At 46.8% G+C, this 71,705-nt stretch overlaps 1 protein-coding gene across 2 annotated transcripts; it reads right to left on the bottom strand.

Annotated features, from left to right (window-relative positions):
- Positions 1–21,989: 21,989 nt before the first annotated feature.
- Positions 21,990–69,910, bottom strand: IL1RAP (interleukin 1 receptor accessory protein). Of its 2 annotated transcripts, none has more exons than XM_068406063.1 (11): positions 69,777–69,910; positions 53,732–53,799; positions 41,942–42,227; positions 40,978–41,170; positions 39,138–39,303; positions 38,098–38,169; positions 36,809–36,938; positions 35,699–35,847; positions 33,232–33,375; positions 32,132–32,275; positions 21,990–22,696 (listed from the first exon to the last, which is right to left on the bottom strand). In XM_068406063.1, exons 2-11 carry the CDS (start codon positions 53,796–53,798, stop codon positions 21,990–21,992), a joined length of 2,058 nt encoding a protein of 685 aa, XP_068262164.1. In that variant the 5' UTR covers position 53,799; positions 69,777–69,910. The 2 variants fall into 2 exon arrangements, with proteins under 2 accessions (XP_068262164.1, XP_068262165.1); XM_068406064.1 differs by lacking the exon at positions 21,990–22,696 and adding an exon at positions 25,702–29,371.
- Positions 69,911–71,705: the final 1,795 nt, after the last annotated feature.

The raw sequence follows: 71,705 nt of genomic DNA, 5'->3' as shown, positions 1-71,705 counted from the left end.
TGAGCTAATCATCTCATCTGTACAGTGCTCAGCAAACAAAAGGTGATCCATATCGGCTGTCCTCCCTGATTTGCCCGGGGAACATAGAGCAGGTAGAGCATGTCACTGAGGGGGTGAGTTCAACATTATTTCTCCTGCCAGCTCACCAGAAGTCCTATTTTAGAAGTATGGGGCTCAAGTGGGGAACCAAGAAAGAAAAAGTGACTTAATATTAAGTTGCCAATTTTGGAATGAAAAAAAACCCTCTCGTTCTTTCATCAGTGGTAACTTCAGTAGATGTTGTTGAGCAACTTGTATCACAAACTGGCAGCAATATTTGAGTGGTCTCAAATTTTCTCTCTCTGGGCCTTGGGTCTCCATTTGTACACCTGGAACACTAGCATTTTTCTGACTCAGAGATTTTCAGAGGATAAAGAGGTCAAAGCAAGGGAAACAGGAAGGGGATATTATCAGATAACATAAGATATTTTCACTGCTGCTCCACATGTAGATACAGTACACTTCAAACCAGCTAGTAACAGCCTCATCAGCAGCACAGCTGTGCCACAGGGAGCTCAGGAGCCAGCCCAGGTCTGGGGACAGGTGCTGAGGCAACCAGTCCTCATTGTCATCTCCGTGGCGTTGTCACACTCACAAGTGTGAACTTACCCATCTCTGAATGTGTGTCTGACAGGTCTTGAGGGTGTTTGATTGTGTAATGCCCTGTCAAGGTCTCCAACTCTCTTATAAGGTCACTAGAAGCAACTCCTGTCCAGCATGGTCAAGACCTGTCCTTACTTTCAATGTGTTTTGAACAGGCAGTGGTGAAACGTTTGCTTACTACCAGCTACTTAAATTCCTTTTTCCTTTCCACCCAACAAATATTTCTCCAAGCCAAGCACAAAGAGTTATAATGTATACAGTCTTTGAAATGTACACTTAATTTTCAAGGAGGCTGTTTCAAGGAGGGAAGCATACTTGTAGGTATTTTGAACTAGCAAAAGAAAAGGAAAAAGATAATGCAACGGTGGAGAACTGAAGCATGACTTTTCTGATGTTTGTTTTTTTTCTGTGCCAGCAAAGATTCAATAGTGTGGAGAATTTGTTTGCAAAGTCATTCTTTGCCCTCCCTCCCTTTCTTTCCATTTCATCCCCCCCTCAGCTGTAGTAGTTCTTTATTCTCATGACAGTTCATGAAATGCCTCATTTGCAAAATAAAGTATCACCAGCACCTGTTAGGTAAAGGAAATCATGGCCAGCATGGTGCTGTCACCTCTCCACAGGATAAAAACAGATCAGCGAGGCGCTCAGGTGGGAAACCCCATTTTGAAACTACCCAGGCTGCAGAAGCTGTGGATGTTGCAAGATATATTTCTCCTTTCAGTCAATTATAAACCACTGTGTTTGCAGGAGCGGTACATAAGCTGCAAAACAGAGGTCGTGACTATTCTTCTTCACTGAGTTGCTTATTTTTGCTAAGTTCAAATATGCCCTTAAATCCCAAGGCTGTACATTGAGTTTCAAGGTCTGAGTTTGTAAGGAATTTCCACATGCAGATCTCATGTCTTTAAGGAAGGCTAGCTGATTAATTCTCTCTGTATCAGTTTTCCTTCCATGAAATCTGTGTCCACAAAGGCCTGAGAAAAGGATGGGCAAGAAGAGGGCAAGGCTTCTACCGAGATTGTCTGGAAAAGGATAGATCCCCAAAGTCAGATGTCTGCCAAAAAGCAACTGCAGTTACCCGCAAGGACCTCTGTAGATTACACCAGAGAGGGTAGAGCATGGCTTTCTTGGGTGCTGATGGCACAGCACTTCAGCATATCAGGCCTCACAGATTTAAAAATGGAATAGAACAAGGTAGACCCAGTATTATTATTTTGTCAGAGTTGTTCACAATCCTTTAAGTTTTAATTGACCATAATTTCCTTAAAAGTCCTGCAAAAAGAACGTTTAAAACTTTGGGTTATTGAAGAACATACCTTAATTGAAAGCAAACTTTCAGCCAAAGAGGTTTTTGGCAAAAGATCAGAACTATTGATCTTTTCCAGAACTTACTTAATTTTTTAAATTATAAAGTATTTTAACAAAAAAATGTATAGCAGAGCTGGACATGAAATTCTGTTCTGATTTTCAGCACTGTCATAAACCTCCTTCTAAGTATTCATGGTGACTGGGTGGCTTATGGGTAAAAAATTGAGAATAAAGTGATTCTCTCGTATTACTGAAATGGTGGTTGACATCTGGTGGTGTGTTAGCACCTGTGTGCGTGTGTTCGAAAGAGAGAGAGAGAGAGAGAAAGAAGTTTGCATTCGGTAGTTTTATGGAAAGTCCCAAGGAATAAACCTATAAATCTTTCACAATCTGCCACTGTAAACTCAGAGATCTTGCCAACACTTGAACAAAATGATCCCCCAGCTCACTTCTGGAGGATATTTAATTGTTGTACATAGTGAGGTGGCAGAGGTAGCGTCTGCTTTTTTACCTCCACATCCTCTGACTCAGCTCGGAGCAGGACATACTGCCTGGCAGTTGCTACCTCTCCACCAGCCTGCACAGCAGCTTTGTGAGGATCAGACATGCGTCAGCCCGTCTCGCTCGCTTTCTCTTCTCTCCCTCTCAAAAGAATCAAGTCTCGGTTGATTTGACTTGATTTCTTTGTCAACAGAAGAAATCAGTGTACACTCAGGTGAGAGTGCAAGGCTAGTTCACAGACACCCAGGTGCGATGGCGAGGAACACTTAATCCCACTCCCAACAGTGCAGCCTCCCTCACACTGCACCCCTCTGCCCCCGTAACGCTACACTTACTGTCCCTGAGGCAGCTCTGATGAATGAAGGATTTAATTACAGTCATCTGAAGGGGGAGCGGAGGTGAAGGGCGTGGGATGTGAGGAGACATGGGGATTTGCACTTGTGTGATGCTTGGTGGGTTCTTGGCCCCAGGGCTGAAGGACAAGCCACTGGCAGTTCTTGGACACAGGTGCTGCAGGTGAGCAGGATTGCACCCCAAATGATAAGTGTCTTCATGATAAATGGTTTTCTGGACATGTGGGTCTCTTCCCAGTGGAAAATGTGTTTTGGTATGAAACTTGGTACAACGCAAAGCTGCTCTTGAAGTCCTGTGGCACATACATCCAAGGAAAGCCAGGTTTGCTCCCTTTTCAAGGAGGGTTGCCCAGCCCCAACAATTCAGCATATCTCACAAATAAGAATTTTAATTTACATGGAAATCAAAAAAAAGCCCACTCATATTTTAAACAATTCCTATCTGTCACAACAAAAAAAGTTGAATTTCACGTCTTGTGGGCAGACAGGTGACACACAACGCACCTGGCCTCTGACTCATTTACTTTCTTACTGTTACTTTGTGGTTTAAGCTGGAATTGCTTAACCATAAAGCCTTCAGATTCACTGAGGATCATCTGTGGACTTTCTAAGACTATGTCTGCATTAGCAAGCAGGATGGACTAAGAGGAGCAGAGCTATAGACCAGGAAAAATTTTGCTGAGGTCTTGACATCCACAGTAAATGCATTTCATGGTTGGATTGTTTTGGGTTAGGTTTTTTTTTTCCCCCCTCTCCTTTTAATTCGTGCCATCCACAGTCTGGTCCTAGGGACTGATTTCCCAGTAGTGACTAGAATGGATTAGGGCAGCATGTATTCTATATAAGTTTCCTCCAAAGGGGCACTAATTCAAGCATCCTTAAGATGGCACCACAATGCAAATCAATCTTCTTCCAAAGTGAGGTCCTGATGTGAACTGAAACACTAATGCAGACACACACTTTGGTCTTCACAATGGTTTTAATCAATGAATCTGTAATCTCCACCCAGATTTAGGAAGAAAATCACAGTTAGCAGTGCTTAGGGAAAAATATAAGGAATCAGTATTCCTCGAGTATTTGTATTCTCGAGGATCACACCAGGTGAGGCATTAAGGTTACTAAGGATATGAGATGAATAAGGATTGCTCTGCCTTGATCTCCAAGGTTGTTGATTTATGAGTTTTATCAACCCTCCAGCTGCATATAAAGCTAATGTAAGAAACTTCCTATCTTGTTGAATAAGGGATGGGCCTATTTCTCTTTCTGTAAATCTCACCTGACCTTGGAGGGAGTAAAAGAAAAGGAGGGGGAGGGAGGACTAAGAAAAGAAAAATAAACAAGAAATTAAGCATGGGATAAGATCAACACTACTATTCATTTGTGCTAAGAGTGTGAGATAAATTAAAGAATAGAGATCTCTATCTGGGCAAAATGTGCATCCAGTACCCTTCTTCCCCTCCACTGAAGTAGGAAATATGTAGTTTATGACCAGCTGGGACAACCTCTACTGAATGGCTTTGAGGCAATAAATCAGAGAAGCTGGTTTGTCCACATTTCTTTCTTTTCTTCAGACTGTTTGGCTAAATCTCCCACAGAGAAAGTTACGCCATGCAGGGGATTCAGCAAAATGCATGAAAAATGTACTCAGGTCACCTACAAATTCTTCAGCTCTGGCCAAGGCCCAGTTGTGGCTTTAATACAAGACAATGCCGTACTGCTCTCCTTCCCTGAATCCTATGAGGGCAGCTGTTTAAACATTTATCATTAAATGTTTCAAAAAAGAGAGTTCACTATAGTACAATGATGCTATTTGAGCCCTCAGTTTTGTTTCCGGGACCTATAGAACACTTACGGGTTTGGGTGGGGTCATCTCATAGTCCCACAGTTGGCTTAATTTGCTCCCATGCATGCTAAATACCTCACTAATACTTTTTTTCTGTATGTTCCTGATTCTTCATGAACTTGTTCAGCAAATCCAACGCTGTGGCAAAGACTCAGCATTTTGGCAAAAGGCCTCCTTATAGCTGTATCAAGGAGAAATTGAGCCAGAAGAGAGCTGGCTTGTTTTCTCAGACTGCTTCCAACTGTTCCTCATATTCATTCTCTCTAATTCGCTTCTCAGTTTCATTCAGCCTATCCCCATCTAAGAATGCTGCAGATACTACAAGTCTACATGGGACCAAGGATGATGGAGAAACTTCCCAAGAGATAAATGCATTGAGAGTTACTAAAGACAGAGAAACTCATCCTGGTTCTGGCTGTTCCTGAGCAGCAAATAGTTGGAGTTGGGAGAGTCATATGTCCTTGCTAAGCTCTTACATCTTTTCCTGTGGATTTCTCTTATCACTTCTGGAGAAGCACATCAGGATAGACAGACATTTGGACTGAGTCTCATGTTCACAGGGGACTGATGGCTATTTATGTAGGGAACCAGGGTCCTTCTGTGGACGGTCAGGCTCCAAAAGGGACAGCAGTCAGCTCATTTCACAGCAGGATACCAAGAGCCACTGTTTGAACAACCTTCCAACCTGAACCAGGCATGAGCTAATGTTCTAAAAATGTAAAACTCTGATTTCCACTTTCAGAGGTCCTGTGGGGCTGTGGATCTCCTCTGTGCTCTGAAAACATGGTTTGAGGGAAAGGTTTGATTCCCCCTGAGAAGGCATATTATCAAATGCCAGTGTGAACTTCATGGCATGTGTTTGAAGGCTCCCAGGTTGCCTGTGCTGTTTTGGTGCCATGTGTGCAGTAGGAAACAACACTAATCTGTGCCTCCGTTTACCTTTCAACAGCCAAATTTCTTCAGCCTGGGTGGCTGAAATGAGGCAGCTAATGCTATACTTAATGACCTATTTAATGGCCCATTTTCCATAAGTGATGAGAACTTACAATTATCCCTGTGCTCAGTGTGCGTTGTGGCTGCTTAGCAATGAAAAAGTCAAGACCAGGCATTCAGATGCCTCATTTTAAATAGGTAAAAAGTAAAAAAAATGTAGCCTTAGATCCTTGTTCTTCCTGCAGTAAGGTCAAATGTAGATACATCAAAATAAAATACATCCTCCCATTGACTTTCATGGGACTTTCAGTGCAAACTGGGAGAGTTGGTCTTTCCCAAAAGCAGAGTAGCTACAGCCACTGGCTCAGCAACTGCTGCTTGCTCTGGCCCCACTCTGCATCGTGTAGGCTGCCCCCAAATAGTCTGCCAGTCTCTGCTGAGAGTGTGAATTTGAGCTGGATGCCCACGGGTGCAAATCTATGATTTCATTGACTGGAAAGTCCTGGCCTTTCCAACCTCCTTTGGGTTGCCATAGACCTCCCTGACCATTACATGGACCCTGCTCATTCCAGGGATTTCAAGGTAATAAAAGATCTCAGCTAAATGACTCTATGATGTGGAACATTTGCACAACTCAAAAAGCAATTATCATTTCTGAGCAGCAAGACCTGTGCACAGGCTTTGTTGATTTCAGCTAAGCATTGGTATACTGACTCCCCTGAGGTGCTATTTATGAGCTGACTTGCCATCTCAGGTTAAAGCCCTACAGACTGAAAAGCCTTTCCCGTGAAGGAAGAAATATGCTGGCACTCTGGAAAGGGAAACTCTGCTGCTCATGTGAAATCTCTTGTCAGCCCAGTGCAGGCCCTTTCCATCCAGAGCTCAGTCCACCTCCATGGCACCAGGTACACCTGTCAACAGCCAAACTGTTTCTGCTGTGTAAGCTGACCCATAGTGACCTCCACTCCCCATGTGAGCAAGATTTAGTAAGTGGCAGAGTATAGAGGGATGGAGACTGATTGCAGACAGTGATTTGAGTCTTGGTACTCAAAAACTTCTAACCAAATTTGTTGAAAAATGGGTTTTCAGGTCTGTGAAGAACAGTGGAATTTTAAGTGTTTCACCCAAAACTGGAACACTTTGGATTGAAGTCTTTTTTGGTCAGCAGATCTTGAAGTCCAACATTTATTCTGGAAACACCAAAACATTTCTGCTCTTAATTTTGGGAGCCTTAATATTCACCAAGATGCTGAGAATCAGAAAGTTCAGCAGCACAAATCTCAGGTTTAAAGAATCAGGACTTCTTGCTGCATAAGCACTCTCCAAAGGCATTTTAGTGCACACTGACATGAAAATAGCTTACTTTAGGGACAGTATCAACAGAATATACTCCTACACATGTGATGCTTAATGTTTCATTGGCACCTTTTATTATCCTGGCTTAGGTGGGTTTTCTCAGTATGTTGAGGATGCAGCCATGCCAAGAAAAATATTCTGTTACCTGGAGTTGTCATCTCCAGCTTTCACTCTCCCAGTGTCTTCCTCTGCCTTCTCAGTTGACTTTTCCCTGGTTAGCTTCACGCTGACTTCAAGGGGTGGTTCCTGACCTGCCATGCAGGATGAATGACTTAGTGAATGTCCAAACCACTGCATACCTTAGTGATTTTCACCCCAGAAGAGAAAAAAATAGGTGATAACATGGCAGAGCTACTTTAACTCACAATGGGCTTGCTGAGGATGAAAAGGTGCCTTCAGCTTGCTGCCTCTAATTCCAACACAAGGGGACATGGTATGAAGCAAGCAGGTAGCATGTTCAAGAGTGACAAAAGGAGGTATTTTTTTCCATGCAATGCACAAGTAAACTCTGGGCCTTCTGTGCAAGAGCACTGTAGATCCCCAGGGGGATCCCATCTACTGGGATGCAAAAAGCAAGCAAAATTCAATAAAACTACATGTTGTCTTCAAAGGTCCAATCTCTGCATCCTGAATTATCTGAGCCACAGGTGGCTGGGAGGATATTCTGGGAAAAACAGCTCAATATATTTTTCCCTTGGCATCTCCTAGTAGGAAGATGCGTGACTGGATGGACGCTGGATTACAAGGACCCTTGCCCTGACCTTGTAAGATGCTTTTATGTAAGCAAAACAAGATCAAAGTTGCCACACTGTGTTCCAAAACCGGAAACACAACAAGAATTGCTGTCTCTGGGCAAACTCTACTATGTCCCAAACCAGGTAAATCAGCAGTCAGGCTGGGACTGCCCAACTCCATCCCTGCAGACAGGACCCCACACCAGAGCCTCATGAGCCAAAGGCAAGAGCCAGGTAACCTCCCTTTGGGCTGCAGGATTACCTTACAGAGACCTGCTTTGCCCTCTAGTGACTATTAAGCATAAAACAGGGAATTTTGCACATTCAATTCCAATTAATAAAAATCAGGTCCTGCTACATCTGCTGGCTGGCAGACAAGCAGTGGGGTTGTTCTGAATTTGTTTGGCCTAATTGAGAATATCCCTCTCCTGAGGCAGCCTGGTCACTGCTTTTTCTGGGAGGCATGTGGGATGGAGCAAGGGAAGGAGATGCTGTTCTGAAAAGCTGAGAATAGGCACCCTAAATTAGGGAATGAATGTCCGAGTAAATTGTAAAGGAAAACCCTCCAGGGCTGATGCTATTTCTAGTCTGCACATGCCTTGGAACTGAAAAGAGGCTATTTGGGGGGAAAAGGAATGGATGAATAATGCAAGCAAAAATAGTCACTCCACATTCCTTTCCAAAGCCGTGTTGCCTACAAACCCTTTGGAAACAATCAACGATTCATCAGAACATGAGCTCATATTTTGTGATCTATGGGGCCATAGACTTTGTGATCTATGGTCTGTGTAAGTGATTATTAAAAGAGCTCTCAGGTGGAAAAATAACAACACTGATCTTTGTTTAAACAGCAGCAAGGGAAGAGAGGGATTAGAGTAGATATCTAGATAGCTGCGATAGCTGAGCTGTATGGAAAGCAAACTTTTTGAAAACACTGCGTAGAAACAAACTGGTTTCCTTTAAACATAAGAATAAATACTAATATTTTAGATTTTGAAAATGCTAGTCTGTCTTTGCTAAATTAGAGAGACTTTTGCTACAGGTAATCCAAGAAAGCAAATGGAGTTAGATTCCTTAGTATCACAGAATGGAAAGAAATCAAATTTCCATTTGGAAATTCTCATACAGTCAACTCTTGTGGTCAGAAAATAGGGTTATGATCATGTGAGGAAAACCCACTTTTTTGTGTTTTTATATATAAACTATCCATTTTACAGAAACTCAAACTCAGTTTATATGTTTTGATGAGTAAGTATTAGTATTTTCTTACATACTCAGAGAAGAACATTAAGAAAGGTGCTTTGAGTACTAATGTTCACTAAACAACAAAAGATTTGGAACCATAAATGAATTTCAATGGAAAACTTCAGCCCAGAACTAGTCTTGAGCTTTTGTGCAAAGATCAATTAACAGGAATATTACAGGCAGGCTGGAAGCCATTCTCTCAAACCACTTACTAGAGTGAGGGAAAAACACAAACACACACACCCCTCCAAAAAAAAAAACCCAAACAAACCACAACACACAAAACCAACTACAACAAAACCAAAATCAAAAACTCAAAGTCCAGCTCAACTAATTTATGAATGAAAGAGGAGGGGCTGCATTAGATGACTTGCTCAGTTGCGGATTTCAAAGCCTATTTCATTTGGGCATTACAATACCTACAATTGCACCTAAGTACTTAGTCTTAATTAGGATGTTCTGCAAATCATTGTTATCAGCTGGGATACCGTGGGTAGGAGAGAAATATTTGGCTCTGGTTATTAAATCACTTAAACCTCCTGCAAAAGGATTTGGAAGAAACGGGGAAAGACTCACGCAAAGTCTGTAACTGTGTTTGAAACGTGTCTGGCTGTCAGCTTCCTATCCATGCTGGATACCCAGAGCTTCACATCCAACATCTGGGGTTTTTTAAGGATGCTCCTTGTCTGTGTTTTTCTACACAGAATTCACTGTCACGGATTGTTTTCTGCTGGGCTTTTCCAGGCTACAGCTGGCCAGCTCTGCTGAGCCATGTCTGTGCTGGGCTCTGCCATGGATTTGGGGGCTCCATTGATGTCAGCAGATGATTAGGAGTGGGCTCATCTGATTCTTAACTTTACGACTCCAAGAATAACTATTACTTGCAGTGCTCACTTCCCAAAAACGACTTGTTCTCAAACGCTGTGCTCCTCTCCCAGAGCTCCTGGCCCCAGCAGCCACTAGATGGCACCGGGCAAGGCAGGGAGGGGGGCTCGGTTTTGCTCTTGCTAAGTCAGTCTTAAAAACGGATAAATACACCCAGAAGGCATCTGTGAAACATGGGCTGCTCTTATATGGGCAAACTCTGTTTACCGGCATTCACGGTCAACTACAGTGCAAGCAGATGCCTATCCACGCTTAGCTTCACCTTCGCCGAGGACTGTAAGCTAATGCAGACGGTCCTTCCAAAATCAGATCAACCTGAAAATACTGATTGTTTTAACCAAAGATTGAGGTTTTTAAAACTTTCTTCCTGTTTTTTTGACCCTTTAGAGACATAGGAGTGACTGTTCCATATCCCATAACCAAGTGTTCAAGATCGTGCTTCTGATAATAACCAAGTGCTTCAGAGGAAGGAAAACCACAGTAGCAGATGTTTGGTAATCTCCTGCACATTAGTTTGCTATTGCACATTAGTTTGCTACTGATCTTAGTAGCTCGTAACTGATTTAGACCTGAAAAACTAGAACTGAATCACTTGATTTGCATGGATCATGTTCCTTAGCTCTTCTTGACATCTGCAAGAGGCAGAAAAGCATCAGGAAAAGAAATTTCATGTTCTTTTCTGAACAGTGGCAGCTGACAGCCATCCTGCAGAGCAACTCAGGAATGCCAGGAAGAAATAGAAAGGGTTAATCAGAAGCTGTTCTCCTCTGAATTCCCATATGCATGTCTAAATTAGCCAGTTTCATGTCCATTTCATGTAGAGATGTGTCCTCAGTGACAAAAATGTGGGTATTGCTGGGCAGTTCCAGCTCTGCAGAGGTGCAGGGTAGGCTCAGACACAGCTGAGGCAGCATAATGCTCCTCGATGGGAGCTCCGAGGATGCCATTCTCCTCAACCTGGGAAACTCAGGTAACAGAAAGACAGGTTCAATCTCTGCTGAAATCTACCTAAGACAGATCTAACAGCACTAAAATTAGCAAATGCATAAGATGGCACAAACTCGCTTCAGAGTTGTCCACCTGCACCCAAGAGCTCCTAACGAAGTCCTACATCCCAAGAAGGTTTTCCCAGGAGCAGACAGGTGTTATAAGCATGTACATCCCACCCGATTCTCCATCTTTGAAGGTTTCTTTGTGTCCGTTTTTCTATGAAAAGTCCTGAGAAGGCAGCACCTTGACCTGGCCATCCACAAGAAGGGAGGTGGAGGTGCAAGAGAAAGAGGAAGAGGCTGCCACAAAAGATGCTACCGGCTCATTACTTAGTGGGGAACAAGAACCAACAGGGAAAAAAGCATGTCAAAGCTGAAGTACTCAAAACTAATTTTGTTCTCTTTTTCACAAACAAGTAAATTCTAACCAAGCAATAAACATGGTTAATTGTATTAAGGGAATAGATTACTCTGAAGGAGCATAGAAGAATGATTTAAAGAAATATCCAGACTTTAAAAATTCCCCATGTATTCAAGATGTCAAGGGCTGCTGAAATTCCCCCTAGAGTGCTTAAAGAATTAGCTGAACTAAACTGCTGAACCATTAGTGATTTCATTTGAGGAGGCAAAGATGACAGCAGAGGTCCCAAAGGAGTGAAAAAGGGCAAGTGTAATACTTATCTTAAAAAGAGTGCAGAGAGGGGCTCTGGGGACTAGCCTTTCCAGGAGCCAGGACATGCGAGTGATTACTGAGCATCCCATCATTTGTACAGAACAGATAATGAAAGATAAGGACCTGTCACCAGGGATTTGATGAAAACAAGCATGTCAAAACAATCTGAATTCCTTGAGAAGTTAAAAGACCTGATGGAGAAGGGGAAACCGATGTGTGCAATCTCTGCTGTAGAGAGCAATAGGGCTTTCAAAGCTTTTGCCTTCTGCCATCTCATAAGTGAACTAAGGAATTATGCTCTAACCACCGCTGATTCACCAGCACTGGTACTGAGCAGCTGGGCAGGGAAGTGCTAATATTCCTGTCATTCCTCTAGTACATTTGCATCCCACCAGTGTCATTATATCACAAGTATCTTCTTTCTTACCTCCATAAGCTCACCTCTCATGTCCTCACCATAATAGGTGAGGCTGGAAATTTTAGCACAGACCTTTAAAGATCAGCACCCGTGAGGCCACCGCAGACCATAAATGTAATCAAAAAAGAGCTATGTGACAGTGGATATAGTCCAGAACAAAAGGCTGGATCTCCCTTGCACTGAATTTTGAGTTATTTTTGTTCTTCAAACCTAGACATAGATTAAAAAAAAAAGTAAGGCTTTTATAAACTCTTCATACCTTTATTAGGGTTAGAGCCAAAAGCCACCAAGGCTAGATATGCGTTCTAGAAGTGAAATGCGTTTCTGAGCCAGATCTGATTTCTGTGCCCAGCCCTGCAGGTACGTGCCCTGGTTCAGGCAAGGGGTAAGTCTCCTTCCCCTGGTTATTGCAATGCTTTCTCCAACATGCAGAGAGAGAAAATAATTATAATCTTAAACTAAATCCCAGCCGGGGAGATCTGCTTTGCCTATCCCCATTTTGTGGGGAGAAAGGTACCATGCCTTGGAGCGGTGCAGCATTTTCTCATCCTCCCTACGAGAACTCCTTTCGAATTGGGAGGCGTTAGAAAGCAGCTTGGCAGAGCCTGCTTGACAAGATTTGACATCTAAATTGAATGTCCAGGCCCCAAATTCCTAGGATTTGATTGAAAAGCCAGTAGGATTGCCTCTTGGTAACTTGTGGGCTATAAAACTGGCTGTGTGCTCCTCCAGATAAGGGTTCTTTGTGCATCGTTGTGTAACAGCTGCCACAGGGTTGATGTGGGCCAGGCCATAAATAACTTCTGCATAAATATTTTTAGCAAATACTTTCCGCTCTCTTGAGATATACTGGACAGCTTGAAGTGTGTGTATCTGCATGTGAAGTAGGTGGGGGAAGCTAGCAGAGTTCCCATCCTGAGCACAGAGCAAATATCACAGCACTCCTGCTACGCACATTAATGCAACAGGAGCTGACATCTCCATGCAAGAGTGTCCAGAGCAAGTAAGAGGTCTAAAAAGAGCTGCCTTATTGGAGTGGCAAGGTGTGGTCCTACGGTACAAATGTGAACAAACCCAGTGCCCACGAGAGGTGGATGCCAGCAGAAGCGCTCTGAGCAGGACGATCCACGGCCAAGCCCCCAGCTGCCATCCTCTCTGAAGGGCCTCCTGCCAGCCATCTACTGACCTTTCTGGTGTGTGCTTAATGCAAAGGGAAGAGCAAGCTGCTGGTTGCATTTCCTGTGAGGATAACCTGCCTTTTAGGCTGCACCTGAAGGGCACTGTCTGACTCCATCTATAGAAAACACCACCAATCTCTGTAGATGATTGTCCAGCCCCGGAAACATAGCAAGGGTTAACAGGGAAGCACAGTTGCTAGAAGGCTCCAGCTCCAAGGGAAAAAATAAACCCTTCACCCTTATACATGAAGCCATATGTTAGGAGCCCAAACATCCCTGAAAAATGCACAAAAGGACAAAATAAGCTGCTCACATTTCACCCCCCACCCTCCACAGGCACTTCAGAAAGGTGTGATGCACTCCCAGTGTTTTAATCAGCCTGTACTAGCTACAGCTGATGGCACAGTGGGAAACGTACAAGCTAGTTATGGATTTCACATGTATTTATCATTACTGATTATCTGACTACTTCTGTGCAGAGGAAGTAATGAACACAATGTCAGGCTTTTGCAAGATTCTGCATGCATCTCTTCAAAACCAAATGGGCCAGCAGAGAAGGAGTAGTAAATAGTTAAGGGAAAGGGGGGCGGGGGGAAAAAGAGAGAGGAAAAATGTATTTGGGGTTGATCCAGAATGGGATTGTCCAGAATAGCCATTTCAACAGCTAGTCTAAGGGGACTTCATAAAAAGGGCTAACTTCACAAGAGCATGGAGAGGGAGAGAAAGCACTAAAGACTATCAAGCTCACTAGTTAAAACATCCCTTTGGCATGTAACAGGACATGAGGATACACAGGAGAGAGCAATCTTGTATGGTCAGCTCTTCAAGTACTGGGAACCTGGACCCCAAAACTCAAAGGAGCTCATTTTAGAAGTGGCAGGGAAGCACCAGCATGTTTGCCTTCAATTTTTCCATAGAGAGAGCACAGAAGCCATATTTCAACTGAACAAACTAAGCTTAATGGGTGCAAAATTTTTCTCTCTGCAATGAGGTCTCTATGTAACCAGGGCAATTACCTAGAGTAAGGTATCTGGAAGCACTCAGATATCCAGGTCTCAGTGTTTTTTCTTAAGGGAGATAGTAAGTCATACTTTACCATAGTGATCCATAGGAAAAGGGATCTCCGATGACCTTCACTTCCACTTCCAGCTTCCAAAACAGGCATGTGGTGATATACCTCAACCCAACCCCACTTTTCAGTCATTTCTGTGAGGGCTTGCCTGCCTAGTTATATTCCTCAGACACAGGTGATGTAATTAATAAGCATTGACTGATTATTTAATGGGGTGACCCTTAAGGGAGTTGCTTGAGGCAGTAAAGGAGTTGCTGCAGGTGGGACTTGTTGCAAGGATTCTCCCTGCCACCTGCTAACGATGTTACTTAATTATTTGGTGCTTTCTATCCTTCGGAAATGAAGGAAAATATTAATGTAACTACTGTCTAGTATTAATCTCATCTGCTCTGCTTTTGCAGACAGGGATGAGAGGTAGCAAGAGCTCCTAACTATCCCTAGTTATAAGGGAGGGAGGTTACAGCGTATGGTATTTAAAAAGAAAGGCCAAATGCCAACCTGAGAGGAAAGCAATGGAAATCAAATAAAGCAGTAGTTATTCTGATTGAGCGATAAAGGTGACAGCAGCTAATGGTGAATGCTGCTAAGGTGCCAGCCAGGCAGCTGTGAATTCTCAACAATAGCCCTAGAGCTTGCTTTTGGGCAAGTTGCTCTTCTTATTCTAGTGCTTCTGTAAAACATTGGCTAAACAGGGAATAATAAGAGTTACCTTTAGTCTGTGAAGTGAGTGGCCACAGTTTTGATTTGTAGTACTGTAGTGGAGAGCTGCTCTTTGCCTGCCAAGTGCTGTATTTTAAAAAAAAAAAAAGTAGCTCTACCATAAATAAAAGTGCAACTGAAAATGCCAGGGTGAATACATTTTTTTAATTCGAATGATGTGACCTAGTTTATCTGCCACAACTTTCCTTGTTCCATCTCCTTTCATAACATCACCATCTAGAGACTAAATACAAGCTACCCACCAAACTGAAACAGCCGGTGACAGGAGGTGACACCCTGCAGGCTGCTCGGATCTGGATGCTCTGGTGTTACGCTGGTAACTGGCAGACAGGCATCTGCACACAGATTTGGACCACGTCTGCTGATGAAGTCACTGCTCAAAAGCATCTGTTGTGTTGACCTCTTCACTGTATGCAGGGCCAAACTAGGAAGACTTCGTGTGCCTGTCAGGCTATGTATGGCAGCTGGGATCGCACAAACCAAGAGCAGAGTCTCTTCAGAGCAGACATCTGCATAGCACCTGGCACACACTTCCCTACCCATGGAGGATGGAGAGAAAGAATATGCTCGAGACTGAGTTGTCCAGATACTGTTATAGCAGGGGTATAAGGGCAGGAGGCAAACTGCTATATTCAGTGAGAAATAAGTGCGAGACAGCAAGCAAGCAGGTAGGCTGGAGTACAGCCAGACAGTGGGTCCCAGCCAGCTGCTAAGTCTGTCTCCCTCTAATAGTCAGGCTGGTGCGCAGAGCAGCTGGAAATACTTGGATGCTGCTTGTGTGCATGACGATGGTTATCAGGAAGCTTCAGATAAAGACAGGCAAGAACGAGGGGTGGCTAAATTAGAAATGAGGATGGGAAGCTAAATCATCTTGATCTAGTTTACAAGATGGTCACCTTGGGTCACCCTGTGGCATAAAATTCATGTAAGAGGAGTTGCAAGCCATTAGGTTTGGAGTGAGCTCTGGGCATCTTCCCAATGATATCTGTGCGTAGGAGCTTCGCAGGAGTGAGAGGAGGCATGTGGGAGAGGTCTGGCTCACTGATAAGTACAAAGCAAAACAGAGGTCCAAGGTGTCCCCAGGGAAAAGGGTAACTTAGCCTGGTTACTTGGGTCTATTTCCATATGTTCCAAAAGAAGCAATAATAAATGCTTAAAATTAGTCTGATATGAATGGATTCTGCTAACACTATGGGCTTTTATAAACTGTACCCTTGAAGACCTCAAGGGAAAAGGGAGCGCAAAGCCAAGCAAGTAGAAAACTAGCACCCAGCATTGACAGAGCAGCCCCATATGGAGTCTGATAGTTATTTGAGGAGTTGGGTAGTAACTAGGTGTTGACATAGACCAGATGGCCTCACTTTTCTCCATTCAGGTCCAGCTTTGTGCTAAATGCTGGGCAAAGTACACCAACTGAGCATTTACTGTTGTTTGGGTGAACCAGGACTCTGGCAGGATTGTGCTGCTGGAGCGGATGAAACCAGCCAAAATTAATGCAGATATTAGAGGACAATAGCCAGATATTTGTTGTTTGGTTTTGGTTTCTTTTCATGTGTGCAAATCTGAAGGGTATAGTGAGTGAGTTTGAAATGCTGTCTGACTCCATCAGGATGTTAAATGGAGGTAAGTGAACATGTGCCAGTGAGGCTGATACTGAATGAGAGCAAACAGCTGCTCTCTCGTGCATCACCACAAGTAGAGCAGATGCTTTTGAGGCAGAGATGTGAAACAAAATGCTAGATGTTACTCTTGCCTGCCTCCAGAAAGGAGCATGCAATTAAGATGTAAGCATGAATGGAGCAGAATTTTCTTTCACTGGCAACAGCGTGCATTGAAAGAGTGCGAGAAAAGCAGAAGGCAGGGATTACTGCCTTCAGAGACATCTCCATTTGTGTTGGCAATATTAGGAGGAAAGAGGTAGCAAGGCATTATCCACAGCCAAGCTCTTGGACCTGATACACAAACATGAGTGAGATCTGAGGAGCTGATATGGTCTGATATGCAAACATGTTGATTTTTTCCAGCTAGGTGTAAGAATACAGTTGGAGGCTTTTCAATTGCTAGAGGGTTGGTTGAGGAGCTCATGGCATCACTGACCTAATTCTTTAATAAATCTTAGAAGACTGGGAAACTGCAAGTACTGAAAACTGAGAATGCTGGGCCAATATGCAGAAAATGTGTGATAGCGGAAGCAGATCTGATGGCTTATAATGGAAGCTGTTTTTCAAGGGAAAATGCCATTTTCATTTAAGTTGAAGTGCTTTAAAAGATACTAGACTTAACAAAACATGCTGTAAGTAAAACAGAAGTGAAATACCAACATGTTTTTGACACTCTTGGTATAGAACATTTTGAGCTTTGTTTAAAAACCTATTCAAAACACGTTTATGTTAAAGAAAACAGAAGTTAAAATGGGAATCAAATATTTTCCATTTGCTATGGATATAGATTGCTAAGGAAACATTTATTCCATGGAAAATTTTGATGTCATCTTGTGCTATTTGTGCTCTGTTTGACAACAGGAGAGGAGAGAAAAAAAACCAAACAAAACAACGGGATTTTTTATGAATGGGAAACTCAAGTTCTTTGTGAATCTGTATGGGTCACTGCAGACTCATTCCCAGACTGGTCAGTATGGAATTGCCCACACATGGAATTTGAAGGTGTCAGTGTAATTAATTAGTAGCCAGTAAACATGGCTTGATGGGAGCAAGTATTCCCAAATTAATTTTTTCATCAGTATTATTTCCACCTTGGTGCATAGGTGTGGGAGTGTTTTGTAAGCATCACCCTGTGCACATTAACAGCAGGTTTTTGGTTCTTCATCCATTAACCTATAGATCTCAAAAGATGAAAACTTGTCATTGAACATGTTTCTAATGGGAGTCAGTGTCTTCATGGCTGATCTGGAGATAAATAAAACATCATTTGCTAATAACCATGGCAGATGGCACAGAGATTGTCTGTCATCGCTATTTCCCGCTTCACCAAGCATGCAACGTGATCTGGGTTGCCTGATGAACTGTCCCCAAGCAGATACAGTGCAGCATAACAAAAAAAATCATCTAAGATCATGCCTTAATGTCAGGCAAGATATTAAGGGTGGGGCTGATTATTCACTTGAACAAATACTGATGAGTTGGAAAACTCTCTGATGTTTTCAAGCCAAATGACTTTGTGGCAGATATGTTTTAGTAAAGTACAAATCATTAGCCTGATTACAGGCATATCAGTGTAAATGTTGTGTCCCTTGTGTCTGGCCATTACTGTGTCCGCTATTATGAAGAATTAAAGTCACATTCTTCTAGAAACCATTCTGCAGCCTTTATATGTCTCATCAACATCTTTACAAAAGGGGCCTGAGTAGAGCATTTATTATGTCTTTTTAGAGCCGCAGCCTCTCCCCAGCATGACCAGTAATGGTACATAGCATGAACACCCATGTGAACAAGAGTCAAACCTTGCCTCTTTCACATGGATTTGAGCCGGGAGCTATGGGGTCATTCATGAGTGTTTCTCACTACTCCTGCCACAGTGTTTTAGCTCACACATTTCCAGAACAGTACCACGTCTTGCTGGGTGCCAGGGAAGGCTGAGCACCTGGGTGGTGAGCAGGGAGCACCTACAACCCCGACGCTGCATCTCTGTGCTATGGGTACACCCTCTTGTGTGCCCTCATATGGTCTCCCCTCATCTGCTTGACATGGCTCTGGGATATACCCTTACATTGGATATGTCACACTGGGCAGACAACATCCTAGAGGTGGTGCCGCCCTTCACAGATATTTCTGGTGAATCAATAGTAGGAGAAAAAAATATACATGTGGAGCAAGGATTAAAGGTTTGAAGCATTTTTTTCCCTATTTCTGGCATCTGTTGGGTCCTTCATGATCTTGTCATCATTTGGGAAAATGTCTGCTATAAATACACTTAGATCAGATGCTCTGAGATCAGTGTCTAGTGTACTAGATGAGAATAAAAATCTTGTTCATGTTAGGAAGGGAATTTGTTTAAGTTCTTGCAGGTTAGTGATTCATCCAACAGTTCAGATGTGAGGAGCAGCCCATTATTGGCATGTCCAGTGGAACTTGCCAGGGAGACACCTCCTGAGTACCAGAGCTTTGCAGTCACTAAGGTGAAGACAGATTGATTTTGAGATGGACTGACTTGCCTGCGTTCCCTAACTGCCTGGCTAGCTCTGTTCAGGGTCTACATGACACCACCAGGCTTTCACAGATTAAAAACCTCTAGGTAACAGTGGAAATGCTGTACAAATGGCTCTGCAAAATATGATCTGGTAGCCTTGTACCGTTACATGCCGTAGGTAGGATATACACGGTTGTATGAATGTTTTTATATTAGAATATGGTAGAAATTCTCCATATGTACTAACTCCACTCCCCTCTGAACACTTCTCTTGAGAGGACTGGGTAGGGCAAAGGTGATGATAGCATTGTGCTAACTTCACTTTGGGGACGATTGTATTTTTTGTACACAACCGACAAATGCATGCATACCAGAGAAGAGAGCGGTGACTACAGTCCATCTGCACCAGTCAGTGTTAGATGGGACATGAACAGATTTTAACTGATTTTCAGAGAGCAGAAATCAAACCCTGTGCAAAGAGTGCTCTGGTCTTAAAGCAGGACCTCGTGCTGGTGCTTGGGGATATTTCTAACTGACATGCTTAGGATGAAAGACAAATCCAGCTGAAATTGGTTCTAGAGTTTAGTCCCTGCATCCTTGCTGAGAGCCCACCCCCTACAGCATGCCTTTGGGCTCTCGGAGCTTGGCCTCAGGGCGCATGGCTCTGTACACACTGAAATCCACCGTGTCTCAGTATTTGTTACAAGAGCAACCAAAACCCTGGCTCAGTTTGGTGGGTAGTAAAAGGGGTAGTAAAATTGCACTAGCTCTGTTGAAGCAACAGGAACAGCAATGGTCCTTTCCAGTTTGCATTTGTTCTCTCATGAAGAGATGACAGTTTGCCCAAAAAAGCTGGATTTGGCCATTCTGTACATGTGTTACAAGCTCCAGCTGCTGTTTCCTGCATCTGTGGATTGCTGTAGTCAACCCAGACAAAACGAGGTCAAACAAGGGCAAAGTTTGTAAATAAAAGCTGTTAAAATGACAACAAATAACAAATATGCTGGCTCTGGAGGTTGATTGATTGCAAATTATTTGTATTTTGTAGCTTATGTTTTCAGTTCTACCAGACTCATCAAGGGTACCCTCCCACATCTAGTTGTAAGCAACTGGAACCATTTAACCATTTAATAGTATTTTGATTACTTTTTACAAAGCATTCTGCAATTTATCAGCTCACTTTCCAAATATGTCATTCCTGCTCCTCCTCTTTGAATGCTGAGAATGGCCACATACAAAACTTTTCTGAGCCATTTAAAATGTGTCTGCTTGAAATTACAGAGAAATCCACACATGGAGAGTTCTCTAGAGTCTGGATTTCTAATTCCTATGAGCTGGTAGGGGGATTTTGCCATTATTTTATTTAGATTGACTCACCACCAGGTTTTTTGGTTTCTATTTTCTCCGTCTGTTGCAGCAGGGCCGTTAGGATTCAGCTCACAGAGGCTTGTAACGGGAGAGCCATCAGCTGTGCTTGATCTCAGAAAGAAAGGATGGAAAAAGTGGGGACAATACTGGGGAAAAGGGGCTGCTGAGGGAAGGGAAGTGATGTGTGAATCATAACTGGGCTTCAGTGCTAATAAAATGGGTGAGACATGGCCCCTTCCTTCCTCACAGCTCCAGCAATTTCCCTAGGGTTGCATCTGAGGACATCAGGTAAGGGTCCGTCCTGGGGGCCACAGACCCTGTATCCCAAGGGCTCAGTTCATATTTCCAAGGAACAAGAAAAATAATTACTTACCAACCTGAGAGGCAACAACTAGACTGACCAGAGTGGTGAGGGAGACCTTTTTTTTGTCTCAGGGAAAGAAAACAAACGCAGTGTATTTTATATTGCCCAGTCTGGTGTGTCTGAGCATCAGCTGAAGGCGAGCGGCTGACTTCCAGGATTAGCACCCTTCCTTGGTGCGGAGAGAAGTAGTTATACAAAGTGGAATGAGGCAAATTAAGTTTTCATTGCAGATGAAGAGTGGGAAACACTGCTGACAGCCAGCTCAACGGGCTGATGAAACAGCAGCCCCAGGGAGACTGTTCAAAGGCTCTTTTGGTTATTTAATGAAGTGTGGTTGAGTTTTGACCCCTCAGCTTCAGCGCCTGAGGTTTTCCATGAGTGTTTTAGGTCTTGCTCCTATCCCTGAGCTCATTGACTACTCAGAGAATTTTTTAAATCATATTTCCCTAGATTTGTAATGATTTTCTTTCTTGCCATGCGAAAGGCCGTGCAACCGACAGAACAAATTCATCACATGGTGAAGCTAGGAGAGGGACCGAGGCCAGAAGCCCACTGGAAGCACTGGGAACAGGAGGGGACCTCAGCCAGCTTGGACAAACCACCTCCCCAGGCACCGCCTGGTGAACAAGGCTCCGTCACTCACCAGTTCCCACGGCACTTGTAACAACAGCAGGTTAAAGAAATCAGTTTTATTTGGAGAGAAGGGACTTGTCTTAAAACTTTTGACCAAGTTCTTTTAAACCACAGTGGATTATGCACCGTACTGCACGGCACACTCCTGCACTGGGCGGGGCTCCTGTTGCCCTCATTAGCAAAGTTTTATCCTTCACAAAATGCGGGCTCGCTCCCCCTTCTCCAGAGGTTCCCGTCAGGAGCATGGCTTCTCCCCTCACCCTCCCTCCCTCCCAGCCCCTGGCCGGGGACCTGCCCTCCCGCACCCCACCCCAGCAGCAGCCCTGTGGCAAACACAGCCACAGCTGGGGAAAAGCAATGCCAGAGAAACACATTTTCAGCTCCACCTCACAATTTAAATTAAGGAGAAGGACCCGGGCAGGCAGCCCCCAGCCGCTGCTCTGTGTGTGGCCGCAGGTCCCTGGCTCAGGTCACCAGCACCGGTGGTATTGCTGCAGTCCTCCGTGCTGGCATGGGGCTGACGGTGAATGACACCACGTCAGCCTGCGATACTGTGAAAATGTCTTAGCTGAGGCTGCAGTGAGCTTGTTCTGTGGGCCCAGCACCGGCGGTGCTGCCAGCCTCTTGGCTAGAGCACGTAGAAGTCGTTGTTGTTCGACAGGTCGCTGTAATGGCAGAGGGCGAGTGCGGGAGCCTGCGCCGGCGGGGGCTCGGGACGACTCCTGCCCTGACCCCCCTGTGCCGTGGGCCTGCCCGAGCCCTGCTTGCAGAGATGAGTGTCCCACTTGGGCTCAGCCACAGCCCGGTGCTTGCGCTTGAGTCTGCTGCCGCCATTGCAGCAGGTCCCACAACACCGGCACGTCAAGAAGTGCTTGGCTCGGTGTTTGGCCTTTGTCCCTCCGGGAGCGAGAGCCTCTGCCATGGCGCCCTGTGGGTCGGGCTGCCCTTTCAACCGGCTCCTTCTCCTCTGGACGGGGTCCAGGCTGATGTCCGACTGGGAGGAGCAGCTCTCGTTCCAGCCGGCGCCGGCGCTCAGGCTGCGCAGCGGCAGGGCGAGACGCAACGCCTTCCAGAACTGGGAGCCAGAGCGCTTGGACTTCTCCCCCTTCCAGGTGACGAAGGAGACAGACTCCTTCAGCTGGAGGATGCTGGGGTGGGTGCACTGCAGCGGTCTGTACTCCACCACGATGAGCTTGGTGGCGATGGCGTTCTGGCACATGATGCCCAGCTTGAACTCCAGGAGGCTGATGCTCTTCTCCGTCAAGTAATCGGGACTCAGGACCACGATCATCCTGCGGCTCCTCTGGATGAAGTCAAACACGGCTTCGGTGGTATCTAGGAGCGCAAGGGCAGAGGAGTTGGGGTGCACAAAGGGGTGGAAGCAGGGAGAGAAAAGCCGAAGGAAGCTGTTTGGTGCCATACCTGCACAGATCCCCCTTCCCACAGAGGGAAACCTGCTGCAAACCCAGGGACTTTTGACCTGCCCACGCTCCTGCTGGCAGGGTCTGCAGGAGCAATAGTGTTTTTACTTTGCAGTGGGTTTTTGAGAAGGCTGAAGTGGTAACCAAGAAGCCAGGATAGCTGGATAAGCCAGGACTGTACTCTGACTTCTGCCCTGCACAGCATCACTGCTGCCCAGGGGAGTGCAGGCTTGTGATAAAGGGCCAGTCTTGTTCGGGAACCACCTGCCCACCACTCTAGCAGCCCTTTGCATCAGGGGAACAAAGTCAAGCAATCATGTCATCATGCCACAGCTTGTGCTGCCAAGGGAGAGACCCACCTCCCTCCCTCTCATGCTCTCTCATCTAGAAATGGAAGCCTCCAAACTTAGAAAGCAAAAATCTTAGCCTTAAACCTCTCCATCAGTTCCCCTAGCTGTGATGGGGGGGTCAAAGTACTGTCCTTCAAAGCATTTATTGGGATTAATTGCAGTTTGTAAAGTTCAGCAAGATGCTTAGCTGGAATGGTGCCAGGCAAGGGCAGCATCTCTTTTATTATGAACATTGAAAAGCAGCAAACCTGAAGGATGTCCTTGGACTTGTATCTATGGCTTGGGATGCAGTAAGCTCATTAAAGGTGTCATGGCTAATGGGCGAGCAGTGGAAAGGATGGGACTTAATAGGGCTGTGGCACTTAGCAAATTAGCCCAAGCTGATTAACAGAACTGTAAAAACTTAAAAAAAAACCCACCCACTTACTGAGTGCTGGTGCCTGAGATGGGGAGGGGCTGCGGATAAGGTGGTGTTCAAGCAGGACAGAGAGCACTGGAATAAAAGCTCTTGCACACTCAGTGAGAAAAACCTTATAGGAATGTCTTGCAAAGAACTGTTCTGGGGAGAAGAGCTACCTGCTGCTTCCATCACCTTTCGCGCTGCTAAAGCCTTGATTCCTCAGTCTGGAGACTCGCCTCCCTCCCTGCCAGTGGAACACTGGCCTTTTATATAAATAAAAATACTGCTCCTTCCCTGCAATGGCAATGCCTCTTCCAGCACTTGCCTGACTCTTTCCTTATCTCATGTGTTGCACCTGGATACATCTTATTTTAATACCATACAGAGCAATACTTTTTTTTCCAAAGATATATGACTAGCTGTAAAACTCATTGTCACTAGATTATTTGGGGACCAAGAACTTGGGATAGGAAAAATGATTGAATAATAATATCCTAATGGAGAAAGCAAGGCACTGTTTGGTTCTTTAACATAATACTGGAATTTAAATCAAACTATTTGGAGTATTTTTTTCTTGTATACAAGGTTTGGGGGGATTTTCCTCTCCAACACACACAGGAAAACACTGATTCATTGAAACCAAAAGTAGATGGTAAAGTCAGTTCTGTCAGAATTGTCACTTAATGTGAAACATTCTTAGCACCCTATTTCAAAGGCACAAAGAATTGGCAGCAATCTCCCAATTTACCGAGTCCAGACCTCATTCAAACCTTTCTATAACTGATTAAGATCTATTTTGAAATCAGCCAAGCTTCAACATTTTGTGAAAGAAATAGCTCCTTTGCTGGTTTGAAAGGTCTTTCTTTTTGAAACTGGAATCCCAGAATCACAGTGAAACACAGGCAGGAGCAGCCCCTGGGAGGTCACCTATCCTACCTGCCTGCTCAAAAAGAACAGGTGCAATTAACATGAATGATTCCAACAATCCTGAAATGAAATGTTTTGATTGAGCTGAGAGTGATGGCCTGCTTTCATCAATTTTGAATTTGCAACCATTTTTGAGACTCGACATTTTTTTGGCAGGGAAAATGCTCAAATTCCCAAAGATAGATTTTGTTTCTGAGAACATGATGCTTTTAGACTTGGCTGACCAGGATATCTTGGGATGTTCAGTTTACAGTGTAATCCCAGCTCACGAAAAATCCTGAGTGGCCACTTCCCAGCGTGCAGGCAGGATGGTCCCTCCCAGTGACACCAACAGCACACGATGGGACAGGCAGCAATAATGCTGCGGGGGTTTGGGTACCACAGAGCTGGGAATTTGATACTCTTGGGTATCTGCTTTATACTAAAAAACTTTCATCTTCACTACATGGTTACAAAGGACACCGCATATTTTTGTTGGTTTAGTTGTGTCTCCCCTAATGCACCCCAGAGATGTAACAGAGGAATCTAAAAGCCACACATTTGTCCCAGCCCAGTAAAAGCTGGGGGGGTCATAGATCCCACACCCCATAGTCCCCAAATCCATAGATTGTCACAAGTACTCATTGTGGTAGTGGTCTGGAAGTGGTAGGCTCTCTCTCAACTTACCTGCTAGCATGCAAACACGGGAAAAAGCCAAGAAAGTGGCTTGGATGAGAAAATCTGAAGCTGAATTAACATTTTCTAGCCAACTACCTCAGAGGTGATGGGCAAAGCAGCCTAAGAGTGAGTTTGATTTCTGTGGTTAGAGCAGATTTCCGAGATTTCTGTTCAACATTCTGGCTTGGTTTCGTAAGCAAAAGGGTGGTGTTTCCTTCCTATCTTTCTGTCTTGTGATTGCTGAGAGAGTGATCTTTGGGTCAGAGACTTTCTGTATGTGCAAGTCCACTGCTGGGTGACATCTGAATGCTGCATGTCACTGTGTTTCTGCTTGCATGGCCTCGGTAGCAGTGATGGTGCCTCAGGATGTGAGCAGGCACACCATGAAACAGCCAGGAAAATGTCCCCCTCTTAAGGATGTGTCCCCAAATGATCTTGATGCTTGGACTACACACAGTCATCTTTTTTTAATGGCCTTTCGCAGACGTAATGGGAAGGAAAATGACACTTGTGAGAAATGCACAAGGACTGAAATGCAAAAGTAAAAATGTTTTATTGAAAAGCAAAATAAAATAATACTGACACTTCACAGACCAAATAACACAAAGGCAAAAACATACAGAAAAGAGCAGGGAAAACTCTGCAACAGCTGTACAACATCAAATGGCACGGAGGGGAAGGTATTTTTTCCAATTTGTGCCATGCTGTTTCCCCATGAAATAACAATGAGGAACTTTGTATGAGCTGCATATTGATAAATGATAGGTTAGAGAACAGAAACTCAAATGAATCAACTGAACTAGACAGATGCTGTGACAGAATCCCATAACGGAAACCACATGTGGCATAGGATGAAACTGCAGGCGTGTTTGAGGTGCTTTGCAGATCTGCATTACAGCTGGGACTGGTGTTTACCCCTGGCCTGACAGCTCCCAGTAAAGCCAGTGGTAAAGCTCCTGGGAAAGAGGACCCTGCTCCAGCGCTTTTCCTTCCACACTGCTCCCTCCAGACCTCTCAGGCCCCCTTCAGACCATCGCACCTTTTGCCTCGTGGGTGCTCTGCTGCTCTCAGTAATCCCGTGCTGAGGTTGCAATGGCACCAAGGGCCACTGGAATGTATGCCAGAGAAAATCCTGGTCCACCGTTCATTTGGAAAACTCTTTGAATAAAATCAGCAAAATAAATGAGGTGGATTTAACTTCCTAAAATAATCAGATTAACTAAAATATCAGCAGAAGTTCTCTTGGTACCTCAGCCAAAAGTGAGATGTGATGTGGTGAGGTCTGGGATGTTAATTGGATTTATGCATATTTTTGAGTCAATTTTTTAAAAATTAAATTGGAATCTGACATGGTTCTGCTTTGGCCTCGGGGCCTTCCCTCTGCCTGCAGATCTGGCAGCCGATTACAGGGATGCTGAAAACACAAATAAAAAGGTGAAGCTGGGCAAAATGACACGGTTGCAAGGGCTTCACAAAGCTGAGCATGGTTTTGGAGCGCTATCACCTCATACAAATGAAGCTTTCTGGAGCGTGGGAAGCAGCTCTGCCCCTCCACAGACAGCCACAGTATAAAAGCTCGTAACAGCAAAGCTTTTAAGCATCTCTGAGCAGATGAGGAGCTCCACTGCCTTTGGTGAAGCTGACTGCAATTTTACCTGCTTAAAGCAAAGCTTACTTGGAAGGGAGGGTGAAGAGGAAGGTGAGAAAGAAGCTCTATTTTTTCCCCATGTTTGTACAGTACCTACCCAACAGCATGGGTCCCCCCCTGCCCTGGGATAACATTATTAATCATAAGATGCTAAGTGCAAGGGGCTTTACCAGCGCCAGGACTCAGCCCCACACCGTTAAGGCTGGGCTGTTTATTGGGATGCCCTCAAACCTCCCTGCTCAGCTGGGTCAATAGTGCATAGACTCCAAATTGTAGTGCTTTTTTAATGTCATTATGAACGGCTATGCTTCACTCGCCGGACACCAGCGGAGTGAAAGCATGAGTCAGAGGTGGCTCAGGAACAACCATTATCGACAAAAAATAAGCACGCACTTAGTGTGCGTAATACTGAATTCCACAATTAAGGGGGCAGGCCCTTGCATTGGGAGCTGCAGGGGTATGGAGACACCCCCAGAGCTTGTAGTTTTATGTGAAAACATTGTGAACAACAGTACCAGTCAACGCCAGCGTCCTGCTGTGCTTTGGTCCATCCTACAAGGGAAGGGACACTCCCCTTCTCGGTCTGAAAAGCCTGTCTGCCAGAGTTAACTCACCAGGTCCTCTCCTGTGCCTGCTGCCTCCCATTGAAGCAAGGACTGGTAGTCAGTGGGTTTTTTTATATTTCCATTTTGTGCAAATGTTGCAGAAGCTGAGATACATCCTCTGTTCTGCAACTCTGGGCTGGAAACAAGATGGATGTAGACTTGCTTTGTAAAGCCAAGGCTAGTTTAAACCTGAGCCCTGAATTATTAGCGGTGATGTTGTTCATACCCAGGCAAAGAACACTGAGTCTCCATAGAATCATGGAATAGTTTGGGTGGGAAGGGACCTTTAAAGGCCATCTAGTCCACTCCCCCTGCAAGAAGCAGGGACACCTTCAACTAGATCAAGTTGCTCAGAGACCTGTCTAACCTGACCCCACATGTTTCCAGGGATGGGGCATCTACCACCTCTCCGGGCAACCTGTTCCAGTGTTTCACCATCCTCATCATAAAAAATTTCTTCCTTAAATCTTGACTGAATCTACCCTCTTTCATTTTAAACCCATCACCCCTTGTCCTGTCGCAACAGGCCCTACTAAAAAGTCTGTCCTCATCTTTCTTGCAAGCCCCCTTTAAGTATTGAAAGGCCACAATAAGGTCTCCCCAGAGCCTTCTCTTCTCCAGGCTGAGCAGCTCCAGCTCTCTCAGCCTTTCCTCCTAGTCTTAGCCAGCTGAACAGAGCTAGTACTTTTTAATAAGTTCAAATAAGTTTGTAAGGTCTCCTGGGAAGTTGGACATATATCCAGTGTCATCCCAGAGGCCTCAGCAGCACCTTGCATGATGCCTTCCCCCAGCCAGCAGCACAGAGACAGTAGGCAGTTCAGTAGTAAATTGGGGTTCCTTGCAGTGCTTGTGAAGTCCCTGAGTTTACTCTACAAAGCATCATCTCTCAGACATGCTGTATGGCCTGTACTAATGAGAGATTGCCCCTGGATTACGAGCATTACAGCCCTGAAGGATCTGGGGCACTGCAGAATCCCAGAGACTGACCACTTATTAGTAGAAATGCTACAACAGAAATATCACCTAGCAGAGTATATTTTGTAACTGTTTTGTAACAGCCATTTCACATTGCCAAACTATCTGAAATGTGGGGAGCAAAGATGAGAAGCCTCAAGAGTCTACACTTCCCCCACTGAAGCAGAAATCTGTGATCCCACAGTGATCAGGACTATACAGATAGGACATGTATGAAAGGCTCTATACTGGAGCCACTTTTCAAACTATTCCCCAGCCTCTGCAACAGGGACCAACAACCAGGAAGGAGTGAAGCAGCTTAGGAGAGGACAGGAGCTCTGCCCTGGGTGCTAACGAAGGTCCCATAGGAACTGGCTGGAGGAGTACTGGCCTATAAAAATACCACGCTATCACAAGATGCTGGCTGCATCCCACTTGGATAGCCCCAATTTACACCCTGAGCCCAGGGCTTGTGTGGTTGATGACAAGGATGTGAATTTGCAGAGATGAGGCATAAGCATCTTTGGTCTCTCTACTGCCAGAGCAGTAGAAAAGCTGCAGGGAGGCATGACTGTCCTCTGAAATGCTTGGGACACAGTCCTTCATGGCAAAAACCCTGAGTTCCTTCCCCCTCCCTGGCCTAACCTGTGGAAATTTGGGGTTTGTTTTGTTTTGTTTTCTGATGGTGTCAAACATTTTTCAGGGATATGTATAAGCTCATCAAGGCTCAAACTCCTGCTAATTTTTTTCACTGGCATTTCCACCTGCAGCTGCTTCCAGAACCTGCCCTTTGGGAACTTGGATTTCTCGCCTTTCCATTTAATGACAGTCAAGGCTGCCTTGGCCTGCTTCAGCTCCTTCACTTTGCTCTTCTTGATGGCTTTGTACTGCACTAGAATGACTTTGATGTTGCCCTTGGAGGCCATATTCTCTAGACCAGCCTTGAGCTCCAGCAGGGCCTGTGTCCCCTGCAAGACGTAGTTGGGGCTCAGGACAACAAGGAGACGTCGGCTTTTCTGGATGAAGCTCAGGGTTTCGTCTGTGACAACTGAGAGAAAGAAACATTGAAGTGGTTAGTGATGGCTGAGACCATGCTGCTGAGCTGCTAGTGTGACGCCAGGTGTCTCTTGAAGGAGACAATAAAACCCCTTGGAGGCCCTCTCTAGAGACTATACTGGTGCTTCCCAACCCTGCAAGCCATTCCAGGTAGGGCCTCCTACACCGTGGCTGGTACCCACTGACCCATACAGTGACATCTTCTACTTCCAATCCTAGGCTGCCTACAGATGTGTTTCCTCCTCCCCATGCTACATGGAGGTGCCTACACCTAAAAGGCACTGTACTACACGGCAGTGACACCACCCAATGCTATGAGGATGCCATGTGGCCAAGAGAACTGCTCTGATAGGCTCACATTTAGCTTCCTTCTAGTGAGAGTGGAAAAAGAGGCTCTCCGGAGCAAAGCAGGAAAACTGCCAGCTGGACAACACATGACCTCAAGGAAAAGACAGCCAGAAGAGGCATCGGCAAGCCCCAGTGCCTACACTTACAGCCTCCTCTGGCAGATATCCAGAATGACTCTGGGTAATCCTTTCACCCTTCCTGCCTCAGTTTCCCCACAACAAACACACAATAAGTATCTACACCTTTCCTGAGTGTCCTCATTGGTTAATTTGCTTTAGAAATACTACCACCATCCTAACTCCTGTTACTCATCCAGCTGTTCCTGTTACTGTCATCAATGAAAGCAGATTTGAGTGTTTCTAGAAGTGACAAGTAAACTGCTCTGAGGACTTTTAATGAAGTGTCCCAAGAGTGACACCATTCAAGCTGGAGACACATGCAACTATGTATCCTCTTTGATTTTCTAACATCTGCAGGTAGACTGTCCTTAGCCACCTCTCTGTAATTAATGTGAAAATTCCTTGTAAGTGTGAATCCTGGTGCTTGCACTCTCTGCTGCAGGATCTCCCACGCTTCACTGACAGGATCTCCCACGCTTCACTGACAAGGGAACACTCTTGACTGGTCAGAAAATACAATGGAGAATAAAATAACACTGACAGGCAACTTCATTTAGCTGTCAAGCACGTTTGATTAGTTCCCGTCAGCAAACTTGCAGGATAATCCATCTCCCACTGTTTCTTCATCAAGGACAACATAACTCTCTACTCATGACACAGATGCACACTCTGGAGGCACGACACCAGCTGCCAAAAGCTATTTCCATGCCCGCCGTGCTTCCCCAAGAAGGAGGTTAGTCAAATCCTAGCTGAGAAGCAACAGGGAAGCCCCAGCAGTGTCGCAGATGGCAGTGCAATGACAAGCCACCCCAGCAGTGCTCTGGTGACCTGGTGCTGGATTAAGGCTGGGAGCAACTGCCAGGGTGAGCGGGGATGGGAGCGTTCCAGGGGTGAGGGTGAAGGGCAGGGAGCACAGGAGAGCTGCACTGGGAGGAAAATGAGGGTCTCCAAAGGGGAAGGATGGCAAGAAGTGGCAGAGGGAACAGGAGGGAGATGTATGCCTTGAGAAACAACTGGTGAGAACAGCTCAGAGCAAACCTGCTCTGAGTCTGGCACTGGCATCAAGCAAACAGAGCCTGGAGGGGGCCCTGCCATGTCATCCAGGCTCTCTCTAGAAGGAACAGCACCAGGATTGCAGCTGTTTCTCTGTCCTGAGGCACATCCATTTACTTGCCCTCAAACTTAGGGGTGCTGTGTCCTGGCAACGACCTAGGAGATCAAGATAACAGGTCCCAGACTGATTCTGCTCCCTCTGTCACACAGCTGGGCTGGGACTCCAGCAGTCCCTCCTGTCCTACCCAAAAGTGCCCCCAATGGACTTTATCAGCACAGGTTCTGTCATCAGTGGGGTCCTGACCCAAAGCCCATGAATTCAAAGTGGGGCAGTCTGCACTGGCAAAAACTCAGGCTTTTAACTTTTAGTAGGCGTCAGGGATCATACAGCCAACTCAGGCCCCAGGACACGGGAAATTGAGAGTGTTGCCTAGATTTGTGCCCTTGCTGTGGCACCTGTGTGACCATATGCATATCTGGAGAGTTGCACAAACTTCCGTTCTTGGTAATTCCCTGCATCCCTCCAGCAGATGCTGTGTCCAGAACCTTGTATGATTTAACTTGGAACAGTGAAGAAAAAAAAAAAAATCTACATCTTAGTGAAAAGATAAGTCTCACTACCTGCAACAAAGTACTCTTAATCATAGCAACTTAATTGTATGCCTTGTTAGACACAGACTCTCTAATTAATGAAAGCGAGTGGGAGGCGTTCTGGGAGGGCACATTACCTTCTCACTGACATTAGCACGGTGCTCTCCACACCTCCCTGAAGCAGACACTCCTGGTTTTTACAGCCAGTCACCATTACCCTATATGAGCTACCAGTCTGGCCCAGTATCACACTCCTCCTGCCTCTTTTCTTCCTAGTCTTGACTTTATCCCCCCCTTTTTTTTTTTAAAGGCAGCTCAGAGGGTTTGCATCAAGGTCAGTGGTCTGGTTCCCTCGTGTTGATAGATCAATCACTCCTGCACATCACTCCTGGGGAGAGCAACTGAAATGACCAACAACCACCACTTGCCCACCGCAGCCTTTTTGGTGGCCTGGAGCATCTGTGGCATTGTCACGTGAAGCATAAACATTAGAAGATACCAACAAGAGATAGTTAATGGAGATGAATTAAAAAACAAAGGATAAAGTTAACCTGGACAGGCCAGTTCTATCAATTATCCGTCCCTCAAAGAACAATAAAGAGAGGGTGCACACGGAGCACAGCCCCCTGTGAAATACTCACTTCCCCCGGGGAGGCTGTCTCTGTCAAAGATGCACAGCTTGTACCCAAACTCATTCTCCAAGACGCCCCGCAGTGTCAGCAGCACAAATTCCTCCTCCTCTGCGTTGCGCGCGTAGGACACGTACACATCGTACTCCTTCCCGTCTGAGCGTTGGTAGCGCAGAGAAACACAAACGGCAGAAGACACACTTGTGACATTACACATGCTGAACCTTTGACTTGCTTCACAGGAAAAGCAGATACGAAGGCTCGCTTTGAGCCCAGGCACTGTAGGTTAAGACCCATCGATTTCCATAGTTACAAGACAGCAGCGCTGCCTCTTTGACTACCCACCCTGAAAGTGTAAGTACACAGACACTGCTGGGTCACTGAAGGCACAAGACGGCAGCAAGATGACCAACCCATTTCATCCAGTGTCCTTTTGTCTTTTGACATCTCTTCCTTTGACATTTCTTCCTCTCATTGCTGTCTATCCACATGAGCAGTCCCACCAGACAGAGACTTGCACCCTGCCTACACCCTCCAAGAGCTGCTGCGCCCCTTTAGCGGGTTGACACCACAAGCTGCAAGCCCTCCTCATCCTACAGAGGAAGAAATGTCACCTCAGAGTCCCAAGAGATGAACTCCCAGTAACACAGGGAGGCTGTGGAAGAACTGAGGACAGAAGAGTGATTTTCAGATCCATCATTTTGGATGCCTTCGCACTTTTTAAAGCAAATCACCCTGGACTCGTGAATCCTTACCTAGAGTCACTAGAGAAACCAGGGACTTGGTGAAACCTGATGACTTATCTTGACCATCTAGATCAAATAAAACAGCTAGCCATCAGCAGGGCAGTGTCCCAGAGAGCCTGACATGTCCATGCTTCACTTCTGCAGAGAATGCAGAGGACTTCTCTCTCTTTTCCCCTGACCCGAGCCTGACTCCCTCTTGCTCCAAAATGACCCACGCAGCTGAATGCAGGTATAGAAATGGAAGGTCAAAATCATTATGCTGTGAAGAGGGTTAAAAATAGCTTATATGAAAACTCACTCCTATATGAAAATGAAGGGTCTGGCCTGTAGCAGGATAAAATAAATGCAAGCCCTTGAACTCCTTACCTAGAATGGTTTCATCTGTTCCAAAATGAGCCCGATAGAAGAGGACCATTTCAAGCCAATAAACATGATAGATGACTATCAGCACCACAACGAGCAGGATGGTTGCCCCCAGTCCACAGGCCAGCTCCATGGTATACTTCGGTGCTACAATTGGGTTTGAAAAGAAAGACGGGGTCTGGTTTACAGAACAGGTTGGGCCTTCATCTAAGCAGGAACAAGCTTGTGTCACATGCAGGCAAACACCCCAGGGGAACAGCCAAGAGCCAAGCTGGCCCTTCAGAGGAAGGTGGCCAAGCCAAGGCTTTTCTGGCAGGACAAGTGATGGTTGGCCACCCTGGTGTCCCCATTCTGGGTTACTAGGTCTGGTTGGTCTGGCAGAGCAAGTCAAAACACAGGCTAGGCTTCTGTCTCCGAGCGAGATCCTGGGAGCAGCCAGATGGTAGAATGACCTGTTGATGGAAGCCACCTGCACAGTCCAAAGCCAGCTCATGAACATGACCTTCTCAGCAGTATATGCAAACTCTTGGGGCAACACAACAGCACTTACTTCTAGGAAAACCAGCCAAAGCTCACCTGCAGCAAAATAAAGGCAATGGCCACCATTTTCCCTCCCCATCAAACACACACAGTTCTTGTGGCTTGTCCCAGACTGACAGCAAGGATATAACTAGCCATGGCCTGATTGTTTTCTACCAGGAAAGAACAATCAGAGTTCATTAAAGGAAAGCTGAAATGCTTGCAAACAAACAGTACAATCTGGGGACATCAAGCCAGAACATAACAGGCCCCCCTCCAACTCATAGAGTGTCTATGACGTTACTGCTGCTTCTTTGTATTAAGGACAGAAAATAACCCATTCTAACTGTATCCCTGGGCAACTCCATTTTTATGGCGATTCAGGTGACAGCTGACATGCACACTGGCAAACTGCATTATAAAAGAAAAAAAGTGAGTGGAAACATCACCAAATTCCAAGATTTAATAAGTTTTATTAGAAACTGAATTACAAAAAAGAAAATGGAAGGAATTTAACAACTTTCATTAGGTGATGAGCAGCAGAAGTACATGAGAAGGAGAGGGAAATCATCCAGAAAAAGCAGGAAACATATAACCTAATGTAATGAAAAGAGTTGGAGCCAACATATATAGCTACTTGCTAAAAACTGGAAGACAAGTGCTGAGGGGTTAGGTTCTGGCATGCTTGATGTTCCTATGCACAGTGGGGTGGTCTGCAGTGAGCTTAGCTTAAGGTTGCTCTGCCAGCAGTGGAACAGAGCAGAAAGGAGGGCTGGTGAGTAACCAGGTCTGCTTAGAGCAAACCTACTCAACTGACCAGGAGCAGACAGGGGAGGAAGAGAGAGGATGGTATAGATCAGTCCACTAGAAAACAGCATTTTGGCACTGCCATATAGAGAAAGAATCTGGAGATTTTAGATTCACTTCTGCTACATGTACAAACGTTATCATCCCTTAAGAATTATGTGTGTAGGATGAACACACTGGCAGATGATTTCAGCCTTTCTCAGATGTGTGTTTGGTCTATTGTTCTTTCCTAATGATCCAGAAAAGGTCTGTCTCAAAGGAATGGGACTAAAAAGGAAGGAGGACAAGTACCAAGAATGAAGAGAAAGAGCTCTTCCAGTAAAGACCTCTGTGAGCCTCCACATGTTAATAGGGCAGAGTTGGCGGAAGAACATGTCTGGCATGAGCTACACAAGGCAGGGCAGCATCCCTTATGGGAGAGGGGAGGTCTGACCTACAGTAAGCAGGTGTTGAAGCTCTAGATGAGGTTGATAAGGAGGTAGAAATATCCACCTTAATCAGGAAACTTCATATACCTATAGTGAAGACTCATTTCTTATTACTGAGAGGTGGGTCTGGGAAACAGGAACAAAATCTTTGATGAAAAGATGTAGGAAAAAACCCCACACTGAACAGAGCTGGATCAGTCCATACCATCCACGCTGAGATGGCTGTATCTAGACTGGAGCATCATCATAGCAAGGAGTAAAACCAGAGCGTCGTGGTCAGACTGTCTCACTCCCTGAGCAATGCCAACGCGTGCAGTCTGCCTTTTGGAGGATGCCAACTGGTAGCTGTTGCGTCACGCAAAACCCTCAAGCAATCAAGTAATCTGAAATAATTTCAAGCAGCCTGACCCTCAGGTCTGCTTCAACTGTGGTACGTGGATGGGATGAGAACAACAGGTCTATCCACCCCTCTCTCTCTGCAGGCACTTGACCGTGGCAGGGCATGTGTGACATGCGTCCTTTGTTCCCTGCCTCCAAGAAGTGGTGCAGTTTGACAGCAATGATACAGCAGTGCGTACAGAACAGTGTGTGTTGGGGAAAAAGGCCTGATGGAATTATTTGTTTCCCTACTGTTTTTCAGGGTGAGGCTCAAGGCAAGACCGACAGCTGTCTCTGAGCATGCCTCATTTCACATTCATGCTCTGCAAGTATTTTACCTTTTATGCGCACTATGGCCTGGCTATGGTCCTCGCCTTTGGCATTTCTGGCATAGCAAGTATAATTCCGTTTCAAGTCCTCTGGTGCGGCTTTTGCAACTGTTAGAGTCTTTATGACAGTTTTGTCTTCAAAATCTCTAATAATTTCACTGTAAGAGAAAAAACAGAGCATTACATATGTGAAACTGCAGCAAGTTCTTAGCGACAAATACTCCTTTCCCTGATATAACCTGACTCTTTCTTTAAAAAAAACAAAACACCTAAATTGATATTTATAAATCCATACACACTTCAGATTTTAATACAGCTGCAACTGTTCCTTTATTTGATTTTCCTTAATATTTACTTTGCCACTCAAATTTCTCATTGCAGCTGTGTCACATTGCATTTTATAGATAAAGGAAGTTCTTGCCTACAAAGCAACAAGATCTCATGAACTCAGGATTCAGAGCCACATCACATTCCCTGTGCAATCCTGGATGAGTCATTTTGTCTCCCTCTGCCTGAATTGATCATCTGCAAAATGGGGACAATAGTATTTCCTTTTGCCTTTCCTTTTTCTACGTAGGTTTGGAAACTGATTGGGGCAGCAACTGCCTTCCACACGTAATTCAGCACCCAGCAAATGGGACTCTGAACCTCATTTGGGTTCTTCATGTAACTGAATCTCTATTCCTCCTAATCAATACTATGTACATAATACTACATTTTTGTTTTCAGCTTCTGTCTTTTGAAACATTTGTTACTTATGCTATTTGGGAACATTCCTCTAAATAAAATTGCGTCTGTCCCTGTTTCAGAAGTCCCACAACACCACCAGCTGTTGGCACCACTACCAGAACCTGAACAAGTGATGATGTTAACTGGTAAACAAAGATCCCTCAAATCTGTCTGTAAAAGACACTGTCCAGGTCTGGAGGTCTCCTCCCTGGAGCTCCTGGTGCTCATCATGGCGTGGTGCAGACACAGGGGTTTCTGATTAACAGGGAAGTGGGGGACTCCCTACTCCCTTGCAAGGGAAAATGGGACTGCCACATGTCTGTACCCACACTCCTCTTCAGGACCCAAGAGGGGGCTAGATACAAATGAAGGTTCACATTACTGTGTTACCTTTGTGTGACTTTTATCTTGGGGTCCATGATGTCATCTGTATTTTTCCCATCTATGGTCCACCACACCTCAGTCCGGGAGTCCTTCAGGAAGGTGAAGAAGACCTCACAGGACAGAACAAGGTCATCTCCTGAGAAGAAAGGACCATGATGAGGTATTGCAAAGCAGGAACAGCATCACCCTGACTTTTGCGCTTTCCAGCAATCCTACCAGGCTGAGCCCTGCCTCCCTTCAGAAGGGAATGAGGCCAGCATCTGCCTTCAGACATCTGATAACAGTTTAACACCCCAGACATGTTGATTTATGACAGATAAATAAATAGGAAAAAATACCCTGCCTTCTCAAATTCCTTGTTACAAATTCCTTGACTGCACCAAGTGACCCGCCCAACGGGAGATGCTCCATGCCAACCACTTCCTTGGAAAGCCAGTCAGTGTTAACCATTCCCACTGCACAAGGGACAGATGCCATAAAGCAAAGGATCCAGCTCCACAAAAGCATTTTGGTGTGGGAACACTTGTTCAGGCATTTAACTTGCCCTCAAGATCAGGCTTGGGTGTGTGAATATCTTTGTGATCAGCCCATAAACGATTTTATCTTACAGAGTGACTATGGAAGCAGTCTGACCTTCTGAGCCAAAAAAGCTGTGCTTTAAAGTGAAGACTCTGCTGCTAATCATCATCATTGGCACCACATTTATTACAGCACTGTAATGGGACATGTTCCATTCAATATAGGGAATTGCTCCAAAGACCCATCAGTCTAAACAGATGGGGTGGGGGAAGGGGTGTGGTACCCTGTTACACAATGCTTAGAGGCCAGCAAAAGGAGAGCTATCATTAATTAGCAAGTAATCAGCCAAAAAGTGAGAGGAGATGAGCAAGAAGTGGCCAGAAGGCTGAAGCCACTGAGGGGCTGAATGAGGGAGGATTAGAGCAAACCACAGCCAGGGACAGGGCTGAGACAAGGTCCTACAGGAATTTCTCTAAGCAGCTGAGGGTCCCCATTTCATCTGCTCCTGCAGCTGCAGTCTTGCATCTCTGTGCCTGAATATCTATCTATATTTGTGCTTGCAATGTAAACTTTTAAAGCTGTGCTCTCCTATTCCGGCATTGAAAACTGGCACCCCACACTGTCTGCCAGGCAACTTGTGGCAGCTCATGTGGGCTGCGAGGAAAAGCACCAGGGATGCAATGGAAGGGGAGAGCTTCTGTGCCTGGCTGGGTCTCCCCATCCCGGCAGGCAGGCTGCCAGGGCAGTGACAGCAGGCAGCAAGTGTTGCAATTTACCTGCTTCCAGTTCGTAGACAATCTTCTCATTTGGAGAGATGAATTGTGGTGGCAAGGCCTTGTTCGGAGATCCTACGGGAGAGAAGAGAGAGCCCCGCACAGGGACCCGGAGTTCATGAGAACCTGGGGTCCTTGCAGCCTCGCTCATGATGCCCTCATGCCTTGCTGCACATGGCCCGATCTCACTTGTGATACAATCCTGCTGCAGAGTTCCATGCAAAGAGAAATCTGATCTTAGACCTCAAACTCAGGGCCAGTCCCAGATTTTGAGCCTCCTCCAAAGTTTAGGTAAGTCTAGATACAAGTTTTTGGGCCTCTCACATCAGAAGAGCTCCATACCCCTCTCATCTCCTACAAGGCACAACTTGTACCAGTTTCTTTTTACTGCTGCTTCTAAAAAAGAAAACACAAACATAATCTCCTGCCACAAGTATTTAATTCGGCTCTTAAAGCAGCAGCTGCCATGGGACTCAGCATGTGCTCTACTGTTCACTAGGTTTTTAAGCTCTGTCTACAATTCCCCGGCAGGTAGGCTGAGCCCTTGTGCCTGGGACGGATCTGTCCCAAGCACTGGGCTGGGTAACTGGAGCCCTGCCTGGCTGATCAACAGTCTCAACCTCAGCACACCAGGCTTTGAGATTGCAAGAAGATCGAGGAAAGTTGGCTATCATGGGACAATCCCACAAATAATGAAGAGCAAAGGGCACTGGAGACAAAAATAAGCAAGAGTGCCAGGGTTATGCATTCACATGCCAGCAGAGGGTAGCCCTGGCCATCTCATGGGCTGTACCTCACCAGCCTAAGCCTGGTCACCCTCTGTGTTGTTTGGGGCATTTGACATGGTGGTGGGTAGGACCTCCAGTGAAACACGTCCTGGGCAGTCACATTAGGCTGACCCTATCAAGCAAAAATACATCAGGTCAGTTGGGTAATGCAGATTGAGCACAACCACAAATGGATCCTGTGACAGACTCTAGCTGTTATCTACACTTCTGCAGTTATCGACCCGTATTTTTTACACATTTTAAAGTCATTCTTACCCACCACCTTCATGTTTATGGTTCTGGTGAGATTATAGGTTCTTCCGTGGTCCTTGAACGTCACAATACAAGTGTAATTCCCTTTATACACACTGCGGACAATGCCGATGACAAGCCTGGGCCCTTGGGGGTATCGCTCATAGAAGCCATCCACCAATCTGCAGTTCTGGAGTCAGGCAGAAAAAACACTTGAGTTTGGGGATTCAAAAGTAAACATTAGTTTAAAAATGCTACTACAAAGATCTGTTTTTAAACTATGACTATGATACTTGTGATTGTGAGGTAAGTTGGACCTAAATACCACGAACTTTGAGCATGTTGGAATACAAACTGGTATGTTCACCTTGAAAATGAGGTGATGAAGCAGATGACCCGAATAGTTTTATTCCACCTTAAATACAGACAATTTTATAAAGAGAGATCTCTGACCCAGAAGTACATTTGCAATCAAGGTGAGCACCTCAGCAGGGAAAAGAGTGAAAGTAAAAAGAGACGGGAAGAAAATGATGATGTATTCACAAATGGATACTAAGACCAAAGGACACGTCCCTCGTTGATGTCGGCGTGTCTAACTCTTTTGGGACTAATCAAGCTACCCTGACTGACTTCATTTGAGGATGAGGTCTCAAAACTAGCAACTGGCAAATGAGAATCTGTAGTACAGAAACCCTAATAATTCTTCTCTTTCTGTCAGGCTCTGCCAAGTACCAAGCTAGAGATCCCTTTTCAGAAAGGGAGTTATGCAGATGACATCTTGATTATCATAAAACCCAAAGATGTGCCCATTTTCTAGGAGATTACTTCTGAATGGTACATTTCCAAATCAGATACATCCTAACGGGGCAGTTTAAGACAGGGGTCATATACCACTTTTAGTGACTTTTATTAGGCATGGGATGACTTGCTGCCTGAAAAATTACTTCCATGGGGCTTTTTGTTTCATTCTGCTAATTGATTGTTGAGAAGTGAATTTCAATGCATGGTACAAGTAAAGCATTTCAACTACTGGAGTGAAACTGCTCCTCTTGGATACAAAAGTAAGTTTTTCTTGAAGGGTTTTAGAGTTGTTTTTTTTTCTTTTGGTGTGTTTTTTTATTATTTTTGTTTTAAATCAGCAGATATATTTGTTGCCAACTTTCTTTATTATTAAATTCACTCATACAGAACCTTCTATCTAGAAATCCAAAAGCACTTTATAAGCAGTTAGAGAATTCAGTTCCATAACCCTCTGGCTGCACATCCCCTGAGAATTCTTATTCTCTCTTGACTAAAGGCATCCACCTAGACAAAAACACTGAGGTCAAAATTTAATAACATTGAACAGTAATTCTGTAGGCAAGAGCCTGAGGATGGCTGGAGACAGCCTAATGGAGCAGCATGGAGGGTGGGGTAGGGACGTCTCCATCTTCAAAAAAGAGGTTTGCTGAATTATGTCAAACAGGGCACCCATGGTCTTTGCAGAGGCCTGATGTACAACTTCCTTGCCTGACCTCAACGGATTTCAGAAAGGATGCTGTTCTCATTAGCAAGTGGGTTTTTTTTTTTGTGCACACAGCAGGTCAGCTGTACTGTCCACAGCTGAACTGGGGTTCCTAAATCCCTGCTAGAGTATTCTCCACTTGTGCACATCGGTCAAAAAAGTTTCAGTGTTAGCTCTCAATTTCCTTCCAAGAACAGTTTTACCCTTGAACTCAACGGAAACAAAGCTCTTTAAATTTAAGCTTCATTAACAGCTTCATCACTTGGAAGACTCAAACATAGCTCCACAATTCTCATGCCAGCCATTGCTTTTTCTGATACAACAGTGCATTCCCCCACTGCCCAAACAAGTCCTTCTTACCAAGTACCACTTGACAGTTGGTGTTACACTAGCAGGGTAAAAACCATCGATATCTGGACATATGATCTTCTCATTAGCATTCTCCAAGTAGAACATCTCCTCAGCGGGTTTTATTGAATGGCTCACACAAGAGTGTTGGTCTTTCGGAACAACCTCCAAGGGGAATGCAACTTTGCTGCAGTAGGTTGTATTTCTAAGGATAGAGGAGGATAGGGCTGATTAGTTAAAACTTGTTTACTCCTACAGCAGTGGAATGAAATAAAAATCACATCTGCAATAACAAGCATCATAGTGCTGATGAGGTATATACAGCCTTAATTGACTAATTTATAAATGGGAAAGAAAACACCATCAGAGATGGCCACACTAGCTCAGAAAAGCCTATAAAGATGACTAACAAGCAACATCCACTCCCCTGCTGGTAAAGCAGATAATAGGGTCAAAGACACGATGAACAGTATCATCGTGGATATTGTTATGTGAGGAATATCAAAAAGAGCTCTTGTGCTCAGTGCATAGCAGATGCTATGTTCATTTTGTACCACACTTAGAGACCCACTTAATTTCCTAGAAGTCTGAATCTCATGAATCTTTGCCAAATTAGCACGCAGTCAAAACATTACCCCTGCATCTGAAGTTATTTTTACTCTAGACACACAGATCACTTCTTAATGGTGAGTGCCTGTGGATTTTGCCATGGGCCAAGCAATAATATTCTCATGGACACTTGCAGCTAGCAAGGAGAAGTATGCTCATTAGTGTTTGCAAGGCTCCAAGCATTATTACAGTGTAAATTGGCTGAGCACTGAGCGGTCTTATAATTGTAACATTCTTTTCCCATTAATGCTTATGTAAATTATCATCTTCCTACAGAAAGATCTGGTGCTAACAGCATAATTTTCCCGCTTCCATGAAATCCTTTGATTACACTGAAGACATATAGAAGCTGCACCACACAACCTACCTGAGCATGCACGTGTAATTCCCCGTGTCATTGAGAAATGCAGGCCAGAACCAAAGGGTGTCTTTCTCCTTACTGATGTGATTGTCTGGGAGACGAAAATTAATGGGCTCCTCCAGATCCCGGTCCTGCCCAATCCTGTACCAGATCAGGGTTAAGCCAGCAGAATGGGCTGTGCTGTAGTTGTACTTCAAGAAGGACTCGAAAAGCGGGCATTTGATCTTGGCAGGTTCTCCATCATAAATCTGGATCTGTTTCATGGTGTCCACACCCCAGTCATCGCAGCGTTCTGCAGCCAGGAAGAACAACGTACGTTAGCTTACAAGTCTGCAGGAAAAAAAAACAGTTCTGCCCATATTCCCCACAGCCCTTGGTCCTGTCCCCATTAAAATCAGAGGCAAAAATGTAGTCCTTTCAGTGGAAGCAAACTGAGCTTTTATAAAGCAGAGCAAGGATATTGGGTTCATTTCTAAAGAAACTGCAAACCTCTACTTTCATTTGTGCACCTCCTACATTTCTTCCAAGTTATTTATCCCCAATCAGCACAAGAGGACAGGACAGGACATTCCTGCATAACACCAGGCTTCCTAGAGAGCTCCAAGAAAATTCAGCCCTAGAATCTTGTGTGGGAAGATAAAATTTGCATGAAAACAATACTAGAGGTGTGTGTGCATCCATGCACAGTGACAGGTAATGTGGAAATAGAGGTGTGGAAATCAGAGGGAAAAAAAATAACAATGCAAACATCCACTCTCCCTTAGAGCTATCGGCCACTGCCCCTGCCAGAAGCAGCTGGACTGTGGGTTCTGGGAGCGAGGACTGTCTGTCCTTTGATGGATTCACGCAATGCCTGCGCACGCTATGGTAACACAAAGAGTACAAGCACTAATTAGAGATACGTAGCAACTGTTTATAGTGAAGTTTGGGAAGGGAGGCTAAGGGGCAGAAGAGACAGTATGTAGGAGGTGGCAGCACGTTCTCTTGGGGAGCAGCTGGCAGCCTCCAGGTGCAAGCCCCAAGCACAGTTCAATAGGCTCAGCGTGGCTCACAGCAGGCTCAGGCTGACACAGAAACTGGGCAGCACGAGAAAAAGCTGTGCAGTGCTCTATTTTTTTTTTAATTTATTCTTGTCATTAGTGACTAGTTTCAGGACAAACAGCACAGTCAAAACCCATTTCTCTTCCGAGTGCTCCTTTCCACTCCATTCCTCCCACCCATCAGGATGCCCAGTCACGAAGGGACTCGGTGCAAACAAAGCACGGTACCAGGGTGTCAGCAAACCTGAGAGCAACCCGCGCTGCCGGTGCTGGCTGAGACGCACGGAGAAGCTGCTATTGCTGCATCCCCCGTCCCCCCGCACCAGCAAGGCAGAGCGTGGCACAGCATCTCTTGTAGCTGCTGGGAGGCATCAGCTAGGGCAGGCTGACGTCTGAGAGCCCGAAATGAGCTGAACAGGAGAGGGGTGTGTTGCCTGCAGCGGTGTCTCAGTATGTCACAGGCACACCAGAGACAACAAGGCAAAGCCTCTCCAGTTTGCAGATATTAGAACTCAGAGCGAGAGGAAAAACAGAATACAATACGCTCTTTGAGCCCAATTCTTCTGAACTGACTTCACAGGCCCAAAGCAGGATTTCTGGCATTTTATCTTCCTTAAATAGACAGTGGGATGTAGCTTGGCTCTAAATTCATACTTAATTAAAAAACGCAGAGATAAACCTTTGAGAAGATGGGCCCACAGTACTCAAAGGCAGCAATGCTAACTCCTGTGGCTCAGCAACGGTTAGTCACAGTTAGGAGGAATCTGGGCCAGCAAGAATAGAAATGTTTCCTGGCCGGTTTACACATAAATGTAAATGCAAACTGCACTGCTCCTCCCGTGGTATGCCAAACACCCATACGACAGAGTGCTGCTTTTGCAGGAAGAGAGTGAATTGGGCTAGGAAGAGGTAGTGAAGCTACCCAGAGTACGAGTATTTGCTAGTAGGAACCCCAAACCCAAATGGCTGGACAGTGCCATCTCTCATCATCTAAGAAAGATGTAGATATTTCTTTCAAATCTGCACAGCATCATCCAGTACCGCTGCTACCACAGCCAGCACCAAGGTTCATTTTGAAAGACCAAACCACTATCGGAAGCCTTATACCATGGGAAGGTGAATAGTCACCAGTCACCACCATGGTCAAGGCCAACTGGAACTAGTATGCTGCTTTAAGCTGGTGGGGTCAAGCTACTGGATTAGGCCTGGTCTAGTTTCCATGGAGTGGTAAATGAGACAAATGAGCCTGCCAGAGACTGCCTGCTAATTGTATAATAAAGCACTGATTACTATTCCTGGAGGGCAGGCATTTGTTTTTATAAAGAAAGGCTTTCCCTCTGAAAGGAGCAGACCTGGGTCTGTAAATCAGGACACCCAGGTTCTCTTCCTGGCACCTGACTTTGCTGTCTTCTCTTGGGCTGCATAAAGGCAAATTGTCCTTATTACTTCAAATGGCAGGACTGGAGAGGAAAAAAACTATATAAAACATTACAGTACTGAATGCTTGGAGTCAAGATCAATGAAATTTGCAATCACAAACAGCTCTTGCATTTTGCAACAGCTCATAAATCAGCATTGTAAAACCACTTACCCGTTCTACCTGAATGAGTTATTGAAAATAAATGTAACTATTTTATTTTTTTTTTCTTCCTAGATTACTCAAAAGCAATGCATGGGCCTTGTCTTCTTGGCTGGGGAAGAGGCAACTGCTATTGTTCCTTACTATAAGAGCTGTACCTGGAGATTTTGCCTCAGAGCTGGCTAATTCACCTGACTTCAGGAACACTGTCACACCAAACAGCTAGTCCTCAGGCTCCCCACACGCGTCCTGCCTTGGGGTGCTGCGTGCTGTGAGCTGAGCCCCAAACACAGCACATAACTGTATGGTAACGAGCAGCCACACCACGGGCTGCAGCAGCAGCCACGCAGCTTGAGACCGTAGGCTGTGCTTGCCACGCTGCTGGCCAGGACTCATCCCAGCTGCCAGGGCAAAGCCAGCCCAGCACGGCTCCGAGGGCTCAGGGAGCAAAGCCATATCCCATCGCTCACAGCGGGGATGGCAGCAACACCACGGGCTGGAGTGAGACCTCCCTCATGCATAAAACACCGAGGACAGAAGTTATGGTGCTTCACACAACTTCTCTCCTCCCCATGCCACACGGACAGTAGCACTGCTATTTCGATTTTTCGGGGTGTTTTATGCCTGAGATAGCTGGGCTCTGCCTGACATGGCATGTGAGGGGACTGCAGGGCAGCCCTCACACACACCTTTGTGAGCCTCTTCCTCCTTGGCTGTGATGTGGCTCTTCTCCCTGTGCCAACAACATCCTCTGCCGTGGTGGCACTTTTGCAGCAGACCCCAGCGGATGGGTCAAGCCCAGACAGCCTGCTGCACTCCCCACACATGTGTAAAGCAGAGGGGATGCTTGCATTATTATTGCTATAATTTCATTTGCATCCAACAGCTCCCTGCAACGTTTTGTGCCCCTTCCACTATTTTAACCTTTATTGAATATTCAGAACCTATTTGCTGCTAGCATTGGCATGCAGCTACTTGGATGTCTGTCTAAACTGGAGACAGCCTGGAAAAAATGGCATGACTTCACATGGAACCTCACTGGCATAAAGCAGCTCCCACTATGGAAAAAAAAAAAAATATATATATATACACACACACACTGATATATCCTGACTCCAGTGACAGTATTTGAAGGGCACAGCAGAAAGAAGATGTAAGGACCCAGTTCTAATTGTGAGAAACAGCACTAACTTCTACAGTGCTGTGACCATTTGCTGCAACTCACGCTCGTTTCCACTGGCTAAGCCTAGGAAGTGACTTTCTTCTCTCTTGAAATGTTTCCTGCACAAAACAGCCGTCGGAGTTAAGAGGAGCTCCTGATTAAACCGAGTGGGATCAGCATTCATGCTCTGGCTTCGGAGGTTCACTGACACATGGAAACCAGTGAAGAGATGGGGAAGCTGTATGCAACTCCATGGTCCCTTCCACGTTGCAGCAAACAGAGCATTGCACACAACTGAGGGACATAAGAAAATTCTCTAAAAATCCACCTTCCCACAAATGCATCTTCCTAGAAACGCCTCTGCAAAACACTTTTGAAAGAAGTCATCTTTTTCTCATTACCGATGAAGTGCAGTGAAGATGGCCCAACTGACCCCTCTTACTGCTGGGTGCTCTGTAATCACACAGCAAGGCACTCTATGACCCATAATACCCACCTGTGACATACAACACAGGAAAAAGGCAAGAATTGCCCCTTTCACAACACAGCTCTGTATACACACACCTGAAATGCTCCTGAGATGCACCTGCAGCTCCCATCACAAGCACCCATACAGTCAAAACAGAGATGAAATGGGTGCAATTATTTGGATTTTTCAAGAAGAGACAAATTGCTTAACCCATGGATCAAAAAAGAAGAGTAAGCCACATCAAGAAATGCCATCCCATTTTGTCAACAGTTTGGTATTTCTATGCAGTCACTTTAAGTACCTCCATCTAAAAAAAAAAAAACCTCAACCACCAAAACTCTACCAGCTCCACACCACCTCTACCCCTTCCCTCTCCTGGGGCTACAAACAAAGGCTTCCCCTAGTTAAAATTTCTGTGAAGAAACAGTAAAGAACTATCTTTATGAGAGGCCATCTATCATGCCAGCACAAATTACCCTGCCATTTGCCAAACTGATGCACCTTTCTTAATAGTCTCTAATTTGGGGGGGGCTGCCTTGTGTGCAGATGGGGCCGTGCAGCAGCAGCAGGACACGAAGCCATCAACGCTGCCGGTTGAGTGACACTGCAGACCCCTCATCCCCACGCCATTTCAGCAGCAGCAGCAGACGGGGCTGCGCTATCTCAACAGCTTCCTACTTTCTTCGGCCGCCCCTGCTGCATTATCTTAAAGCTGATATGAGTCCGCCTCCACCCGGGGAGCGCAGCCAGGCCAGCGGCCAGCTTGATGCAAGAATCAGCATCAATAAGCCAAAAAAAAAGCTGGTCACGCAAAGCGATTAAGTGAGAATTAATCATTACTACCTTAAAAAAAAATTTTCCCCCCACCCTCTTTCAAGCTCTCAGCAGTCAGCGAGAGGGAAGCAGAGGAAGCCAGGCTGAATGGAGGAGCCGCGCTGTGAGCGCGGGAGGCACCAGCTGCGGCCAGCAGCCACGCGTGGGTGCGCTTCCCATTTACGCCGGTGCCAGGAGCACCCCCTCTTCTCCTGCCTCTGCGTTCTTCCTTTCACATGCACACCCTGCACAGGACCACCCCGTGCTCCCCGGCTGTGCACTTTGCTCAGCGGCTGAGCCATCAGGCAGCAGGGCAGGGCTGCGTTTCCCATGCGGTCTGTATCCCCCCCCGACCGTACAACACGGCGGAGGGAGGGTAGCACAGAACAAAACAAATGAGAATATCCTCCCTGAACTGGGAGTAGAGGCACAGATCCAAACACACCGAAATCGGTGGGAATGACAGAGAACTTGGGTTAGCCCTAGCCAAGATCAGCTGCCTCTCACCATTTGCTATCTCCGCAGCAGCGACGGTGTCAGAGAATGCCTAAAAACTAGTCATAGCTCAGTGCTGCCTTGGAGGCTCAGCCTGGAAGCTGCACGAACTCTGCAGGAATTTATAATCTGGCTTCCAGTGGAAACACATCAAAAAGGGCCAATCATAGCTTCGTTGCCTTCCTTCCACAGCCAATACCCAACAATGCAAGTAAGTGCAAGTGGCCCTGACACAAACCTCCCTGTGACCGGCTCCAACGCACAGCACAGCCCAGCCCCATCCGCACGGTTCTGCTGCAATGGCACCACTGACGTGGTTTCACGCTTCTCCCAAGTCTCACCATATCCATCCTGTGTTGCCCCCATGGAAACTGCTCCACTGGATGCTGCACACGAGGATGGAGTCTCTCTCTCTCTCCCACCCTGTCACAACCACTTTCATCATTTAAATAGATAGGACAGCTGAGAAAGGAAGAAGGAAAAGGACTTTCTGTTGCAGAACAGCTCATCATTTCCAAAAGCACTTACACATTGTGGTTGTTTAACTTTAGAACCTGAAAGTCTAGTTTAAACAGGTGTGACGGTCTGCCTCTCTGCCAAATTCACGAAAAACAAACTGATTGCATAGATTTCTGTTGACTTCAGAGGAACCAGCCAAGGCATGACATCCAAAAAAATGATGATTCTGTAACGGAGCCCACAGCTCCCGACTCCAAGTTTCCTTATCTAATCAAGCACAGTCTGTAACATGGGGAGGGGTAGTTGTTGTCTCTTTTAAAACTCCTCCACAGTGAGCTCCATGCCTTCACTCTCTCTCTGTGTGTAAAGCTGTGTTTACTGTATGTGGCACAGAATATCTTGGTTACCTCCAGCAACTGGGCCAAAAAAAAAAAAATATTCGGTTTTCTTTAGCAAGCTTGACATGTTTTCCTGGAGGCTTTTTTAAAATTGAGATCACAATGACAAAGGTAGGGGTATGAACTGCTTCAAAGCCTGAAGGAGAAAAGGAACAAATAGCTACTTTCCATCCGACTTCATTGAGGAAATTGCTGCGTGAAGCACAGCAGAGCGGCACGGGAGGAGGGGAGAGAGAGAGGAAACGAACGGCCCGTTGCAAAATCTTCTGTAGGAGAGGCAGCATGAAAAGGAGGTTCACCTGATTAGCACCACCGTAGAGCTGTGCCCAGGCTGGCAGGGGCTCTTCTGTGTGCCTGGGACATCAGACTGGGACTTGACAAGGTCCAGGCTCAACTCCTGGCTCTGCCACAGGCTTGCTTAATTAAACCCATGCAGCCTAGTTATTGTACTTAGCCAGGGTCTCTGTTGCCTGCTTTAAAATGCCATCAACAATTCTGCACTGCCCACCACAAACATCCTCAGGGATGTCTGCATAAAAAAAACACTGCAGCAGTTGCCCTCAGACAAGGATGGGAAGTGAAAAAAATGCAGCAGGCAGTAAAATGCACCGTAAGGGTCTACAAGCCTGGCAGAAGTCACTTGTGTGCAACAGAACATAGAAGACTGCGTGCACAACTGCGCAGCTGCAGCAGGGGGACGTGATGGGTAAGGAGGGCAGGAAACAGGCCCCCGATGTCCCCCGATACCCTATTTGAATCACACAGAGGAGCAAAAGCGACCGTCCAATATCACATCAGCAACACACCCAAAACGCGCTGCTTTCCTCCACGCGTTTCTGCACTTCACTGCAGATGGGTCACATCACGTTGATGCCTGCACAAAACTCACCCCTCACAACCTATTTCCTCAGCTGACAAGAAGCAGAAGTGAGGTCTCATCTCCTCAGTGGGCACGACTAGCTGGTGCAGAGGGAGGCTGGCGGCCGCAGTTACACATCCGCACCCAGGCTGGCTCTGCTCTGCAGGTTTTATCTCCATCCACTTCAGGGCTATGCACCTTTCAATACCCTCAGTGTTGAATATCTTCATGCCCCCAAGCACCATAAACTTCTACAACAGCAGTAAATCACAGATGGGTATGGATGGTTATAAAATCATGTCCTAAATTAGGACAGCAAGAAGCTGAGATTGGAAGAGTAGGAGGAAGTCAGGAAATCCCAGGAGAAGATGATGGGGGAGCAATTTAGTCTCTTTAGAAAACAATAATGCAGTTTAATCTATTTTTCTTTTGACTTTACACACGAAAATAAGCTTCTCAGCTTCTGGGGCTGTCACAAATCATAAGGAAAATAAGGCCACTAGAACCCCATCAGTAGAATAAGAGCTATATAGTAATAATCCTGAGGAGCTGCGCAGGGCTTTCCATCTTCAAAGTGTTTTACAGACAGTAATTTATTAATCTGCAAATTTCCCCTGGCCATAAGTAACCGCTCTGCCTCCCTGCTATGTGCAAGAGAAACACACAGCGCAGGTCGGCACTTGGGAGAGATGGTGCAGGCGGCAGCTCTGACCCCCAGAGCCAGACCTCAGTTTGTGGCTCACTGCGGTCAGAACTTCGCTGCTCCAGCAAAGTTCTGGATTCACCACCTGAATCCAGAAGCACTGGTGACATCTGGCACTTTACAGCCAACTTCAGAGGGGACAAAACCAGTGCCTGAGAGCCTCTGGTACAGGGGAGTGCAAGAGACATGCTCAGAATCCAGCAAATAACAACAAAACCTGAAATAAAACTCCCAGGACAGAGGCTCCTGGCTGCCTTGCCACTGCCTGCCATGCTGGGGTGTCACTCTGGGCAGAAGCTGGCCGCGGTCCCGGGCTCATCCTACCACGCAGCCCGTCTGGTAGCCCCCAAGGGAGCTGTCAGAGGAGTTTCCTATGCAAACACAATGCTGCCTCCCACCAAAGGACTATTTATGCACAGCAGTTACCTGTTCACACTAGATGGGTCTTTTACATAATCTGCACGATGCCGCTCCTCCTCTCCTGGCAGCAATATTCCTCTGCTATTCTAATTCCCCAAGACAATGCTCCTAACCGTAATCCTCTCCCCAGCCCTCACCCTGTGAAAGCTGGGAGCTCTTGGAGAATGAGAGAGCAGCCTGGTTAGCAGAGAGAGAGAGAAATGGAACAAGGAGCACAACTACAGCTACATCTTCTAAATAAGTTGGTATCTAACATAGGCCAGCTTTGTTTGGAAACAAGATAACATTGTTCCGTATTCATACTGGCTGTTACGTTCTTTGTCCAACTGGCTTTCATCTCTTTTAAGCCAGTGTATATTTATGACTTCACTAATGCTGAATAAATCATTGTAAGACCAAAACTGCATTCATTGGTTATTGCTATCCTTCTCTGGGTATCAGAACATTAGGGTTCATTAAGCATCCTACAATACAAGCACAGAGATTTAAGCCTTATTTCCATCTTAAGGATGCTTAGGTGAGGCAAGGAAAGCAGAAGACCCTGAGTACCATTGCAAACAATGTCCCATAGGTCACAAGTAAGGAATTCAAACCCAGGCACTGCAGATCATGTATATTCTCAAGACCAGAAGAGATTTGCCCACGCATACAGCATGAGTGAGTAGCAGACTCAGGCACAAATTCAGTCTCAGACTCCGTGTCTTTTACTCTACACTACTCAGATCACATTTCTTTCCTCTTCCAGCAAATGATTTTGTTTCAGCACCAGCCTCCGTGCACAACAGCAGAAACAGCACAGCCCAAAGAACAGATGTTTAGAGCCACAGTGCTGCTGGCAAAATCTGCAGGGAAAATAAAGTTTGCGGATTTGTCTCTCCAGTAAGAAGCAGGGTGAAGTACAATGCTGAAGCTTTCTGACACGCTGCCAGGGAGACTGTCAGCCGTACTGGCTGAACTGGATGGAAAGGCTGTCTGCACTATAGCAAGAGCGGTGCTGGTGTTTTATAGTTGAAACGTAGTAAGTGTTGGCTCCTCATCCCCTCTGTAAGCCCGAGAGCTCGGGACTCAGCAGAGCCAGTACCCCTGGCTTGGGCAGTCGTGGGTCAGTGCTGCTGACCACGCCGCTCCCCTGGGAAGGGCTGCAGAGGCAGGCAGGAGAAGCGGCAGCAAACCACAACAGGACTTCTGCCCCTGCCTCCAGCCTTCCCCAGCCCCCTGCCCGCCTGGGCTGCAGAGAGAGCTGGTCCCAACAATACAGCATTACATGACTATTGTAGCAGAGTACAAAAAAAGATCCAGCTGAAATGACAAATCCCTACCAAGTCACACATCTTGATTATCCCAGGGGCCAGGTTCCCTGGTGAGAGCTACCCATCTCCATGGCCTCGCTGGGTGTTAGCAGACCACTGGGGCAGCTGCGGACTGTGCACAGCCCTTCTGCGTTCACGCCGGATAACCTCTGCTCTGCTCCCCCCACCTACGCTCCCTGCTCCAAGAACAAAAAGTGAGCCCAAATGCTGTAACATCATCAGAGCATGTCCGGTCTCACACACTGCTCTGTATTTATGACTTTGCAAGGGTGAAACAAGCTCCAGTTGCCTTTTGGTGCCAGTCCCAGGAAACCCCACAGTGTAACAGAGGGCTGCACAGACGGCTGCCCCTCCATCCAAGTACAAACAGCCATCCAAGACCATAATGAATAACAAAAGATGTTTTGACAGCTCATAGTGGTTTATGATGCCCATGGAACAAAAAGGGAGCTCTGAACTGAAGAGTGTGTCTGTCACCCACAGACCTGCAGAAAATTAAATGCATACACTACAGGGGATTTGCAGAAGAAATAGATTTTAACTGACCACGTGTCCCATGCATCACCCTTTGACACTTATGTTCTTGCAGCACGCTACAAGGGCTCTAACCATCTTGTACAGAAAGCCTCTGCTAAAGGAGGAATATTTAAAAAGCACTAAATACCTCACAGAAATGCATGGAGGGTTCTGCCAGATCAATTGACACGAGCCTATGTGACCCAAACACCAGGGTGCTCATTTCACGGCTCCCAGCTGACAGCCTCAGCTTTTAGAGCTGCTCTAACATTTCCTGGGCAACCCCAATTCTATTCCACCTACCTCCCATTTCTGAAAAAGCCCAAGATGATTGTACGTGGGGTGTCGTAATGCTGCCTCAGCAGGAGGAGGATATTGCGTTGGTGGAGAGCAGAACAGCACGTCCAGAAGCACATACAAAGCAGGGATTTTCCCAGCAGCAATCTGCATCGCTGAGTCCCTCCTTCCCCAGGCACTCTTACTACCTAGGGCTTAGCGGAGGAGACCTGAGCCATATACTGTTTCTCCTTTGCTGTTTCCCCACTTCTCACCACTTCCATCAGGTTAGTCAGAATAGGACATCCCCTACTGAAGACTACAGCCTACTGCGAATGCCTGCAGCCCTTGGGAACCCAAGGGGAAAAGCCTCCCAGCCTTCAGCCTCTGTGATGAATCTTGCACTGAGATATGCGTTGTGAATCTGGCCCTGATAATTCAGCATGGTCCAAGAGATAATGATACAAGAGCTGTTCATCTGCTCAGGGTATTCAAACTGCTTGTTTGCCAGTGCTGCAGAGGGGTAAGGACTCACGGGGGTACTTGTCAATCCCCTGCACAGGCCTTATTTCTGAACATTTCCCCCTATAAAGCCAGTGCCTGTTCTTTCCTCCCCCCTACTTTCCACTCGCCTCCTGCAAATCGTGCTGTCTCCTTCCACCCCCAAATAGGAAGTCCGGAGCTGAGACGCACACAATCTGCCCCTTCACAAGAGCTGGGCTGAACGTGTGCCAGAGGAGCTGTGAGCATGACAACATATTTCCTGTCAGGAAAGTGACTCAGTGAGATGGGTATGAGAGCTCCTCTTACTCGAGAAGTTCCCCTCTCCCCTTGAGTTGCTGAGACATGAGTCAGAAGCCAAGTGCCGGAATCTCAACCCCCTCCGGATCCAACCAGGAATAGCAGAGTTCGGGTTCAAGCCCAGGTCCTGCGTGCAACTTGGTGACAAGTCAGCACTGCGTGCCAAGCCCTGGTTTCACCCCTTGCAGAAGGGGAATAACAATACTGACCAAGTGGGCAGCTTGAATTTGCAAAGAACTTTTAGGTTGAGATGGTGCTTATTGCTATTTGCTTATGAACTTGTTTACACCATGCTTGTAGCCTCTATACGTGAGCATTATACAATACCCACACAGAACTAACATCGTGTTCACGCATTTTGCTATTTTACACACAACCATTTTATCCAGGAATACTGTAAATGCTTAAAAATCACTGCAGCCAGTTTTCCTTCTTCAGCTCCAGATCAGCTCTTCCCATGATAAGTGAGCAGACCTATCGCGTGCCACATCCTTACCAGAGCCGCTGCCAAGGGTGACCATGCACAGCCACAGTGTAACAAGCAGAGCACCGACCATCTTCATCCTGCTGAGACAAAGAACACACAGAGCTTCTGGTTATTTTACAGTATTTCATCACTGCAGACAACTTTTTAAGTCTGACTATATGTGTTTATTCCTCTGCCCACCCAATGATCCTTTAATTCTGGTATGTTTTTTTTTATTTCATTAAGATTCCTTAAGAAAATCATCTGTATGGCAGTGCTGTCCTGCCTGCGTGAGCTCTCCAACCCTGGGAGGCGATGGCTCAGAAGATGACAGACGAGCTCACTGACTTAAGCCACTGGAATAGTCTATGTCCATGAGCACAAGAAGTAAGGTAGATGCTTGCAGGCCAGAAATCCCAAGCTTTGACTCCCAAAACACTAAGGTCCTTTGCAGAGACCTCATTCTGCCAGCGCACACACTCGTTTCTAAGAACAAGTGCAGAAAGCACTCGTGAGGGCGAGCACCAGCTGAAGCACATTTGCCCTGAACACGAGTCTGACAGTTCGGTGCGACAACCACGCCGGTGCAGCCCGAATTTGCAAGGTCAGCCTGCGAAGAGGCCAGCTGCCAGAGTCCTGGCTGCTTCACCCCGCTCCTGCAGGCACGTGGAGGCAGGACAAGCCTCAGCTTTTTCCAGTCAAACCCTCCTTGGAACAGCCACCTCACGGGAGTAAACAAGTGCCAGGTTTGTACACTTTTGGGAAATTATCTGAACAAAGGTTTATACTGTCAAAGCAGCATTGATAGGCAGAAAACAATCCCAGACTTCTCCATTCCTGCTACAGAGCACAATTTCCTGTAATTTGAGATAAATGTACACTGCCAGAGCTTCACTTGCTGCCCGCTCCGGTATCTGGCATTCGGCTCTCAGAGCTGTTCACTCACTAGAATTAAATTTCCCTGTGTTTCTAGGTTTTCCAGGATGAAACTTACAAGCTGGTAGTCACGAAAGCTGGCATTTACTACCTGCTCTCATTAAGGGGGCGAAGGTTGCCTTTGAAATTCCTGGGTGCTGTCAGATCACAAAGGGAGAAGAGATGGTTAAAAGGCTGAACTTCATCAAAGCATCTCAGCTCCGCCGGGCAGATGCAGTAATGAGCATGGTGATACTGTCAGGAGCATGCTCATGAGATGACAGGGAAATCTGCTCCATCAGGGTGGGCTAAAAGGGTGGGGAGAGAAGCCACAGAGCTCCCTTAAACATGCCCCTCATAAACCTGTCCATAATACATGCATTACGCAGAAGGGCTTCGAGCATAAGCAGAGAGCACCTAAGACTGCACAGATTGCAGAGATTAACAAGAATGGGATGTGTGAACTGTACTACTCAAAACCCAGCAGCGGATATTGAATCCTTCCGTTTCAATGCTGGCATCTGAAAAGCCTTTGTACGATGCTTTCCCTCTACGGGGCTCACCTCGAAGAGACAAAGGAAATGCGGAACATGCCTGCTCTTCCCCGCACAGTCCATGCAACGGGCTGCAGACTGCCTTGGAAGCAGTAAGGCCTTCAGAAATGGGCAAGAAGCCAGGAAGAAGGTGAGGTTTCTTCCCTGTGGTCCAGCTGAGAGGGCTGGTTAGTCCCTACCTCCTTCACCCAAACTGAAATTCCAGCTGCTAATCAAACCCTTCTCTACGGCCATCTACAACCAGCTCCCAAAGTCACTTAAGATGACTCCACAGGGAGGAAACAAAATTAAGTACTCCTACCCTCTGGAAATGCTGAAGAAAGATAAAACATCTTTAAGCCATCAGACCAGACAGAACCAACATGGTGCACTTTTGGTGGGAATTTAGAAACTTTTGGGAATTCACATGCTAGAAGAGAGAGAGTGTGAACAGTGAGGGGATCATTCCCATGATAAAGATCCCTCATGGTGTCCTCTCCATTTGTCAATAGATAAATGCACTGCATGTCCTAACTCACTCTTATTTTCCAGCAATTCTCTCCTGCATTTCGCACAAATCAGACTGAATTCAGCCCTGAAGCAAGCAGGAACAACTACTGACTTTGGATGAGTTTCTGTCCTGTAGAGCAAGGCCATTTATGTGGCTCAAGGCCAAAATAAACTACTATGTTTCACTCAGTGATACATGAACTCTGCAGTGAGCTAATATTTACATCCATTAACTATGCTCATAGGAACATGCTCCTTTCAACTGTCTCCAAGAGCCACCAGGTCTCTGTTCCCACGAGCAATGTATCTAAGATTTCCACGCTCTGCCTGCTCGTAGGGAAATTCTGATTTTATATCTGGGTAGAACAAGAAACAAGAAGCCCTGCACAGTGTGATTTACTTCTGGTTCATTCCAGGCTCTGCAGAGATTTTATCAGTGGAGACAGACAGACACAGAGCCTGTCAGTTTGCAGCAATTTCTCCATTACGGGAATGGGACTCAGTTGACCACAACCCTGGCTGCTCTCCCACTATCGAAAATACAAGGGGCCATGGAAGGCATGTGCACAGAGTCAAGGGCTGGTTGAGGGGAGCCATCACAACCTCCTGGATGCCCTGACCACACCAGCATTTGCCAGCTGAGATGAAGGAAGAAGATTCTCCCCCTTTGATAAAGAAATTGAGAGCTCATACACAATGAAGAAGGAAGGGACTGTAGGACAGGATGGTTTTTGCAGTCTGGCTCCTTTCCTGTGGCATATGATTATTCCAAAAAATTCAATTAATGCTACAGGATCTGATGGTTGGTTCTACTAACACAGTGCAGGGACCAATTCTAGTGCACTAGTGCTGCTGGCACTGTGATGCTTTGCTTTAAATGGCCCCGAATCTGTGATGTACCCCAAAGAGAAAGGTCTTCCTGCAGCAGTTCTGTGGCCACTCAATGTCATCATTCCTCCCTGGGGAGGATAATGTGATTCTGCCAGTAACACCAGGAAAAGAGCATTGCACCCATTTAGTCACAGAGAGAGAGGGTGACTTTTGCAATGCCTTAAGAACCTGACGCCACAGGACTACAACCCACCCCGGTCTTGCCAGGAACAGCAGAGTTTCCTCCGCCTTTTTCAGCAACCTGCGTCTTTGTTTTGTAAGATCAGAAAGCACGGTGTCATTTTGCCTGTACACAATGCAATTCCAGCAGTGTCTCATTAACTTCTTGCACAATTTGGTATCGCTGCGCTGAAACACCAGCATCTCTGGCTGCAACCGAAGGAGCCAGAGGTCAGAGAGTGCAAACCCCAGGCTGTAGCGGAGGGGTTCACCCAACTGCGTCCATCCAAAAAGGTCACAGAGCTCATCTTTAGTACAAGCAAATAAATTAAAAAGCAAACACTAAAGGGAGCCAGGAATAAAATCAGTGAGTAGAAGAGCATACCAGCTCAGAAATCACACCACAGCTAGAAAGCAGGCAATCAGAGCACCCAGAAGGCAGCTGGAGAGCTCTGATACATCCTCAGCGCTCCAGGAACTTCTCACAAGACCAATACACTCTGAGGTGTTTTTAATGTCTCCATAAATTAACATTTTAATAATAATAAATGGTAGAGCAGTTTGGGAAAACAATCCATCACTGCTGTTGCTAGAATCTTTTCTTACGGTGTTTACTTGAAATGTTAATTTTGTTTCAAATCAGAAATTGTTTCCTTCTCCTACCTGAGCATTTTCTTCTTCAAACTTTCACCTTCTGTCTACTGGGGAACAAAGAAAAGCGGGGTGGGGGGACCATAGTCATAGAAGTGTCTCCTGTTCTTAAAAGCAGAGGTGGTGGAAAGGTTTAGTTTTTCATTTGATACTGGCCAGAAGTGGCCTTTATGTTAGAAAAAACATTAATATTTTAACATAAAACACCTTTTAATAAAACACCCTTCCCAAGCAGACCTAGGCAAGGAATCGTTTGCTCCTGCCTTTAGCAGCATGGACCCTGAAAAGCCTATGCACTTTCCAAACAATTATAAAACCCAAGACAGATGTCAAATAATTAATGAAGAGAGCTGCACTCAAAGTAACTACTGTACACCTATTCTCAAAGACACCATACCAATTCCACACAACAATGCTGCATTTTCCAAGAAAATGCCTTTGTCCCTCCTAACCACAGGCCCCTAGGGAGGGCTGACAGGTTTTTTGCTTTTCACTGAGAAGTCACACTACCGCACGCAGAACAAAAGCGCCCTTCAAAACCTTGCCACTAAGTGCTCTGGCTGAAAGGGCATTTAAAATAAAGCAGTTTCAGAAAGAGGAAAAATATAACACCGGCCAGAGCAGGTTTTACATATTATTTTCTTTCTGTAATTCTGCCCCAAGCCCCTCTGAGACAAAAGCATTCAAGAACGCAGGACTAGCCCCAGGAAAACGGATGCAGACACAGGAAGGCTAGCAAAACCCAGGGTGGGCTAGCTTAGGAAATGCTTTGCTGCTTCGCCACATGGAGTCGGGGCTGAAGGCTGATGGGCTGCAGAGCAGGGCTGGCACTGAGGAGAGGGGCACAGCTCCTCTGCTCCCACCTCACCGCGTGCCCACGAGCCCTGGGGCCCTGCATCATCACGCAGCAGCAATGCAGAAGGCTGCTCGCGGAGTTTGCTGGGTTTTCTTGCGGGGAAAATAGATGTACAGTCCGAGCGAATTCAAAGAGTCCAAAAGGCAGACAAAGGGCAGCCTGCAAAAGCAGCTGCAGAAAAGTAATAGCAAAACCACTAATGGACAGGGGGCGAAGGCCCTCCAGGAAACACTTTTGCTTTTCAGCCTGTGCAGGAGTAAGTCAGACAAAGGGGGGAATTACTGTAGCATAAACCGTCTTGGTGCCACTTAGCCGGGATAGTCACAGTGCGGCTCTGACCCTGCCTCTCCTCCAGAGGCCATTCGGGCCCGGCCCAGCACCGCCCTTTGCTGCAGCACCAGCGTCCCCACTCATGCCCCTGCCCGCAGCAGGGCCGCTCCTGCAGCGAGCTGGCCGGGCCTGCACAGCCCTCCTGAGCAACCTAACGGTACACTGAAACCTCTGGAGACGCGCGTAGGAAGACAGGCAATGGGTTTCAGAAGTCCAGCCTTTTCTGCCCAGGAGGAATTAGCACGTTCATTAAAATTTTCCTTCCCAGACAGCTTCCAGGAACAGAACGGGGAGGAAACCAGCAGGGATTTGACGATGACCACCACGAGCAGCTCAGTGCACTTCCCCTGCTCTCCACACTCATCCCTTCAAACGCACGCTGACCAACAAAGGGCCCCCAACGCTACCCTCAGAAAAACATTTGCATCTCTCCTAAGGGCAGGGAGCCCAATTTGTCTTGGCAGCAGCTCCCCAACAGCCAGGCACATTTCAGCAGGAATCAGCCAAGGCTGAAACCTGGCCCGCAATCAGGGATACCGCAGGAGCCATAAGTGTGACCCAATCAGCGTGTCTAACGGTGACATATCCGAGGCACGGACCTGCGAGATCAGTGCTCAGGTCTCACTTTTCCCAGGGTAGCTGCACTCACTAGGCTACCACACATGACAACAGAGCAGGTTGAAAGTATTTTTTTCTGAAATGTTTTTATTATAAAAGCAATCGATATCATCAGAACCAAAGGAAACATTCAGATCTGAGCAGACAAACTTTTTCACCAGCTAGAATCACAGCAAATATTAAACCGTTGCTTTTGCAGAAGGGAAAAAAAAAATGAAACTAGCAGGAGTCAGATGGAAAGCTGCCCTGGTGAGAGGTCTCCTGTGTCACTAGCGCAAAGCGTTTTCTGTCCTCCTTGGCCAGAGCTGGCCACCACCACACAGGACCTGGAAGCACTGGCTCCTGGCACTGGGAAGCTTCGGTGCTCACACACAGCTTTACAGCCAGGTCTATCAAGTATCCAGAAGAGAAGGGAAAAAAAAGAAAGAAAACAAGAAAACCTGGAAACTACCTTCTCTGTCAGTGGCTCAGCCTGCTCTTTGCCAGCTGAGGACATGACACCAGGCATCCGAGGTTGCTCCATTTGCCCGTCACCCACCACTGCCTCTCCCTGGCCTCCTACACTGCATTTCCAGGCCAAGGGCTGCAGTCTGCTGGCTTTTTACTAATTACTTCATACTAAATGCCCAGGACAGGGGATGAACAAACCCAGCAGTGCATCACTCCAGGGGTCACCCCGGGAGGTGATCCCAAGCTATTTCTCCTTCAACACAGCAGCGCAAACTGCAGGAGCAAGGCTGACCCCCAAACAGCACCAAGAGCTCCCATGGGCTGAGCAGGCAGCAACCCCACCTCGAGCTCAGAGGCTCAGGGAAAAGCAGGGAGACGTTCATTAATAGCAATTAATTTCTAGGAGCTACCTTGGTAGTGCAAGATTTGCCTCTGCCAGTGCCAATCTTTGGGACACGGAGGTGATTGCCAGGCAGGGAATTTGTGATCCACTGTTGGCATTTAGATACCATCCCCTGGCGTCCTTTTAGTGCTAAAATCTGCTGAGCCAATAACCAGAATTCAGAAGCAGCAGCTATTTTTCCCCCTCTCGAAAGAAAAGGAAAAAAGTGCAATCTAGACATGCGGAGAGAAGGGAGGGGGTGGCTTAAAAAAATCTAACTGAAGAAAGTCAGTATCTCCTTTCCTTTTCAGTTCTCCCAGGGTCCTCTCAGGGCTTGCCAAGGCAGAAATGGTGCAGATCTTACACACTGATCTGCTGGAGCCCCGAGTGCCGCTGATTATACTCTGGCAGCTGTTTAGCAGGTAGAGCACGCTGCATTTCATACATTTAAAATAAACTTGCTCAATAATCTGTCACCTCTCTGAAATATATGCACACCTGGACAAGACAAATAAACAGCTGGGACTATCACCGAGAGATCTGTGGAGTGGGCTGAAGAAGGGCAGGTTGAGCCTCAGCTATGAAATCAAACAGCACAGATTACAAATGCATACACGCTGGCCACTGAGCAGTTCAAACACCAATCTACAAGAGCACTTCTGTGCTCAAGCAAAAGGTATCCAGCCAAGACAGTCTATTTTTTAAGTCTGAATAGCCAGGGAATGAAAAGCTTCCAACAGAGCTTCAAAGAGAGCTGAGACCTTCCATGAAGGCAGACACAATGCTTCTATTTTGGACGACGATGTTACAGTGAATGGAGAGCTCTGAGAAATACCCACATATCGCGCTACCGGAAAATAAAGTGACAAACTAATCTTTGCACAGAAAAAAAAAAGAAATCCGCAACCAACATGGCTCAAAGACCTGAGGAGACTTAAGGAATCCAGAGTGAGATTCCTCCCTCGCTGGCAGAGTCCTGATTAGCTCTCATGGAGCACCTGGAGACATCTGAGAACAAGCATTTAATTTATACATTCTGCCTCCTGACCTTTTTAATGGCATTTAGATGTAAGCAACTCCACTGCTCTCCCTAAGAGGTTGTTCTACTGTCCCTGTGGACATACCAGAACGTCCACATCGTGCAACAGATCACACAGCAGCAACCCCAAGCTAGCTCGGCCCAAGTCTCTAAACCCAGAGAATACAATGCAGACTCAAGCAGGTTTATCAGCTGGGCTTACTGCCTTTCGCAGGACTGGTCTGGGACTCCTGAACTCCAGAGCAGCTTTCCCAGGAGAGGCGTCTCCTCACAAATGCTCTGCAGCCCCACTGCACATCCCCACCATCACAACACGGGCTGCACCCAGCTCTGCTGAGCACTAGCTGCAACGGGCTCTCTTCTGTCTCAAAAAAATGCTCCAAGAGTTTCTTCTCTTAAGTTCAAGCCCTTGCTGCCAGCTATATACCTGCTCTTTCACTTCATCTCCTCCCCTTGTAGCCCTCAGTGCTTGCAGACCCGATTCCCAGGATGGCTGCTCTATATTCAGCCAACATCTTCCCCTTCTTGTTCTCCCAGAGAGGGACACAGCAGGCAAAAAGCCTCCAAGCACCACCGTGCTCCAGAGCACAACACCACTGCGTTTCACTCCCCTTTCCAAGCATCTCTCTTATTGCACCATTGCCACAAAATCCGCAGGCAGATTGCAATGTCTCCAGCACTGCTAGCAGGTTTACCTGTGCTGCTGCCAGTGCTGCAGACCTGATCTGCAACTCTCCCTGCGGTGCAAGAGGAGGATTTCCTCAAGTGACTCTGGGTATCCTGGGATTAGCAACATATTCAAGGGTAAAAGCAAGTCAGCTGAGTTTTTCTTTTTCAAGTTTGGGCCACACAGTGTTTCCACACCTGGCACTTTTATTAATCATGTTAATTTAATCACATTTAACCAGATAAGAAAAAGCAAACAAGAATAAGACATGAAGATGCTTTCTTCCCTCTCCCCCAGCTCAGACAGGCTGTTCTGTAAGTGTGCTTTACACATCAATCCACAGCAGAATTTAAAGCAATAGAAAAAGGAACAGCAAAGGCACTGAAAGCCTAAGAGTTACCTGCCACCCCCAGAACAACACCCCACTTACAAGCAGTTCTCCAGAGGTCTTTCCAGCCCTCCCACAGGCCTCCACATTCCCATCCCACCCACTTGGTCCTCCTGGTGATTATCACAGCAACTTCCTTCTGCGTCCCTGCCCCTTCCTGGTCAGCACGGTACAGTTGCACTCTGCAAAGGGGACTAGAAAAATCCGGGTACAGACAGAAGCAAAGGAGGAAAAAAGAAACAGAACTAGACAATCCTTCCCATGTCACGTGTATCACATTTGCTCCCCACTTCTCTAACATTTCCTTCTGCAAATATTAGGTTGCGCCATCACGGGACCTTGCTCGGGCTCTGCCTGCGCTGATCCCATCAGTGCAGCTCTAAATGCAGCCTTCAAACAATGGCACCCAGATTTTTCAAGCCCATGAACTTCCTGTGAGAAGGTCCACTCTGTGACCCACAGCACCTACACAGTGGGAAGGCTGAGAGGGAGCTGCGGGCATGTGATTGTCATCAATATTAATTATTTGGGGAGAATATGATTGATCTCACAAGGGCAATGAATTCATTTCTCCAGCTGAATGACAAACAAAAGGCAATATACGCGCTGCTGACATTTCCAAAGGCTACAAGGAGCAGCAACAGGAGGAAATACTGCTATGTGTTAAAACCCTGCCACAAAGGGCCAAAAATCTGAAAAGTCTCCAAAATTTTCATTCTGAACACTCTCAATGCCAGGAAGCAGATACCTTCGTATTCTCAGATCCGCACTGACCTTAGCCTTGGGCTGGCTACCTCTTTGCATTGAGAGGAAGCACTCACTCAGTGTCTTTGAAAAGTTGGGTTGAGTTTCCCCTCTTGCTCTTTGACACTTCTTGTGAACAACTACAAAGTCATTGAACCTGGCAGACAAGTGGAAAAAAAAGAAGCTTAGAAAGGGGAAAACATTGCCTTCCTGTGTAGCCACAACCCAGGGCTATTCAGCAGGGCTGAAATGCCAAGATGCAGCTCCCCTGTGCAATGGGAGAAGAGGAGGACACAGTAAGGCTGGAGAAAAGCATTTCCGCCTCTCCATGGCCTCACATCAGGGGTGTCTGTGTGTGTGCAACCTCCCTCCCAAGGAGACAGAATTAAACAGTCTCCCTGAAGTCCACATAGCAACATGAGAGAGAACAAGAAAGGTGGAGAAAGGTAAATGCACTGAGACTGCAGCTATTTTTGCAGGAGAACAGATTGAGCGGGAAAGACAACCCAGTCCATGGGGATGTTACTCCAGCAGAGTCTGAGTTTTGCCACATCCTTCAGTCACCCCAACATATCAGCCCTGTCCGGCTCAACTGCAACCAGCACAATTTGCTAGAGCAACACATTTTGGGATCCAGCAGCACATCTGTGCTCATTCAAAGAGGCTGGGTGTCCTACAAGCCCTTCACAGCCTGACAACGTTATTGCACTGGGCAGCAATACACACCCCCTCCTCCCGTTATCTGGATTCCTCCTTATAAACAAGGGCTGGGAGGTGTCTGTGCTTGAAGGAAGAGGCAGCTATTTCTCAACAGAGCAAATCCAATTATTTGTATTACAGTGAATTTGTACAGTTCTTACTGTCAGAATAAGTATTTTCTACAGATCCCAGAGCTTTGAATCAACAGATTGCTGATAAATTTATGTAGGTGGAGCCCTCGATGTTACTATGGGGGGATGGAGGTGAGGTTGTTTTACTTTTGGTTACTTGTGAGATTTGCTTTTTGCAATACGGCTAACATCAGAAAAAAAAACCCTAGAAATTTGGGCTGCTGCTACTGCCATTTACTATGCTCCTGTAAGTCTCTAAGGTTGAAGATTTTAAAACAGTCTACTAGTTTAGGGTAGCAATATGAGTTTCTGGTTAATCTACATGAAACCTACAGAGGCATCAATCACCAATTGTAGCCCATGAAAAATGGTACTGCCTCCCTGATAATCAGGCATCATAGAGCTTATAAATGGCTGTCCCCTGAACCGAAAGCATTAGGAGAGACTTCTGAAATCTGTGCCTCTGTTTCCCCAGCCACATTTACAACAGCCTCTCCCCACCTCCCACCACAGCTGTGCATCCTCATGTCTCTGAAGTGCTTAGAGATGCTGAGATGAAAGATAACATATGAGCGCGAAGTATAGATTAATTCCCCGAGCTCAGCACTCACTGGAGCTGATGGGGCTAAATGTACCAACCATGCAAACCTTGGGTTCTGAGCCTGTCTTAAACAGTAACTACTTAAGCAGCAGTTCCCTTGGAACAAGCCATTTTGGGGCTGGTTGGCTGGGCACATGGAGCCCCAGCAGGCAGGAAACACAGAAATGCAACATACTGCTATGAAAAATAGATGCTTTTCCAGAACAAGGTCTCAAACCTGTTCCTGTAGAATCTGGTGGTGGGATTTCAACTCATTTCAGTAGGAATCTAACAGAGCTGTTCAGGTTTTAGCAACCAGCACGTTAAGAACATGGCCAAACATAATTTGAAAAGCCATTTCCATTTCTGTTTGTTTTTTAAATGATTAAAAATCCAGTTTAAATTTGCAAGGAAAACTTTAAATTGAGCCAGATAAGTTTTGGCTTCCTTCCAAGTAGAAGGCAAACCCCAAAACGCTACAGCAAATCTAACAGATGGGAGTTATTTTTCACTCTTTAAAAATTTCACTCCTTTGCACTGAGATTAACTGTAATTAGCTCTTTATTTACATCTAGGACAAAAGGTAAATGATAAAGAAAGGCAACTATAACCACAAATCACAGGCTGAAAAAGGAAAAAAAAAAAAGCAAAAATTCCCTCTGAGAGGAAAACATCACGCGTTCCTCGCCAAGCAGCATAATTGTTATAAATATATAGTTAAACAGCTCCACGGCATCCTGTCAGCACTAAGGATAAACATTTAGGTCACAGTTTCACAAGCTTTTACACACAAGTTGATCAAATATATAAGAAACATCCTCTGAACATCTGAAAATACCACATCCCTGTAAGTGGACAGCATCCGAGCTAAGAGAGTCAAGATATTCCATTACACTTTTATTTCAGTCATGCGAGGGATTAAGCAAAACCAGGAGGAAAAAACACAACCAACACACAGCAGCTTTTCTAATTAAAGAGACTGAGAGGTATTAGAACTTTTTTTTTCTTTTTTTTTAAAGTCCTCTTCTAATTCTGATAACACGTCAGTTTAGTAAAGCTGAAGAGGCTTCTTAAGTATTTGTGGAGTGCATGATTCATGCTGTATCTTTGCCCTTCAGTCGCACAACAAAACTGCCCCAGGAGCTTCATGCAAAGCTAACAACCAGCCTTTTACCGTGGTACTTCCAGGCTGCGACACAGAGCTCCCAGCTTGCACCCAGACAACCCGCTGACCCATGGCCATGCTGGCTGAAGCTGAAGGCCAGATCCAAAGCTGCAAGGGTTAAATAGTAAAGCTTGCCCAGTCGTGCCTGAGCAAGCTGTTAGCAATAAAGAAGAGTAAACGGGCTTGAGGGCAGTCTCAAACACTTCTGAATCAACTGGACACTCTCCTATGCCAGCTCAGGGATCCCAATGCCCATGATGGACATGGGATGGGAGTGCATGACCATTCAGTTCCCCTTCCAGGCATGATAATACAGTCTTCTTCTGCAGACACCTAGAGAGAGCTTGGAAGAGCTGGTAGCTCTTGATGACCCTGCTCTGGTTGGGATTTCCAAGGCAGTGGCTCTCTTGCACTCCCCTGGTGATCCCAGGAGAAGGAGCCACCTACCACTCCCCTGACTCAGCCCAGGATTCACGGCAATCTCTTATCCTCTGCCTCAAACCGAGCTGTTAACTTAAGAGTCCCTTTTTGTTAACACATGTAAATCTAAAAAGACTCCATGAGAATCAATGTAACTTTTTCACATAAATACAGAGTCGGCACATAACAAAAGAGAGAGAAGTAGAAGGAAAGAGAGAAAGAAGGAAAGCAAGAAGGTCCAAACCCAACACCAAGGACCTTGACTCCACCCACCGACAAAGTTAAGGACCAGTACAGTTCTTCTCTAAAATTTTACTCATATGAGAAAGTGAAGCTCTCACTCTCTCACACTCTTCCCTTCTCTTTCCCTAACGCGCTCAGAGACTTCTATCTTTAGCCAGTTATCCTTGCAGTAATTTTCTTAAAGTTGTAATTGGATAATCATCCAGACTCGAGGGAAACTGGTGTCAGAAGAATTCCTGGGGATATAGCCCCCACTTGATGAAACCGAGTTGCTAAATTAACAAAGGTCTGACTACAGATACGATTCTTTGCTTGTAGTAGAAATTCTGTTATACCAGAAACTATTTTTAAGGAACCCTATAACCAAATATATACGCTTGTACATTTATATTCCTGTATTTTATTTGCTGTCAAATAAGACTCTGAATTTATGAATATGATGACCTGTGCATGTGTCTCATTGGGACCTCTGAGGTTGAAGGTAGAGAGTGCGCTGGCTAAGATCAGAATTCCCAAAAGTGCAGGCACCATTTGAACTAATTTCCCCAAATCAGTTTCCTTTTTGCACTCTCTCCGAGCGTACATGTGGCTCAGTCACATGCAAAAGCCCTACACGTAACAACACTGCGCTGAGAAACACGAGATTAGCCTTCTGCTTTGCGAAAACACGGGAAGGGGGGAGAAACCCTAAAACACCTCCCAAAAGAAGAGGCTGTTTTGTTCCACTTTAGCAGTGACCAAATCTCAGCCATACATTTTGCTGATGGCAGAGCAGAACAAAGCAGTTGCAAACCGTGGAGGGAAATAAACCCACCCGCACGTGGGAGCCCAAACTACGCTCAGGCTGCAGAGCTGGTGCGAGAGGAGGGGTCCGCTCAAGCGTGGCAAACGTGACAGCCAGCTTTGTCTCCCTTCTGCCTCTGCATCTGGCCCACCTCGTGCAGCCGGAGGAACACCAGCTCTCACCCACCGGGTGCAGAGATGCTACCGGTCGGGCTGCATCAGCCTGGCAGCACAGAGGAGATGGCTCTCGGCTCTGCTTATGGGGACAGGGAAATCCGTGAGCTGTGTCAAGAGAAAGGCAGGATAGGAAGGAGGAGAGCAGGCAACATCTGAACTGCAAGCTCCAGTAGAAAGCGTTTCAGTTCCCAGATAACGTGGCGCTGTTCACAGATTTCAGCTTATATAGGCTTTTCCATATATCTATTTTTATTCCCAAAGCATTCCCCGTTGCTGTATGATGAAAAGAAAGACCGGACAGCATGGATGCTCACAGATACGTGAACGCATTCACATGCTGGTTATAATCTTCCCAACTGTCCACGTCTGCTAACGCAACCTATGCTCTGAGAGCCAAGCTGGGACACCTCCTCTCCCACACCACCAGCTGCAAGGGTTATCTGGCAAATTTTTGCAAGTCAGAGTCTTGCTGAAATGGGAGGACATTTGACAACAGTGGTGGACCCGGGACAGATAGGGAAAGAAATATGAATCATGTGCCTGCCAAAATAACCAACATGAAAATCCAAACATAACAATAAGTGAGAAGAAGGAATAAAAGAACATGTTCCAGCCTCTTATTCTGAAGGAGTAAAATGCTTCTTCCCTAGTGCTGGCATCCAGCACATGCAGGTCTTGAAGGAATAAACCTGGGACAAACTCCCTCTGCCTTCTCCTTCCTATATGCATATTTCAGAGCATAAAATTCCAGCACCAGGGCCAGCAAGGAAGCACTTCCCACACCTCCACATTCCCGGCACCATCCGACCTCCCTCCACATCGCTCTCCCAACCCTCTCAAGCCTCTCTCACCTATGTGTTCCCGCTAGGCACTTTGGAGTAGCACTACCTGACCCAGGGCATGAGCCTGCTCAAGCCCAGCCCTGCGCAATACTCATCCCCGCTGCACACTAGTGAATGCTCAGATGCAGGATACCTGTGCAGAGCCCCAGGGGTCTGGAAGGAGAGAGCCCTGAGGTGTTCAGACACAAGCTTTCCTTCAGACTCTGGAGGGACCAGGCATGGGCAGACTTGAGCAAGCAGAGCTCTTCCTATCAAGGAAGAATTCAAGCTACATCCAAAGACATGGAAAGAAAGTCACAGGGCTGCATGCATGTAGACCTGCCCTCTGCCTTGTACAGAGGCACTGTGTTAGAAACTTAACCTCTCACCCCATGGCTTTCTGCTTCCCCTCCAGGCAGCATCTCCCACCTTCCCAGCTTAATCTTTCCCGATCATTTCACTGCCCTGCACGCTTCCACCACCTCAAGTCCTCACAGCCTTAGTCACCACATCCCATGTTATTCTGCATCCTTAACTGTTCCTACAGAGAAGGTGTTCCCAGTGACAGGAACAACTCTGCACCTATTTCAAGAGCTTAATCCTCTCCACTTGCCCTTCCCTGCCTACCACAGCCAGGCAGGCAATGAAGGCAGAAAGCAGGACCCTTCCCAGCACCGAGCCCTCCCACCAGAAAGCCCTTGGGCTGGAGTGATGCTCTCCATGCAAACAGGAGAAGCTTTTCCTGCAAGGAACACAAGACAGCAAGTAAATTTTCTGGAGCTGCCAAAAGCAACCTGTTATAAATGGCCCTCTTAAGTTATGAGATATGGACTCTCCACAGCACAGTTAATAAATAATACCCCACAATCCTGCTGTGTATGGAAGTGTAAGTTCAGTGACAGTTCTGCATATCCAAGAGGGGCCACAGTTAAAAATGGAGTGTCAGGAAAATAGTACTTTTTAATTACATAGCAAATAATTTTTTTAAAAAAGATAAGGAGTTTGCTGCAATCTCCCAAATCCAGAAGTAAAAAGCCTCTCCTAGGACAACAAAGCTAAATGCATGGAACGAAAACCATCATTTTATAAGAAAAAAAGATCCGTAAAAGAAAACAGAATTTACCTGAGCATTACAACCAGCTATTCACAAAGCAGAGGCTAGGATGGAGAGAGAGAGCATGCACGTGAGAGTGTATTTATAATTCAGTTTGCAGTAACATCCTAAGGCCCCGAGATCAGGATCCCGCTGTGCCAAGCACCATATGGGCACACTCTGAGCCCAGGCTGAGGAACAAGCACTGCCATTGTAACGAAGGGAAGCAACACTGGCACACAAAAGGGCCACCTGAAGCACTGGATCCCTGTCAGTCTCCTTTTTTCCCCCTCCTTCCTTTTCAGGAAAGCATTCCCACCACCCAGTTTCCATCCAGATACCCCCCCAAAATGCTTCGCATAAGGGGGCTGCTGTCCCCAGCAAACACATAGCAAAATCAACTTGCTGCCAGCACCTAATTGCTTTCAGGCTGTTTTCTGGGACGTGTCTCTTCCCTTTTATTTTCCTGCTGCAGTTTAAATCTGACCCCTTCCTCTCCCCCCTTCCATTCCAAAGATCTGTTTGACAGCACAGCAGGTACCAGACGCTCACACATTTGCAATGCGGATGAAAACTAAAGTTGCATTCGTCAACGCACGCAGCGCTCTAGCTTGGAATAGCCGAATTTCCGCGTTTCGGGTACCGGGGGCACGGCCAGCCCGCCTGCACCGGCGGCGGAGACACCCCGCCGCAGCGCGGCTCACACTTGCCTTCACCGAGGGACACCGAGGGCTCCCCCGGCCCCGGCAGCCCCACAGCGCCCGCTCCCCTCCTACCCCCGTCACCCCGGCCCGGCGGGGCTGGACGCGGCCGCGCACGTTCGCTCTCACCGTGCAGAGGCTTCTCCGGCCCGGGGACGCCGGGCGCTGCTGCCGCCGCGGCTCCTCGGGCTCTGCCGAGCCTCTCTTCCTCCTTCTTTCCTCTCCTTCCCCGCCAGCCGACGAGCGGGGGCTGCTGCCGGCTGCGCGCCGCCACCGCCCGCCTCACCGCGCGCGCCGCCGGGGCTGGAAACCGCCTCCCGCGCAAGAAACTTTCCCTCCGAGTGCGGGGAAGTTCACGGCCGGGGCGGGGCGGGGCGGAGCGGGGCGGGCCGGACCCCTCTGCCCCCGCCCCGGCGCACCTCCCTCCCGCCGCTCACGCTTACAGAAACACGCGTGTTCCCCTCCCACGCGCCGCCGCTTACCTGAGAAGGCGGAGGGGGTGCGCAGCCACGGCCCGAGCGCTGCGCTTTCCTTCTCTTCCCCCTCGTCCCGGTGTGCGCCCCGCCGCCCCGCCCCTTCCCCCGCCGGCCGCGCTCCTTCCGCGCACAGGGAGGGTTCCCCCGCCCGCAGCGCAGCCCCGAGCCCCTCACAGGGAGCGGGGGGTCGCTCCGGGGGAGGGCCGCAGCAGCCGGGGTTGGGGCGGGGGGGATCCGAGCGGGCGGGCGGTGAGTGAGCAGAAGCGAGTGCGGAAGGCGGGAGGCTGCCGCGATGTCCCCCGCGCAGTTTGCGGGGTCCTGCTGGGAGGAGGCGGGTTACGCGGCCGTGCGCGGGCCACGGCTCCCTCTCCTGGCCTGAGCGGTCCTGCCGGCTCGGAGCTGCTGCCGCCGGAGGGGCGGGCGGGCGGGCAGGCAGCTGCCTCAGGTCAGCGCCCCGTGCCGCGGGCGGCCGAGGGCCGTGAGGAGCCTTTGGAGCCAGGCCGCGGCCTGGGTCGGTAACGCGGGATGGCTGCGCAGCCCTCACGCTGCTGCAGGCCCCGCCGCTCTCTGCAGGGCGCTGCCCCCCAGGAGAACAAAGTTGCCCTTTGTCCCGTAATGCTGCTGCAGCCCTCTCTGCTCTCTGCAGGGCACTTGCCTCCTAGGAAAGAGAAGTTGCCCCTTGTCCCCTCCGAGAGCAGTGGCACTGCACAGCACCCTGGGCGCTGCAATGCCACCTCGTCCCAGGGAAGTGGCACCTTTTTGTTGTATCGCTGCCACGGATGTAGCCCAAATGAGACAATGTGTTGATGGATAAGGAGCGGGCACCTGTAAAGGACTCCAAGGGAAATAATAGTGAGTCTGAGGAGTGGAATTCTACTCTGCAGGAATTTGGGCTGGCACCTGCTCCTGGAGAACGTGGCCGGGATAATCTGTGCAGCCCCTAGTGCAGGGGTGCCCTTGCCCCAGGCAGCGAAGAAAGCTCTCTCTCCTCTCAGGTTGGCCAGGAGGCTCTTCCATCCTGGCAGCGAGTGACCTGGCCGTGTTCATGCTTTTGTCACCTCTTGGCAGCCTGACAGCAAAGTGATGTGTCTGGACAGGAAGCCTTTAGTGCTAAGGAAACTCCTATCAGTTCGAAGTGCTGCAGCACTTTTTAGCACTATTGGCTACAACACTCCATCTGCGTTGGACTGAGTTCAAGATTTCAGTTATCCTCAGGAGGTGGCTCCGGGATATCTAGGAGACCAAATATCACTCCACCCCGTGAAGCTCCTCTGCAACAAGCCTGTCCTGGAGAGCAGGGCCAGTTGCAACTGGTGCAACCTCTCACAGCCACCACTAGCGCCGATCTCCCCATCTCCTCTGCAAGGCTGTGTAAGGTACCACTGCACACACACCCGCTGCTGTGAAAGGAGGTCCTTGTCCTCATCAGCCCACCCCAGCTCATCAAGGGCCCACCTGAAATTCTCCCCCACGCTGAGGAAGAGTGGCTGTGGCCTGGCTGTGCCATGGGGTGTGAAGGAGCTGCAGTGGGAGGCCAGCGCTGCTCCTGCTTCTCTGGCAGGAACAGCTCTTCCTCCTACAC

The sequence above is a fragment of the Nyctibius grandis genome, chromosome 8 (assembly GCF_013368605.1).
Source record: "Nyctibius grandis isolate bNycGra1 chromosome 8, bNycGra1.pri, whole genome shotgun sequence".
Lineage (NCBI taxonomy): Eukaryota > Metazoa > Chordata > Aves > Nyctibiiformes > Nyctibiidae > Nyctibius > Nyctibius grandis.
Note: the sequence above shows the minus strand (reverse complement) of the source record. Positions and strands in the feature narration are given on the sequence as shown.

What these genes read in the sequence shown, in the direction of transcription:
- IL1RAP (XM_068406063.1), bottom strand. Translation starts at nt 53,798, where the DNA reads ATGAAGATGGTCGGTGCTCTGCTTGTTACACTGTGGCTGTGCATGGTC. An exon ending in TGTCTACGAACTGGAAGCAG is followed by an intron (nt 36,939 to 38,097) that starts GTAAATTGCAAC and finishes CTTTCTTCTCAG; the next exon opens with GAGATGACCTTGTTCTGTCC. An exon ending in AAGATAAAAGTCACACAAAG is followed by an intron (nt 35,848 to 36,808) that starts GTAACACAGTAA and finishes TTTCTCTTACAG; the next exon opens with TGAAATTATTAGAGATTTTG.